Raw genomic sequence first — 71,296 nt, forward strand, 5'->3', positions numbered from 1 at the left:
AAAGGTGCATTCCGTTGCAAGAAATGCAAATGTACCCCCGACTATAAGAACACCAATATCGTGTTTCGCCATTGTGATAAGATGACGCGAGAAGTTTTTGAAGCTTTTCTTATACGTGAGAAAGGCGCAACGTGCATTAGTTGCCCATCGGTCGCCCTTTCCGAAGGGGAGATTGGATATCTGGCGTCACATGTGGCATGAGTTGACTATGGTGGCGATTAATCTTTCCTAACTCTGTATATATTTTGTGTGTTTTTTTCAATAAACCCAGTTGTTAGTCAGCGCATGTTTGTCTTTACACCTCAGTTTCCACGTCCCGTCTTTGTTGCGCTGTTTCAAAATGGATACGTACCAACTTGCCCAAATTTCTGCTTTACTCAATGATACTGCGCCATTTCCTTTCCTTAAAAACCAATTATTATTATTATTATTAATCTCTCTAGAAAAAGAGCAACACCGGATACTCGGCACTCCCTCCTTTTAAACCAACGTATTTAGAAGAAACCCAATCTTTACTAAAATAATTTAATTGGTAACGCAAATTTCCTATACAATCCACCGAAATCAATACACATTTAAAAGGTTTAAAATTGGTTCTTGGGGAGAGGAAATGGCGCAGTATCTTTCTCACATCTCTGCGGGCACTAGAGCCGCGCAGTAATCTCTGCAAGGGATAAAGGAGGGACTGAGAGAAGGAAGAGGGACCGTAGTGGAGGGCTCCATAATAGTTTCGACCACCTGTGGTTGTTTAACATCACTGACATCGCTCAGCACATGGGAGCCTTTGCGTTTCGCCTCCATCGCAAAGCGGTCGGTTTCGAACCCGGGTAGTACGGATCAGTAGGCGGGCGCCTTAACCACTGAGTCACCGCGGCGGGTAAATACATTTAAGAACTTAGCTGTGGGGTTTTACGCAATATATTTTGGTGTGGCTTACACAGTATGTATTTTCGTCGACGTCTAACAGATGATGAAATTACCAGCGGCAATTGTATAAAAAATTTTCGTGATACTTTCTCTGTGCGTGGAAAAAAAAATATATGCGCAGGTGGCACACTTCTGTCCTGCGGACAACGTACCCGCCGAGAACTATGTAATAAAAAATATTTTTGAGCGAAAATTGCGCCTTTTATCTTAGACACTGGGTGCGGAGTTTAGACCCTTAAAACTGGGTGTCAACACCAGGTGCAGAGTGTAGAAATTTATTATCTTCAACACCAAAGTCTCTCAATTGTTTTCTCAACTGCAAAGCATCTGGAAAGCAGTACTGCTGTTCTTTATCGCCACTTTCTTGTGACCCGGCTGTTAACAAGTGGGCAATTACTTCCTATTTGCACTTTCGTTTTTCATGAAGGCAGGCAAGTTTAGGCGCATTACGTGTTAATTTTGCATTGAACGTTAAGGCCTGGTGAGTCGTCATTTTAAATTTGAGCAAATATGCTTCTCAGCACTGGAGTCACTGATGAGATGCTTGTCCGGTGAGCGCCCTCGACATGCTGAAGCATTCATTATGTAGACATTCGATGCAATGGCGATAAAGAATGCCTCGGTATTCTTGGTCTTATAGTTGCTTAAAGTAAGGGCCCTTATGTCATTTCTGGTCGTGGTCTGCATTTCGGAGCAGTAAATAACTAAAGTCATTTGGAATCCATTGTCTATGAATAATTCTCATATGCATAATAAAGTTTCTCCCATCATAAAGGTTTTCTATAATAAAGTTTTTCTCTCTCTCTCACACATGCTGTTCCAAATAATCTGTATCGGGGATAAGATGGCGATTTCATGACAGTGGAAAGCACAGATTCCATGTTCCTCACAGGCTAATTGATAATAGTAAAGAGAAGCGACAAAATCTGTTCTCAAGCCAAGGTTTTACTTATGATGGTGATCTAGGCTTCCACTTATTCTTAGCGCGATAGCGTTACGGGCCGCGTGTCGCAGAAAAATCGATGTTGTCTTCGGCGTCGGCGGCGTTAGTCTTGAGCGAAAAATCCCAGAAGCATTAATAAATAAATCCGACTAGGTTTTATTGGTCGAGATGGGAAATCGAACCAGGGCCTCTGGAGTGCGAGAAGAGCCCGCTAACCACTCCGCCACGCCAGCGTTTTTGTCTTTATTCCCAGTTTTGATACTGTACAACAGATGACAAACATATGTTCTGCGCTGCACTCTCAAACATCAAGAGCGGACATGTGTTTCATTCACGAAAGAAAATCAAAACTGTTTAAAGGGACACAACTCTCCACTCAACTCGATACCTTCATCTCCAGAACATATCTCCTTGAACACTTCACGCAGCTTCATTATGTTTCTTTTGAAGTAATCTCCGAAAGACCGCACATCTTCACCGCAGTGTCCTGCTTCGCCAAATACTGTGCAAGCCAAGAATGAAGACTACATCGTATTTATAAAGATCCTGCTCAATGACCAAGAATCGTATCCCATGCGGCGTCAAAGGTACGTTTTTCTTCACTGTACGGTGGAACACGTCCCAAAAGAGCAGCGCATCCCAGCATTCAATAAAGACGTGTTCTGTTGACTCTGGTCAGTGACACAAGCAGTCAGCGCCCCATTCATAAAAGGAAGCGCTTCTCTTCCATCTATTTTTTAACCGCCAACTTAGGTGTTCCTCTTGACAGGTATTGAGATAACGATGACTTTTGGAAGGAGAAAAATCAAGAGCTGGTCCACGTGTACACAGAACTGGTCGGGAAAGAAACTGTCTATATTCGCGCGCGCAAACATAGGTAATGCAAACCTGATTTCAAAAGTGTGCTATTTTTTGCAGGTCCTTTCGTGCTTTCGACTTAGCATTCAAATGTTTCATCGTCTCTTCGCAGTTTTTGTTTGGCAGTCCTCATGGCAGAGGACTAAACGTGATAATTTACTGCTGCGTTTGAGGAAAGGGGGTCTTTCCTTGCCACACTTGTACCTGAGGCAGGTGCTGTCAAGATTTATGTTTCTTCGAGCTGAACGCGACCCTTTCCTGCGGACTTTTATTCTAGTGAGGCTTACTTCAGCTTTGCCAAACTATGTTGGTTCCGCTATAGACGGGACGCGATGCAGTGCAAGTATATTTTTGAAAGAAGTGATCATTGCTTTCTGGTTTCTAAATGCTCGCTTCAGTTTGGAATACCTTTCCAATGTCACGCGTAAGAAATTGGTAAAAGATTTTGTCTTCCCCGAGCCCATGTATCGATCTCTGTATAGGGGAGGTCAAGGAGGAAATATTTGAAAATTACAGAACATGGTAGTGCCAGCGGGTGTGCAGACGTTCTTCTTCAAGTTGCGCACTTGGCCGCCATGCCAGTTCGATGGTTTGGAATTAACAAAGGCGTGCCTACTGAATACGGCGGTCTTAGAACGATGCTTTAGAGTCATGGACTGTGGTGTATATTAGTAATTATGAGCATGGAGATTACAGAAGTCGCAGTTAAGTGAGTAGCAAAGTACGTTTCCGCTACTTTTCCTCTTAGCTTGGCGCGCACATAGAGTCATAAGGCGGCGCCCAATAAAACCGCTCCCTCCTCCTCCTCTTTGCGATGTACGCCACTGCCCCAACACAACGCGCGCGACGGCAGCGCCTACCTCCCGCCCGCTCATCTCGTTCGGGCGCAGTGGCGCCGTGTGGGGACGCAGCAATCCCGCGGTGGTGGCGGCGTTGAAAATCGTTTATTTATCTAATTATAAAGAGAGGTGCTCAAGGGAGAGGCCCCTAGTGTGTCTCGTCGCTCACAATACAAGTCCGAGTCCCTCATTCCGCCAGCCCGTTGGTCCTGACCGCTACGCAGGTCTGCCGAACCAGGGCCTGTTGGACCGATAGTTCTTGGCAGCCGAGCAGAGGCACCTCCCAGTCCTCTCGGGTAGGGGAAGGGGTGATGGGTGGAGACAAGGATTTTTGCCTGCGTGCCCAAACCATGTGAAAGGAGTCGGCCTCTTCCCCACACAATGAGCAGTGACAGTCAAAAAAGAAAAACAGAAGTGTTGGAAAACCACCGGCCACTGCAGGGTGTTTCTAAGAGCCTAACGAGAGTTCGTTCGCCTGCTTTACATAGTCCCTTCGTAGGAACCGGGTAGCGCCGGTGTTCGGCACGACAGTGCTCACTAATATCTTTGAAAGAAAGAAGAGGGCTGTGATCTGGGTTAAGGTCCTCCCAAGAAACGCCTGGTGCCCATTAAGTGAGTGCGTGAGCTGCCTCATGGGCGGCTTCGTTACCTGGCAAGCCATGGTGGCCGGAACCCATATGATTGAGCGATGAGTTCGATCGCAGTCGCGAGTACTGTGGTGAAGAATTTTGTTAGCAAGTGGTGTGATCCAACTGAACTCGAAGTTACGACACGCTCCGCCAGAGTTGGTGAGAATGAATTTAGAGTCGGGATGGGAGGCTGCGAGGGCGATCGCTACCTCCTCCGCATGAGTTGAGCTGGGTGCTTTGAACGAGAGGCCGTCCACCTGTTTTCCTCGTGTATGACTGCAGCCGTGTACTATTCGACCGTGGAGTGCTAGGGGCATAAAATCTTGACGTAGAAGGCGCGTTTCTTGGAGCCATAGTGGCGGTGCAGTGCATCCGCCCGCGTCTGGCACCGGCCATTATGGTCCTCCGTGTTCATCTCAGCAGGAAGTAGTCGAACGTAGAGGGAGCGTCTCCACAGTTCGGGCACTCGAACCCGTTCTATCGTATGGTGGTCATCTTTGATATGTAACCGGCGCAAGAGGCGGCTACCGGACATGGGTTGGAAGAGACGCGTGTATTGATTTACGAGATGCGCCTCGCGAAATTCCCGATAGGTGTTCGCCACTTCAAACTCGAGTAGTCGCGCGTTGGAAGTGGAAATAGGGAGGTCTAGGGCTCTCTTGAAAATTTTCTTGAGCTCTCCTACACATCCACGGAGACGAAACGGGCACAAGGTACGTGGACGCCACGGAACACGCAGAACGTTCGCGATTCGCGGTAGCGGTCGTCAATTCGAGTCGCGAAACGCGCATAACGGCAAGTGTAGCGTGCGAGCGCGCAGAAGCGGAGGAAGCGGCGGTGGCCCTGGCCCTCACGGATCCGACGTGCACCACAGTTCTCTGCGACTCGCGACAAATGGTCAAAAACTCCGCCAAAGGATGGATCTCACAGACAGCGGCCCGAATCCTGAGCTATCGAAAAGTCCAGTGGGAGGAAGCTTTTCAAACCGGAATCCAGTGGTTCCCGGCGCACATGGGAGCAGTATCGAACACATATCGCGACCGAAACGAGACGGCACACGCCAAGGCGCGCGAGCTCGGGAACCGCGCCGGCGACCGTGTCCATTGGACAGCACCAAAGACTGTTTGACCACATACAATGAAATTACCAAGGCCTTCTGCCTGGCCCGCCGAACCTTCCCTCCGCCCAACGACAAGCTGGACAGGGCGCACACGGTGGCCCTGAGACAACTGCAGCCGCTCACTTACTGCAACCCGGCACAATACCACAGACTCTACCTTGGAACATACCCGACGAATATATGCAAGGTCTGCCACACTGCTTTAGCAACTTTACCCCACATGCTCTGGGAATGTAGCAAAAACCCTGACGGTGCTAACTCTGAAACCCTCCCGCCGCGGTGGGTCGCTTGCCTTGTGCAGCCTCAGTCTCGGTGACCAACTCTGGGCCGTTCAGCAGGCCCGCGAGGCGACGGCGAGGCAACACCTCGACGTCCCCACGTGGGAGACCTAAGGCCCCCTCGGCGAAAGCCCTGCATGACTTTTGAATACAGTTGTCACCAACCAACAACTTCCAAGCAATCTTCGTTGTTTCCGTAAGCGGAGGTAAGAAGTCGAGTACAGTACTCGACTAGTTACGAAGGCAAGGGCGAGCCTCACCGAATCCTTACTTCGCAACCCTCCTCGCTTGTTGGAAACGCGGCGAACCATTCGGCTCACCTGGTTGCCGACTTTGCGGAGTTTTGCAAGGGTTGTGTCTGCCTTGCGATGCTGATAAATGAAGAGACCGAGTATTCGCACCACTTGCGCTTCACGGATAGGCCGCTAGCGAGAGAAAGCTGAACGAAGATTTTGCAGTTCGAAGAATGTCGAATATGCCCAATTTCAGACTTGGACGAGGAGCAGTTTAGGCCGCAGAACATAGCATAGTGGTCTACTATCCTCGCCGCTGCTAGCAGTCATTCCTCAATCTATCCTATGTTTCCCGTATTAGCCCAGATGGTGATACTGTCAGAGTACAGTGCATGCTGAACACCGTCGACACGCGCCAGCTGTGCCGGGAGGTGCATCATGGCAATGTTAAAGAGAAGCGGGGACAACGCAGCGCGATGTGGTGTGCCCAGCGTTCACATCTCAAACTGGCCATGCTCTGTCTCTTGCATGCGTGTATAGGCCAAGCGGTCTGTTAAGTTTAAAAGAACGTCTTCTTGGGCGAGTTGGTCACGATTCATCTGTGGTACTAGGCGCGAACACACACAGAACACAAGGAAGGCGCTTTGTCCCGTTCCCTTCCTTGTGTTCTGTGTGTGTTCGCGCCTATTACCAAAGATAAGGGGTATGTTAAGAAATGTTTGATGTAGTTGAACATACTGGGACCGCAGTTTGTCTCGCTGAGATGTTTTAATATGATGCCGTGTTTAACATTGTCAAAGGCACCGTTCAGATCGAGTGGTAGGACTATCTGGTCATTGTGTGTGTGTTCTATGGGTTCGATAAACTCGCCATGAAGCTGCAAAAGGATGTCTTGTGCAGACGTCTGAGGTCGGAAGCCGGTCATGGTGTCGGCGAAGGTGTTCTTGCATACGAGATATTCCGAGAGGCGGTCACGGACGATCGTCTCCATCAGTTTCCCTACGCATGAAGTGAGGAAGATGGGCCGGAGGTTGTCTGCGTTTACCGGCTTCCCCGCTTTCGGGATAAAGGTTACCAATGATATCTTCCAATCAGGTGACAACGAAGTGTCCCCGGTCAAAATGGCGATGATATATTCAAGTAGGCTTTCGTATGCACGATCGGGAAGGTTTGCCAACAGTTGGACAGTTACTTTATCCCTCCCCTGCGCATTTTGGCCATAACTGTGCAAAGGTGTGAAGCTGGAAAAGCTGATCCAGTTCCGGATTATTGCTGCTTGTATACGAATAATACTTCTCGCGCGGATCTTGATCCCGATAGAGGTATTGTGAGCGTTAGACGTTCGCTAGCTGCTTTGTGTTTCCTCGAAAATTGTGTATTGCGCGAGTGAGGTGTTTCTGGATTTCCGAACGTGTTTGCGTAGGGTCTATCAGACTCCTAAAGAGCCGCCAAGTGTTGCGGCGCCACAGCGGTCTTGCTGCGCTGTTGCATCTATCTACCCAGTTATTGTCAGCGAGGTGGGCAGCTTACTCGGCAGCTTGCTGGGTGAAGTCAGAGTTGTGAGCGCGGAGTTTACGATTGTGTTTCTGCCGCCGCCATCATCGTTTAGTGAGGCTACGTCGAGCTTCTAGAGGTGTATAAGGTGGTTATCTACGTCCGATGCACGCTCCGTAATCTGAATCTGCTTTTCGTGTGAATGGAGTGTTTGCTTGAGTCCTTGTGCCCGAGTGGAGTAGTCTTGCTCCAAGAGAGAAGTTGCTGGGAGCGCCTGGCAGAAAGCATTCCGGCCGGGAAGTTTGTCTTCTGCAAGGGGGCGATGTAAGGGTCGAGTGTAAATTACAGTGTTCATTATGCAGTGGTGGCCGCAGAGGGTGTCCTCAGTGTTGATCGACTATGCGTGTCGGATGTGTTTCGTTACAGTAAGGTCGGGGCAGGTGTCTCGAGTGACGGAATTCTCTACATGTGTCGGATCGGCAGGGGCAGTTAGAAGAGTGATGCCCAGCATAGAAATAAGTTCCTCTAAGTTACGACCACGCGGCTCTTCCTTGCGATAGCCCCACATAGCACAGGGGGCGTTAAAATGGCCTACTATTATGAAGGGGTCGCGACCCTAGATTCTAAACGCTACACTAAAGATGTTTGAAAAACTTATGTTTTTGAGTTTCAGCGGCCAGTAGATATTGAGGATGTGTGCGGGGGTATATGTTCGTCGTAGAGGAAGGACAGGGACTATCACGTACGAATATTCTAGATTTAGGTCGGGATTAACCTCCTGCTCTTTGTAGGCGTTGTGGACTAGGAGACAGTTGAGCGGGTCTCGTTGAAAAGTGCTATAGCCCGAGACCTTGACCGCATCACGGTTTCTTCGAACGCAAGGACTGCGGCGGGGTGTTCAAGGTTGTCAATGTACGCCCTTAAGTTGGTGCGTTTTGCGTGTCGTCCTCTCTTTGAAACCGCGACAGTTCCACTGTACAAGGGAAAGGGCTTGCTGTGCTTGCGGGGGGCGGCGCCCTCTTAGGGGCTGCTTGGGAGGGGACGCAGCCATGCTGATTTGAATGGAGATTGCCTTGGAAACCCGGAACAGGTTCCGTCACCTGCAGCGGGAGCGGTGCCACATTCTCCGAGAGTTCGGTTAGATTAGTGGATCGATTGAATATTGATGGGTGGTTCGCGTCCTTGAGGGGTCTCATCCGGCGGAGAAGCCGAGGGTTTGACTCTAGCCACGTCCTAATGTAGGCTGTCACGGCGGCCGTAACTATGGCTGTGACTGCCTTGAGCAGGTTATCTTGGATTGGGCCAAATATGGACATCTGGATCGTTAATTGGGCAAGGGCATTTTCGGGGGTGGTGAAACGCACGTCAGAGCTAGAGGGTGTCGGGTCCGCCGGCACTTCTTACATCGGTTCCGGAGCTAACTGAGCAATGGGCGGGGAAGACCGAGCCGTTTCTAGCGCGTGAATTTTGGCACACAGTGGGCACGCGCAGATCAGAAATTGACGGCAATGCAATCGGATATCGGCGCTTCGCCTCTCGGCATGGCGGCGGCTGCGCTTCCTTCTCACTGAACGGGTGCTCTTAATAAATTTGTGGACGCCAGACACCTTCGGCTGGTGTCTGGGATGCGCCTTTCAGAGTTTCAATATAAGCTTTACAGGGTTTCAAGTAATGCAAGAATAATACAGGATGGTACGAATTATTGGTGCTAGCCACACATGTGCTTTTAAGGCAGTGCTCCACTTGAATGCTAATATTCAATTATGTATTGCTCATTCGGCTATGTCTGCCATAGCGTTGTCACACCCCTGGTTCACTTCAAATTTCCCGTGCCTTGTAACAGGTAGGTACTGGTGAAATAAAGCAATGAAACCTAATTGCTGCCTTTAAAATATTGTTGAAAGGTCGCTGACTCCGTCGCCTGACCTTTCGCCGCTGCCGCGATTGACGTCACGCATGGCGCAGGTGGCCACTGCCGCGCGCTATGCGTCATCGTTTGACGTTCGTCGCAAGCGCGTGTTTATCGCGGAGGCCGACTATATAACCGCTTGCCTGAGAATAGGCGTGCGTATTCAACATGGAAGGAGAAGAGAGTGATACTAACGACACAGAAGTGCTACCACGGGAGTTGGCTGATAAGGAGCGAAGAAATTAAAGGCATGAAAGCGCAACGAGCGTCCGAGACACCTGAACAACGAGAATAACGTCTCGCTAAACGACGCAGCAAAGCCGAGCCTGAAACGCTAGAAGTACGTCTCGCTATACAGCGTGAAAGGGAAGCTGACAGCGACGTTCGGCCATGTCAGCTGAGAGTAGCCAAGATGTTTAAAGTTCAGGAATTGCTGAGCAGTTGCGAAGGAAGAAAGAAAAGGGCGTAAGCATAATCAGAGGCTAAATCAAAAAGCATAACCATAAGCTAAACCATAAGCATCACCCAAATATTTCGCTTCGAGATATCCACGCTTAACCTTAGCTAAGCCCCAGCCAATTTTTTCTTGCTTTTCTCTTGGTCCTCTTTCAAATGATGAAGAAGAAGCAAGTGAAGCACCGAGACATCCTGAACCAGATCTTTGTCAGGCTAAAATCAAAGGCAAGGTTGAAAAAAACCGCCTGTGATACCCACACATGTACCATTTCTTTTACAAGTGGCATGCTTGATATCCGGTGTTAAAGCAGATAGCCTGCAGCAGTAGGTCAATGATGTCATTCGTCTCAGGCTGAGGTAGCATTGGCTTGATATACGGATGAAAGCTGGTGAAGAAGAAGCGTTATGATTCCGGTGGGACATTTGTGCAGTGCCTGAGTGCTGAAGCATTTGAAGAAAGAATGCATTAGAGCCATGCTTTCTTAAACATCATCAAATAAGCAGCATTCTATTATAGCCTCCAGCGGTTTAGTGCAATGTGTAGAGGATTGGAGGCTAATGAGCAATTCCCTATGCCTCTAGTAGTTCGCATAAAAATGGTATACAAAACCAGTTATACTTTTCTGAGAGCTATATTCCAGAATCAAGTTATACTTTTATCGCTTCACACTGAAACTGGGTGAGAGACATTCAATGTATTGAATGTGTAGCGCCCCTGGCTCCGCGCTCGGCTCGCAGGTCAATGCACGCGGCGCCGGACATGAAAGAGGAGGTTGGGCTAGGCCACCGCACCGCGAGGAGCGCAAATGTGATTCAGTTTATATTTATTCAAAACACTGATGATAAATTCTTAAACACATGTGTGCCACTTAGGGTACTCCTGGCATTTCCTCCTTCCTCATCGACAGCGGTGAGAAGTTTCTTTAAATTAAAATTAATAACCTATCTAAGATTTACTATGGCAGATCAGAGGCTGTAATCTTTGGCAATTTTTTCCGCAGAAGCCAAAGTTCCATCGACCATCAACATGTCCGAAGGAGGAGCTCAATTCGCAGTGTTAAAAGCCCGGAAGGTTCCGTTGTGATAACTGAGTTAAATCTCCCTTCCGCTTGATTTCTGTGTTTAACAGTCATATCACAGCGCAGCGGAAAACAAACGTCGTTGTTTGAAAGAATAAACCTTTGATATTAATTAGTTGCAAGCTTGGTATTTTGTATGCATTTTAAGCTGTACTTTTAAGGAGCAGTAATGTTCGTGGTTATGTTCAGGTGCTTATGGTAATTTCTGTTTTCAGCACATTTTTTTATTCTTTAAAGCAAAATAACGTTCTTGCTCTTTCTGTAAAAATGGCCGCCACAATTTTTCATTGAGGAGTACCTCGTTTTCTCGTGTTCATTGTACCTCTTGCATTATAAAACAAGCACGGATTTATATAGCTCATCAAATGAACGAAGTGGACGCGTCTGTTTTTCCTCAGGTGTCTCCTTTCCTGGCTGGCAATGTTGTCAGTGCGGGAAGAAGAATGCGCAGTACGCCGGTCAAATTGCTCGTGCGCAAAGTGCATTGTTCTGCACCATCTAATATTATGTACATGCGGGCGTGTGCATGCGTGCGTGGATGTGTGCGTGTGTGCATGCGCGTGCGCACGTGTGTGTGCTTTGCCAGTATGTTAATTCAAGGCCTTTCGAGCACTGCAGTGCCAACAACCGACTGCGCTGGATAAGTACAGAGCTAGCTCTATGAGAGTGTTCGTTACTGAATGGGCACATAATTAGCCCCTTTATTGCAATGATCAAATTGGTGATATTTGTCTTGGAATAGTTATAGCGCGTGTGACATTGGTGTCCATTCTATTAGTGCGTCTAGATTGGCTGGTTTTTTATAAAAGTTTAAATCAGACAGTCAAATTTCGCGCTTCGTACGCGCGCGCAAGCTTATTCAAGAAAAACTGAAGTTGTCTGGCAATGCAACTGAATTTAGTTTTAATTGATAAGCCCATTTGCGTACTTGATTTTTAAAGTTCATTATCTTCTTTTAATATTAGCACTCTGTGACCCGCTGGAACCTAGGGCGGCGACGACATGATGACGACCTTTGCTTGGCAAAATTGACTCGATATCTCTCTTCAGGCTTGAGCCATCGAAATACACAGCCTGCGTAAATGAACTGTCAAAAACTATTTTGTTTAATATTAGGCATCTTCCCGAAAAACAACAAAAAGAATCAATAGAGAAAAGGTGAGCATAAAAAAGATGAGTTTGATGGTCGGGGGTTGGTGAGGGGGCGCATTGGCAGGGGTTCGCACAGGGTGCCGAATGAGGTAACGCCGGTCCTCAGTGACAGGATGGCAAGCGAAGATAAGGGGCATAGCTAGACAGTGGTGTCGGGCGATGTTGTTCAATAAGATGGAAAGTTGGGCTAGTTCCAGCATGTGGCAAAAAGATATGATGTAAATGTAGCTCTTTCCGCGCCCATAAGGTTAGGTAGATGATACCCCCATTTGCAAAAAAAGACTGAAAAATTTAATCATCACTCCCGCACCTGCAAGATCAAACAGAGAATTAATTTTGTGCAGTGTCACTCTGATGTGGTCTACAAAATTCCCTTCTCGTGTGGACTAGAATATATAAGCCAGACTGGACGGTGTAATAACGTCCGCCTTAGAGAGCATAAGAACGATTGTTCGTCAAGAATAGCTGAGCACGGCCGGGTATGCAGGAACTGCCGGTCTTTATTTTAGGGAAACATGTTTTGTTTCGTCATCCGCATCAACTCACGAGAGGTGATGGAAGCATTCTAGATCGCATCGTATGGTAATTGTGTAAGCAGGCCACCGATACCGCTAACAAAACAAGAAAGAATATCTCCGGAAATCTGAATTTTGTTTTTGCTTTTGTGCAGAACTGATTACCATTACGTTTTTTTTTGGTCTTTGGTTGCTTTGTCTCTGTATTTAAGGAAACGCGCTATTTCTCAATGAACCAGTTTGAATACCACGCGTTTCCTGTGTCTTCTTTTTCTTTGTGCCTCGTTCAGGTTGCGCCCACGTATTTCAATAATGACGATGCAGCGCTCGCGGAAATTGTCAGCAGATTAAACAGGGGCGGAAAAATGCAAGAATACCAACGCGCAGGTTATATGCATTCTTGGAAAAAGGACGCTTTTGAGTATCGGCCAGTTGCCACCTATGTCTTGGACAATGCCCCGTAGCGGGTACGCGCCATTTATCCCTTTAGGACGACGACTCGAGGAGGAGTTGCACGGCCGCGTCACATTAGTCTTTTTCTTGGGCGCGTGATTGAAAAAATATCATTGGCGCAGTTTTCCGCTACTGTCGCAGCGCATGGAAATCGATAGCTTAGATAGCACATTAGGTCATTTTTGTGGTTCATGCACGACGAAAGCAAAAGAAACAGAAAATGAGTCGACCCTAAAGAGCAGAACACTGATTACCACACACCCCAGTCATCCAGAGATCCCCTGGTGTATAGAATATCCAATGACTACGGAATTTTCGGAGCACCTGAAAAAGCTAGAGAGCATAAATGTTTCAGTTTAAATCTTGTAACCATTGCCAGGATGATTCGTGTAGTTCAGGAGCGACAAAAGAAAATAATCTTTCGAAGCGAGTAAAACAAGGCACAGTTACAAAAACGCTACGGTTATTTCATCTCGTCTATTCTATTCGTTTTTTTTTTTTTGCTGTAGTTCACCGCGAGGAACATGAATGCGAGGTGAGAGGAAAGAAGAAGAGGTCACCTCTTGTGCCGGAGTCCAGCAGCATGGCAATGAATTTTCTTCGCCTTTGGATTCGCAACGAGCGCAAGACTGCAAATAGCGACAGGTATGCACTGCACAAGCATTTCTTTCTGACTTCGATACACGGTGCTCAGATGGAAATCAATGCCGCGCCTAAATAATAACAAAGCCTTGAATGGAAGAGCTGGCATTGACGCAGAGCCAGACATGTTTCGCGCTTTGTGACTAGTGTGATAAAGGCCGAAGCACGGCTACCTACATGACTAAGCTGATGACATAGTAAGCAGTTTTGAACGGGGGGGGGGGGCTAGTAACGGCATGGCATGAGAAGAATTCCTGGACATCAACATTTAGCGCTGTTTGTTGGCTGTCAGTAGCGAACACCGCAAACGTAAAGGGGAATCTTAAACTTGCAATTTTAAGAAAACTAGAGAGGAGAGTTTTGAGCGATTCTGCGCGAACATTGTGATTATCTTTGAAGAGTATGGCCTACAATATGCTGCGTGCGCTTACACCAAATATATCTGACGGCCACAGAAAATCAGTGTGATCTACCGGAGATTCCACGTTTCCACGTAATTATGAATGTTTAGATCTGCGCGGCCCGCGGCGTAAGTCGCGCATGCTAGAAGCGTTTGTGCAGATTTCCTGGGCTTTTTTATAGCCAGCATGAAAGAAAGCCGACTGCACACATCCCGATTCTGTGCATCCGACACAAGGTTGTCTCACCGTAAAAAAGGCATGTCGATAGTTAGGAAAAAAATGTGCCAGACTGACACATGTGCACGAAAGTGTGCTTAGGAAACTAGCTTTTGGGGAGTGGAAGCGAAAACGTATAAGAGCTATGTTCGAATCAACCTTGACGGATGTTGAAGAACGTGGGCAGTGGAGCATTGCATATACCAATTCAACAAAATTATATCTTGCGTCTTTCAAGACGTACAGGGAGCCGTGTGCTTCAGTAGGGAGTGGGTGAATATTTAGGACATCATACAACCTTTGTCCGTAAGGTTCCGAGATTGAGTCCATTAAGAAAAAATGCGTGTAACATTGAAATAATGTGAGCAGCAGCCATTCGAAATAGTATCCCTCGCAGTCTATAAACAGCTTCCAACGCTTCTTGAGGTCTTGGAAAAAGTTGGAAAGCGCTTCTTTTGGCAGGGCTATCAGCTCCTTTGTCGTGGCGTCTTGAATGGCCTCCACTCTCCCCATCCAGCGATCTTTTAGGGCTCTCTTCACACGAGGAAAAAGGAAAAAATCGCATGGGGAGAGGTCAGTCGAGTATGGCGGATGGGGAAGTACAGTAGTGCTGTGCTTGGCGAGAAATTTTGTTACGCTGAGAGCAGTGTGCGGCCTTGAGTTATCGTGGTGAAGGCTCCATTGTCCAGACGCCCATAAGTCAGGGCGACGGCGTCGCAGTGCATCACGCATGTGTCGGAGCACGCGGATATAAAACTCCTGATTCACCGTCTGCCCTTGTGGCACGAACTCGTGGTGTATGGCACCTCTGGCATGGAAAAAAACTATCAGCATCGTCTTTGTTTCAGTCTTCTGTCGCCACACCTTTCTCGATGCCGGATAGCTTGTGGACCGCCATTCGGCGCTCTGCCTCTTTGTTTGAGCGTCGTATTGAAAACACCATGTTTCGTCTTCAGCAATGATGGTGTCGACGAATGCAGTATCCTTCTCTGCCTCGGTGAGCAAGGGAGTGAGTAAGTGGGGCACAAGTCTGGCATTCAGCTTTTGTTTCCTTGTGTTCTCACTAAAAGTTTGGTGGCATGCTGCCTTACTAATGTCGAGAGCACCTGATAGCATGCGGACTGTAATGGTGCAGCCTTGCTGTACGATTTCCCTGATCCGAGCCACGTTGTTTTCATTCCGTGAAGTTGATGGGCGCCCCTGCCTTTTGTATTCTTCCCCCGACGTTCTCCCCGAAACGAACCTCGTGTGCCACTCGAAAACTCGCGCCCGCGATAATGTCTCGTAGGCGTAAGCGTCACGAAGGAGCTCATACGTCTGTGTGGCTGTCTTGCCAAGCTTCACACATAATTTTATGTTTACACGCTGTTCGAGGTGGACGTCCATCTCTCAACATTTACTCAGAGTAGAATGCGCAGGCGACTAGTGACAACGTATTTTTCTACATTTAATGCCATCTAGCGGGTGCACAATAATTAACTAAATATCTCAGGTTAGCCCGAAAAAATGGTGCTACACATACGCGCCAACATTTGTTTTGGGGAACTATTTCTAGAGAAGAAAATAATTTAGTCTCGAAACTTTACGGACAAAGGTTGTAGAAGCATTCATTCACAGTGTCATTTGCGCGATCCGCTCGTGCTCGCACAGATATTTGCAAGACTGCCTGGATACTCGCATACGGGAGCAAGACAGGCAAACTCGTTCAGTTTTTGTATTTTTGTATGCAGTGAATAAGCCTCTCCCGTCTTTTTATTGCTATTGCTCCTGTTTGTACTTCTGCTCAGCCCCCTCTCTGTGTAGCTATATTTCTGCCAGCGGCATTATCGAGAGCTCAAGTTATTAGCTTTTGCCGTGGCCGCCAACATCTTCACCTAATTTTCACATTTTTGTAATTTTAGGCCAATATTGCTAACAGGGCGCGCGAGATCGGATAATGGGAGCGGACTTCGTCTTGAAGTGGACATAATTCGTCGATGATAATGGCGGCGTGAAGTGAACGGAAATGGTATGGTGCTATTGACTTTATATAAAGGCCCAATGTGCAGCTTCAGAAGCAACTCAGCTTTGGCGCCGGGCCTCAATGTAGGCCATCTGCAATTCTGCTGGCGCTTCAAACCTCACTTAAAAAATTACAGGGTTACACTTAAATCTGCTTAAGAGCGGTAATGCGAAAGACTTTCCCTTACGTCTCTTTCTCCGTCCATTTTTCATATTTATTGCCCAATTTTTAAAATGTATTGTTTCAATTTTTATTGTTTCCAAAATTTTTCATTTTCGGTTCTGCTTTATTGATTTATTTATATTTATAATGTTTTGTTTTTCTTTTTTGTCTTATTTTTTTAAATTTTATTAGATAAATGTTGCTTATCAGCTGTTGCTTAAGCAATTTTTGTATTTCATTTTAATTCCCATATAACTTATGATTAAGAGTTCGTGGGCACACTTTTGTGTACAGCCTCTGTCTACAAATTCTGTGCACAAGTTCCGTCCATGCCACTCATCAGCCAAGAAAGGCTTACGTCCTAATAACAGCTTCAAAGTATACCGCGGAATCCGAAGAGGGCTGCTGTAGGCCCCGAACACAGCGGGATGAGTGATCGAGCGGTTTAGAGAGTGATTATTTTGTTACGAAGTCTCCATGCCATAGCGAGCGTATGAGAAACGCTTCCGCGTTTCGCACTGGAGTTGTGCTTATGCGCTGTTTCCTCCAACCCGCAGCATCGTGTACGTGCTGAGGATGAACAGCCCGCTTAGTGGCTGCGAAAACAACAGCGACCCAGAGGCTCACTTTGCCGGCTTTAAGCACCGGTTCGAGAGAAAAAACTTCGTCGTATCCTCCATCGTGGTCGCACTGCTGATAGGAGCCGCCGTGTGCTTCGTCTTTGGAACGAGCCACGTATGTACTTCAGCGTTATGTTACCGCTCGTTCACCAAACGTCCATATGAGAAACAAGGGAATAAAATCTGAAGCATTGAGAGCAAAAGTGCCTGGTCAGCTCGGTCATGCTGAGGGAGGGGGCTGCGGTCATCCACGCGAAACTGGAGTATAAAACAATTTTCTCAGTACTACGCCACCCCATTCTCCTTTGGCCTTCTTCAGGGTCTCGAGCACAATACCACGGTAGGCTTAGCCACAACCACCCTGCTGATTCGGTGTGAAATGATAGCGAAGTGTAAAGTAAAAATATGACTGCATCACAGGTTCGATTTTCGCGAACCAACGAGCAGGCCCAGAGAGGGGGAGGAGCGTCCATATTTCCTGCGCTTCTAGCACGTGTGGAATACTGTGGCCCTCGCACTCACATGACGCTGGGCAGTGCTTTAAACTCCATCAAGCTCCTCGCTCACCGCAGAAGTTGGCGGCCTTGTACTCTATTTAGTTTTTCGAAATTCATATTAATTAAAACGCTACTTAGCTTCAGATGTACGCAATGCTCAAGATCTGACCTGAAATATTTTATCACATACTCAAAAGCTGGTAAAAAGTACAGGTGAGTCTCATTCAAACTCTTGTATGCGGAACTTATGAAGGCGGTGATTATGATTGTGACGGAACGTCACTGGGATTCTAAATTTTCCTAGCATACTACTGAGCTTCGCGGGGCTTATGCCTAATTGCATCTCTTCTTTGGAAGAAAAGCTTGACGGAGTGCAAGACAAAAAATGTTATACTGCACCGTTAGCGTCCTTAACAAGGGTGTCACGATACAACGCCGACGGTAGACGTGGTGGATGTATGTTTCGGTCACATGGAAGAGAATACATAAGAAAATTTCCACTAAACGGGACAACCTATGCTTAAGCACCAAACCAGAGGGAATGGCGGGAGGCAACCGTTAAGTTCCCTGCAGTCACCGGTAGGGAATAGGAGAAGAAAATAAAAAAGACGTTAACACAACAACGCCAATTGCGAGACACTGTGTTTTGTGTAAATCAAATTTACTCCAGAATTTTGCATTAAAGTTAAGTGCAACAATTCGCTGAGAGGCTTTTGAAGGAAAAGATATGGTAGAACCGTTTATATTTACAAAACAAACGAGAAAATTCTTTGTGCGCTGCGGCAATCTATCGTCTCCAGGACACTTCAAAGACTCTCTGTAAGACATGGGTCCTAGCACAGTAGACCGCAGTTCCCGTTGGGTTAACTCTGTTAGCGGTACCTTAGTCCAGCCATAGGGCATACAGTGGCGGTTCATATGTGAGCCAGCTGATTGCAGACCGTGTTTCGGGAAGTTCAAATAACTTCACGCGCCGGCTCGGCTATCACCAAAATAGTGTCCGACCGCGGAGTGAAATGACGATGCTCGCCCAAACGCACAAGGCTGTAGAAACCTGCTGTGATGAACATCGAAAAGTTGTGTACATCGAGGCCTGCGATGAACAAAGAAATGTTAAACTCTGATTACCATATCATATCATCATACTATACCATACCATACCATATACATGATACCATATCATACTATACCATAGCGCGTCGTACCATATACCACAATATACCATACCGTACCGTACCATCCCGTGCCATATGTCATGCTGTTCCATAACATACTCGTTCTTTGCTCGAGACGCAGTCACCATACGCCAGAGGAGATAGTTCCAGTTGACGCTGGACGCTCCATTCAATCACGCATTGCTTTGCAATATCGAAATGATGATTTCGCAAAGCGCATATTAGCTACATTATTCTCTTCAGTAGCACGAAGAGATTTAGGGCTGGCCTCGAATTAAGTCTTTACTTCTCCTTCGCGTATGCACGAGCACAAACGCGGCCTCTCATGCTCGACTGAGCAGTTTGCCGAGAGCGTGATACTTGCATCATCTGACTATTAAGATGCAATCACAATATTTGTCTCGTATATGAAAAGAGAGTAATAAATCAACAGCGGCTTTCACATGTAGCACTGCAGTTTATAACGATGTTTATTTTTTGAAAATACTATATAGGATATAAATTGGCATTAAAACTAGGAACACGAACACTAAAATTCTTTGCGTTCTATGCCTGAATTACTTCGCTTTGCGTGGCGCAGGAGTCAAAAGTGACAAGAAAAGACACATCTGTCGGAAGCGAAAGCCCCACACCTCTCTCGGAAGCCATCAGCGACCACGATGACCTTTGGAACCGACACCAAGGATCCGGCGGTATCATGGTTCACTCGTCTTCGACGCAGAACGTCTCAGCGACTAGGGTCGACTAGTGAAGACTCATCAGACAAGGCCTCCGCAATTTTGTTATCATTGGAAAACTTCAAGCGAAAGCCCAAGGGCCCGGCGCTTGCATGGTGTTAAATACGAGAGCGAGGACACTGACATGGATCGTTGGCCTTGATAAAGATGCGACAAATTTATGACAATAAAACTAGCCTTTACAGAATGAACCCAGGCCTCAATATGCATGCGATATAATGAGATTAAAGTCGAACGGTGGCATCAAGCTGGGCAACAGATTTTCCATAACAGGTTGTGGAAGGGTGTTCCAGTTACTCAGTTAGCAAGACGAATTATGCCTAACTCTATATTGAAATAATGAGATGGCAGATAATTTTGTAAGAAGAAAGTATAATGCCAAGTGTTTTCTACTTGTCTCCCTCAGGCATTAACCGCCGCGTGTCTCCATGCGCTTTCAAGCGCCAGCGTGCCTACAGGCTGAATTGCAACTTGGTAGCGTACGCTATTTGTAATGCGGGTCCAACTCAGCACCGTAGCGCTGATTTGTCCGACACCACGAAAATGCCGCTTGTAAATGTTCGGTATTGAGAGCAAATGTGTTGTTCTCTACTGAACGGTTGTCAACGCAAAAAGGTGCGCAATGCACCTTGCTGTGCCTCTGGAGACCACCATATATTCAACATTGAGTTGCGTGCAAAAATAATACAGTTCAATAATTAACGGTACAGACAAAAAGGGCCACAGAAATAAAACTTTTCACAAAACAACACTTCAAGTCGCACAGTATCGGGGCCTCTAACATTTCGAAGGAGGCGGAATGTTAGAGGCCATTATACTGTGCAATGTCAGTGCGTGTTAAAGAGCCCAAGGTGGTTGAAATTATCCGGAAGTTAAATCAATTATTGGTCGCTCAGAAAAATCAAACTGAGAGCACCTCTAATCACCGAGAAGTGGCGCATCGCTTAAACGCTTGAGCACTGCGCCAGGACAGGCATGGTGACATTCATGTATCCATGAATATAAAGTAGAGAATGACCTTCTGCATATATGGGAATTAACTCATTGCGCTTTCGCTTTGTAGTTTTAAGGCAGAGCTTGAGCGTCCCCTACAATTATTCGCAACGTATAATGACTCAGCACTTTACAACTAATGTAAGGTGTATAGAGTTTGTACAAAGTATGAGTAGCCTATATAGTCACGACTCATGACATATAATTATTGTGCGAAGTAGCATGACTGAGCACATATGCTATCACAAGCCGAAATTATAAGCGCAAGAATTTTCATGCCACTAGTTTGCATGGCAATGAACTAGTTTGCATGGCAATGAAAAAGAATGACAGGCAGTCGGAGGGCCGATCCGTAGGAAACGTGTTGCATTGGACTAATTCTACCTTGCATGACGCGACACATCACACTCATTTTTTACATTCCCTTTCATTGCAGACTTATTTTCTGTAGTTCTTTATGCTTCAACCGAAGGGTGGCGTCTGGTAAGGGCACGCTTGTCTATCTCCGCTGCGCATTGCTGCTGCGCATTACTTCGCCCGCGTCAAAAACTCCTCCGTCCGTGATAGCCACCCTCTGGGTTGTTCTCATGATAGCCACTTGCTGATCTCTTCCTCCTTTCTCTTACAAGTGGAGAAAAAACTTTTCACGCTTCAGTTCGTCGCCTGCCACCCGTAGCAGGGTGTTCTCGGAGGCTTCAGGGAACGCCGTACACTGGCAGCTTTTCCTGACATAGAGATTCTTATGTTAACGCTATAAAATTAAAAGGCAGATTTCATTTATGACTCTGGCTGCACAGTGGAGTAATAAGGAGGCCACGGTTCATGGTCTGTAGTTACCAACTGCTGCTCCTTTAAAGTGCGTACTACAAGTACCAAGGTCCGGAGAAAAGACGAGTAACGCTGCGAGACAACAGGTGTGCAGAAAAAGTGGATGGGGGTCGTGACTCTCTTCATATTTGTTATTGTAATTGCTTCTCACGTAATCTTGACATACTGTTTGGACCGGCTTGATGTTCTCTATCTGATGCAATAATTATCGGCTTTGCTGAGACCTGCTGAGGTCTGCTGATGGCCTTGCTGACGTCATTATTTATATGGATAAATAAACCAGATATATTCCATCCGGCTTCGTGCTATGTCTGGTTCCTCAGAGCCTGTTCAGTTGCAGTCAACTAATAAGTTGCAGTTGAAGCGTTGCGTAAGGTGCGGCGGTCGCGCGCGCATTTCTTGCGGTGCAGAAAATCGCCATACAAACGGATTCACTGTTCTTGCGCACATATGCATCGGCGAAAATTCGGAGCTGACAAGAGTAGTTTTCCCATGTGCATGAGCCTAAGTGGAAGAAATTAATGTGGATTAGCTCAGCTAATCCAGGATATACCAAGCGAAAGCAGTCGGCCTTCATTTATTCATTGGCGTTGGCATAGACAACGTTCTGGAGGCCGACTATTTTGAAGAAAGGAAGGGCGTGTAACTGGCTCTCTGGGTCTGTGGACGCCTCAATCGCGTTTTCAGGTACGTGGCGGTGTTGAGAGAACGATATGCGCTGCATGGATTAGCACCGACAACTTTGTGGCCGACACGCAGCACTGCAGCAATAGGCCGCAGCGTTTATTGTGTGACCAACCTCTCGTGATCAACCATTAACTGTCACCTGCCAGGGTGGTAGGCTGGGCGCGCTGCCTATTCAGTGTGCGGAACTATCAAAGCAGGTTTTTGTATTTGGACACCACAGGCTCGTGCATTAAAGCAAGATATAGGTGTCCACTGACCCAGGCAGCCAGTTGTGCGCGTTTCTTTTCGCGAAAATGAATGGCCTCTACAACGTTGTTAATGCCAATGAACCCAACGAATGCCGGCGAGTCACTTGTTTTGTTTGACTTTTGAGGAAATGAAATGGCGCAGTAATTGTCCTACATGACACCCGAACCACGCCGTAAAAGAAAGGATAAATGAGAGAGGGAAAAAAAAAGCAAATTGAAAATTGGTGGCAATGGTAGGGTTTTTCATTAAAATATTAGTGAAAAAGAAGGAAATGATTTTTGCTAGCCCCGGCATCTGCCATCTATACTGAAGCACCTGAGCTGGGGCAGCCGAAATAAAGGGTAGCAGGCAGAATGGAGAAATGAAATGAAAGAGGTAAGGGGACAGGAAGAGAGGATAGGGGGGAAGTAATATATGCAAACTAATTACACAATCAGTCCAGGTTGTGCGCGTGATTAGTTCATCTTAGAGGAATTAAAACACACGAGCACAGCACTGTGCTGGCTACAACTGGACTGGGGCGTCCAGTTATTATTCGTTCAAGGTAGAACTCGCGGAGCTTGGTTTGGTTGATAGGGGTTCAACGTCCCAAAGCGACTCAGGCTATGAGGGACGCCGTAGTGAAGGGCTCCGGAAATTTCGACCACCAGGGGTTCTTTACCCTGCACTGACATCGCACAGCACACGAGCATCTAGAATTTCGCCTCCAACGAAATTCGACCGCCGTGGCCGGGATCGAACCCGCGTCTTTCGGGCCAGCAGCAGAGCGCCATAACTACTCAGCCCCCGTGGCGTCCGGAGAAGTCGCGGAGCGTTCAGTCACTGCGTGCAACTACCTGACGGAGAACAGACAGTACGTCAAGCCCGTGTGTTCGAGGTACGCGCAGAGGCTTACCAAAGTTCACTCACGAGTGCGCGCACTTCCCTGCGGCCACAATAGCGTCTTGATGGAGTCTGGTAGCATGCACTGCGCCCTATAGGCCGCGAGCATATCGCGACAAGCATTGGCGAACGCGGCACAGTGAAGGAGCAGATGTTCCAGTGTTTCCACTGCACCGCAACCGTCACACACACTACTCGTCGCGATTCCGTGACGCACCCGGCACTTCCCGGGCCACACGCAGCCAATGCGCGCGCGGAGGATAATTACACGTTGCGACCGCGTAAGTGCGCGACAGCCGGTGATACTGTCGATGCGCTCACCTCTTGCGATGCGTGGGTCGGGTACTGCTTTCGGAGATGGTCGTGGATGGCTACACGCACGTCCCCCAGCGCAAGGGGCAGATCACTGGCAGGTAGTTGGTGTGAAGCGGTCGCGAGGTCGTCAGCTTCTTCGTTGCCGGCGATGCCGCAGTGACCGGGCACCCACTGTGCACGCACGGCACATCCTCTCTGCGCTCGATGCGCGAGTGAATTTCCCGCACTAGTGGGGTACCGCAGCCGTTAGGCTGCAGGCGGCTGAGGGCGGCGCGGGTGAATCGCACAGCAGAGCATTCCTCGGTGGCGCAGGGCCGAGGGTGAGCAGCAGGTCCAGCCCGAGCCGGATCCCCATCAACTCCGCCGTGTTGGAGGAGCCCAGGAAAGTTGCGTGTTGCTGGCTGTGCAGACGCAGGGCGGCGACGGTAGCCGCCGCTGCAAGGGAGAAGCTGTCGATGGCCACTGAGCCGTCGGTGTACACGTGGAGATGGTCCTCTCCTCGTGTATGACGGCTCTGGCCAGCTGCTGCACAGAACAGAGGGATGTGTTCCGCTTTCCCGCAGTGCTGACGATCTCTCGCTGTACCTCCGAGGCAGCAGGCCAGGGTGCGCAGGAGCCGTAGAGGGGTGGGCCTTGTGTCAACTGCTCATACTCGAGCAGCGCCGCGCCCATTCGTGAGCACGGGTGTGAGCGCATACGCTGCAGCAGCGAGCCGCCGTCCAGTGTGCGGTGAAGCCGGTCGATGTGATTCAGTGCCCTGCGCGCTGCTTGGAGCTCAAGTGGCCACGCTCCAACCTCGACCAGCGTTGCGGCGCACTGCGAGTTTTTGGGCAGGCCTAGGCACACGCGCAGGGACTTGCGGTGCTGAAGCTCGAGTTTCTTCCAGCACGGCTTGCGCACCGTGAAAACTTGGTTTTGAGGAAAGGTGCGGCGATGAGGCCAAACACCTGCGGCTTGGTCAACTAGTGGCGCTTGCGCAGTAGTGACTAGCGAAGCTTGCCCGAAATGCGTCGCTGACTAGCCTTAACAGCCAATTTTTCTAGCCAAGTTTAGCTTTCGCTGCAAAAGTGATAAAATTGGCTGATGAGGCTTACGCAAATTTGGAAACCGAAAGCCTTATTGCGAACATGTCTGGGGGATGCTGCTGAGAGCGCATAAGAATCGTGGCATACGACCATGTCTCCATGGAAGCGAAACCGCCGTCGAACGCAATCAACGTCTGCACAGCAGTCGTTTCACAAAAGCTTGTCCATCCGCGGGCCGATGAATTCTTTTGATATAGTGTAGCACCCAATTGTCTTCTAGAAAGCTTTGCGAAAGCTACATTGCCTAGGAAAGTAAATTGTAAATTGGTAGCTTAGGGTCCAGAAGCGACGCACAGGCTATGTGGGATGCCATAGTGCAGAACTCTGGATTTATTTAGACCACCTAGGATTCGTTGAAGTTTACTGACATCGCACGAAAAACCATCGTTTTTCTATTTTTCTTGCTTTGAAATTCGGCCGCCTAGACGGGGTTTGAGCCCTTGACTTTGCACTCAGTAGCCGAACAAAAAAGTCACAGCCACCACGGTGAGGCTCTTACGAAACTAAACGGGGTGGACTGAGCCGAGCCGGGCAAGCCAAGCAATGATTGGAAATGTACAGTAAGATCTCGTTTCACTTTAGCAGACAAAGGAAGGAAAAACGTTTAGAAAAAAAAACCTATGCTCCTTGGTTTCATTGACTGCTAGCTTCCGTCACTTGGGCATGGAATGCAAATAGCGGGGGAAGAGCCTACACTAAGTTCTATAAATTATGGGCGCGTATAATGATCTTCTTTTTCTTCTTCCCCTTCTGCCCCTTAAGATTACAAATGGAACTTCGACTTCAAAGCATGCTTAGGCAATATTCATCACGCGTGTTCACCTTCTCAGGAAGAAACAGAAGACCAAGGCAGAGCGCACCACAGACAGAATGGCGGCACAACCTACGCGCCATTATCCTCTGGAGGGCAACAACAAGAACAACGACAAACCGCTACGGAGCATATTGCGTGGGTTACCGAAGGCACCTTCGGCAAATGGTATTGCCCCGCTACCAGACGTGGGCATTGACGCTGGCAATCGCCGGCGCGATGACTCGCCTCCCGGCAAAGACTGGCTGGATCTCAGTCAACCCGGCCACCAGGCAGCGGCGGCTTCTTTCTTCATGTGCGTCCTCATCAGCCTCGCCGTGCTAGTGTTGGGCGCCTCCTTCTACTTCAGCGGCGCAGCCGGTGGAGGGGGAGATGCGCCCCCGACGGAACCAGTGACTGTCCCAGCCCCCAACGCCACCGAGGCAACTGAGAGAGCGCTACCGCAGCGTGGCGTAAGTGAAGTCACATGGAACAACGAAGACAGCAGCGCCGTCAGCGATACCAACGAGTTGACATGGGACGACGACCTACCTATGTCCGTTATCGAAAAGTAGCATGCCTCAATGTTGTGTGTGACGAAATATGCCAGCAACTCGAGGATGTTACGCTGTCACCAGTGTTATGAGACTTAGCTAACTTGTTTCTACTTTGAGCCCTGGAACAGCTTCAATCTAATCATTCAGAAGCAATATATCATTAAAACACTGCGATCATTTTCTATTTCTCTGACATCTTTAACGTATTGGGTTTCTGGCATCACTGAAGGATGTGTAGCTCGATATGCTGCTTAGAAGTAAACTTCACCAGGAACATTTTCTTGTTCCTAGCATCTGACTATTCGCCAATATGGCGTAGTTGAAATGTGCGTTTTTTTCCTTAGCGAGGAATATCTAGTTGGAAACCCGGCTGCGGCGGTTGTGGGCCGACTGCAAAAGCGCCCGTGTACTGTGGATTTGTCGCAAAGGTGAGAAACTACAGCTGGTCAAAATGAACTCTGATTCCATCTAAACGGCGCGTCCCACAATGCGCCATTCTTGAAAGCCTGATAAGAATAAAACTGGCACCTTGCATTTTCCGGAAATCGAAGAAGTCGCACGTTCCATCCCCTTGCGCCTGATTCCCCTTGCACGCTTCATCTCATTGCGCCAGATGTGACAAATTCGCACTTTGCTTCTATTAGACTGCAGTTGCGCCATAATCGAGAGACAAGCTAATAAGAGAGTGCTAGGAAGCTTACTGCATGGAATCGGGAAAAGAAGGGTCATGTGTAAGCGGCACATATGTTACGCTTTCGTGACAAGAAAAGGAACTCTTGAAAAACTAAAAAGAAATGTAGCATACCAGTCGGGTCAGTAATGCATGAAACGGATTGTGCTTGTCCATATTGCAAAGATGAAGCCGTGACTGTGCTTCGGAATTTTGCTTTCACTTGAAATGCCGGTATATGTATGTACCCCGGAATAAAATTTCTGTTCCCAGTTTGTGCATGCGCGCTATGCGTTGCTTCCCTGTTGTGTTTAACTGTTCTCTTTTAAGGCGAGTAAAGCAGACTGTCACATTGAGCGCGTACCCTCCAAGCAGCACAGCAACTGTGAAAAAGAGCAAACAGGCTCCCAAGAGCAGCGACGAAGACGAAGCTAGAAAGGTGGCGACAATGTCCGAGTTAGGGCACAACAACGAAAGCAAATTGCCTCCTCAATTGCCTCATCAGCTGTACTCAAATGACAGCGGCTACTGTAGCGCTGAGCAGTGGGCGGTCATGCTGGACTTCCTGTGCGTCCACACAGGCTTGGGGCGAGACACCAACGAGTTGCGGCCCGAGACGCGGCAGCGGCTCTGGTCTGAGATGACCAGCCTGCTGAACGCACTGGGTCCTGCCTCCAGGTCCCGTGAGGAGTGGCGCCGATACTGGCAGAATCGCGTGACCGCCGCAAGGAAACGGGCCTCGGAAATGGCCGCGACCGAATTAAGGTGAGGTACTTAGGATAGACACTCCGTCGCTCAATTTCATTACCCATGGCATGCTCTATTAAATGGTCTGCGTTTTCTTGGACTTGTGGGCAATATTTAATTGGCGATATAACTTGTTGTTTGTGCTTGTGGGTACTTCGTCACGAAAAGTATAGCACCTAAAACCGAACGACATAAAGAAGTAAAGCAAATGTCTATCACTCCGCTTCTTCCCTGCCTTTAAAGCTCTACTGTCTTCAAGGTTCTATTGGCGATGAGATAAGTGTAAAACGAGGACGTATTCGTGAAGGCAGGATGCTCTTCAGAAATTTTCAGTATACTCGAAAGTCTTGTTTCGCCCGGTGCATAGAGCATCCAAAACAGGCGTAAAGTTGAAAACTTTTGATGTAAAAAGAATCCGTGTTCTATCCTTTCAAAGGCCTTCCTATGACGCTCAGAAAAGACCGTGGAGGCCGAAGACTTTAGACAAGAGTGTGCTTGTAAAACTAAGCTAAGGGTCATTGTAATTTGGTTTGGTTTGGTTTAGTGGGTTTAACGTCCCAAAGCGACTCAGGCTATGAGGGACGCCGTAGTGAATGGCTCTGGAAATTTCTACCACCTGGGGTTCCGTAACGGGCACTGATCATTGAAATTTCAGGAAGCATAGGGTTTTTAATAGTGATGCGGACTAAAGTTACTTGGTTTAAGTGAAAAGAAGTTGTAACTGCAGTGGACAGGTACTACATCAATGTGGCCAGAACCTGTTTTGGTGACAGTGTGCATACTGTACCTTGGTCCCCGGGATCGGGGCTGCTAGAATCGAAAGGCTGGACATTTGTTGAAAGATGAGCGTGACGCTGTCCTAGAAATCTTGCTACCCTGTGCATAAGCAGTGGCTGACAATCTGTGGCGTACCTGAAACTTGCAAAAACTTGCTGGAAAATGTGCTTAGCGGTTGCACAGCGACCGCGGTCCTCCAAAGGCAAAATTGTAAAATACCAATCAGGAGAGGTGCGATGCAGGGAGACGCGATATCTGTAGTACTCTTCTCTCCGTGTTGTTGGATTGGAAACAGAGGGGATAAAATTTCGGATAAATATGGAAGACACCTTAGTCATCTCCGATTCACTTCGGAGTGGATTTCAATAGAAGGCAAGCGTAGTAGGTGGCGGCAGAAGGTTAGGTGGGCGGATGAGATAAAGAAGATTGCAGGCATAAGTTGGGCGCAGCTGGCAAAGGAAAGAGTTCATTGCAGAGACATGGGATAGGCCTTTGCCCTGAACTGGGTGCAGTAAGGTTGATGATATTGATGTTGATGACTTCGGCCGCACTCATCTTCGAGAGTAGGGCAATTTCTGGTTAGCGGGAATAGTAGTAGGTGACCAGGAGGTAATCTCTTCCTCTACAGTGAACCCAACTCATGGCTACTTCCTCCCACGGCCACTCAGGAAATTCGGATGGCATGAGTGGCTGATGCCTGTATGTCGGATCCTTAATTAATACACTGTGTACGCTGGCGGACGAGTTGTTCAACTCGGGTTGATATTCCGGCCACCAGACAGACTCGGGAGCTATTGTTCGGCACTTGAGAATTTCCTGATGGCCTGGGGAATCCTGTCGAGGATCTCTTTGCAGATTACTGCGGAATGATGATCCTAGATCATTTCATTAGCAGTCCGCTATGAACTGCAATGTCTTATCTGTGCTGCGAGTAGCCTCTACATTCCAGTGGCTGTCGAGACAGCGTGTCAGCGGCGACGCGATCATTGTCAGGGACATGCGCTATGTCGTGTGAAAAACGCACAATGCGGGTCTTCATTCTCTGTAATCGAGGGGTAATGTCACCAGATTATTGGTCTTAAAAATGGGCATCAAAAGTTTGTGGTCGGTTTTGATTTTTAGGTAAATGCCGGTGACCTACTCCCGGAACCTCTCACATGCCGAGGCTACTGCAGGACCTTATTTTTTATATGTGCGCGCCTCCTTTCTCTCTCTCTGACAAAGACGGAGAGGCACACTCGATCGGTTGGTATCCTCCATCTTCCTGCTTTTGTCGCAGATCATCTGCCAGTCCAGAGGATGATGCATCTGCAAAGTCCACTGCATGCTTGTCTCTTGGTGAAAGAATGCCAGAACTGCACTGTCGGTTAGTCTGTTCTGGATCATTTCAAAACAGACTTCATCAGGTAATTTGCCGTTCCCAAAAAAGCTTCTCAGTTCGTGAGTGTTCGAAGAACGCTTCATGTTCACTGCTCCTTGCACTTTAGCTGGGCTAGGGTTGATTCCTTGGCGGTCTGCTATGTGTCTCAAGAACTTTACTTATTGTATGCTGAACTCGCATTTGTCTTTCTTCAACAAAATACCTTTGCTCTGCAATAACTACAAACATTTTTTTAGTCGGGCATTGTCATGTGCATAAGTCCTGTAATAAATCAGGATATCGTCCATGTTACACACTACGTCTTCTATTCCGTCTAGGAACTGTGACATCGTCTTTTGGAAGAATTCAGATGGAGAACTAATGACAAATGAAAACCTCTTAAGCCTGAATCTCCCGAATGGCGCGATAAAGGTCATGAGTTTCCGTAACTCGACTGCTAGATCGAACTGCCTGAATCCTGAGTTGGCGTCAAGTTTCAAAATTTGACGGGCTCCAGCAAGTTGCTTGAGTACATGTTCACTTATCAGAAGAGGGTGAACTTCTCTCCGTACAAACTTGCTTACTTCTGAGAGGACAACGCATATGAGTTCGCCTCCTTTAGGCCTTTGCGCGATAACCATACCAGAGCACCGTTCTGTTGGTCCATCAAATGACTCGATGACATCACGCTTGATCATTTCCCGCAGCTTTGGTTTAGTCTTTGACACAAGCGGCATGTACACTACAGAAAGTCCTCAGTGAGAAACATTCAGCAGCTTTCTTTAGCTTGATCTTGTATGCAAAGTTTACGTTACCAAAACAAGTGAAAAGCATTGGGAGCTCACATGTTGGTTTGCCTGTTACGCTCCTGCTGATGCTGACTTTTGCAAGAAGACTGCCGATACCTACTTTCCCTCGCTTCCCTTCACAAAAGGAGGACTTCAAGACTACCGACGACGTAGATGTAGGCTTCTGCCGTCTTGTCGCATATGATATATCTGCTTCCATCACGCCAAGAATACTGAGCTGCTGCTGATCCGGTTCTCTCAGTAGTCTTTTTGGTTGTCTGCCACCACGTGTGCCGCTGTGGCTACTTTAAACTTGACTGATCAGGCGTGAACATCCATTGTAGTTATCCACTCCTCTCGGGTGTCGGATGAAATGGCTACAAAAAGTGCACCTTTTCTGGTGACGATTTCGTGCACTGCATTTTCTCCTTTGCAAAATCGGGAGTATTGTTGCTTTCTCTTGCGGCACTTGTTGCAGGCGACCTTCTCCACCGGACACCACCCTTTTGTATGCTCTTCGTAGCCTCAGGAAAGGAGCACCTTTACATGAGCAAGATATGTCTTTCTCTTGTCTGATGAACCAGCTAGTTTGTGAGTTTTAGCGAATCTGTCCACGGTTTCTCAATATTTCTGTATAAAACTGCAGCTTGTGTCTTTGCCACTCCTCACTGGAGTGCCATGGTTGTATCCTTTTCGTGCGCCAACTATGCATACAGCTCCATTTTTTCCGACAGCTTGTGGTTTCTGATGCCTGGGACGATTTGGTCGCTTCATGTCGCCGTGCAGCCGCCGCAGTCGCGTAGCTCTGCAAGTTTATGCAAGTCCGTTGGGAACTTTTGTACTATTTTTCCCTCCTTCTTTTCCCTTCTGAGCAGCGTAGCCTGTTCGTAGATAATTCCACGGAAAACGAAGTGCTTCTCAAACAGCAGCTGCACATCGTCGTATGACCTCTTCTGATCCTCTTAACTTGAAGGCGAGCAGAACATTGTCTGCTTTACCCCCATGAAGTGGACCAGTGCGTGCACGCCGCTAGCGAGTCATCGGGGACCTCGCTGACGACTCGAAAACGTTCGAAACACGGCTTCCATTGTGGCCGCTCACTGTCTTCTAATGCAAAATTTCTCAGGAGGCTTGCAATGGAAGCTCGAATATGGCGACCGCAGTCCAAAACCTGGGCCATCTGCTGGCGCTACTTTCAGGGGTGTTTCCACCTCCGCCACAATGTATTCTTACCATGCATGCAGCGTGTGCAGAGAACGACCAACACATTTGGTGCGTCAGTAAGAAAGCTCTTTAATATACCGCAGCGGTGGCTAAGGAGTTGAGCATCCACAGCGCATGCGGGAGGTGCGGGGTTCGATCCCCATTGCCACAGGGTACCCACCGGTGTTACAATGAGTACAAGCTTTCTCCTGGTCTGGTGCTCGGCTTATTGAGGGAGAAATGCTTTTAAAATGGGCCTTGGACCCCACCCTGAGTATAAGAAAAATATATTGTGCCTTGCCGCTCTTTGGGCACACATGCCCATATGCCCGGCCGCCATAAAAATCCACCACCATCCCCACCATCACCACCTTTAATAATATGATAGTGTTAAAGGCCCCATTACGCCGATAATCCGACGTCGGCGTTGTCGGGGTTGCCGGCATTGTGAGCGATAAATAGGCTGGCGTAGGGGGGCTCAACGGCCACTCTGGAGAAGCAACCTAGGTCGCGTGACCTGATGGGGTCATCAAAACCAACCCACCGGATTGTGAGGGAACAAACCACCCTGGGAGGTAGCAGTTAAATTAATGACTCATCGCGAGAGGCTGGACGGGAAAAGCGACTTGGGTCGCACGAGCCACCGATGGCAGCAGATGCCATCGCAGGGCAGTGGCGCATCGTTTAACCACTGCACGACTGTGTCAGGAGTGGTATGAGGACTCCCAGGGACATTTATGTGAAGTTGGTAATGGCAAATTCTGCATATATGGGCATTAACTGATTAACAGTATCGCGTTTCATCCTAAAGGCGGAGCATAAGTGTCCCCTCCAATTTTGTCTCGGTTCTTTCCTCATGTTCCCTATGCCCCCAGCGCGGGGCGTCTCCGTTCAGTAATGTCTTGCGGGTGTTGTTTAGTTACCGAGCGCCGGAGGGTTGCCCCCTCTGCCGCCGTCGTCGGCGCCGTGGGCCGCGTGACCCGTAGCCTACAACGCAGTGGCCGCCGATGCGGACCATTAGAGTGAAACAGTTAAATGAATGAGATTGTGCTAAAGTGGATTTGGCGAACCCTGATATCACAGATCACAGCTTACCTGTATCCTTCAAAACGGAAGTATATAACAGCTCTATCTTAACAGTATTCACCAATTGCAAAAACATGGAGGCTAGCGACAAGGGTTGAATTCAAATTTAGGGCAACACGGCAAGCTACGGAAACGAAAACAGTAGTTGTACGGTTAAAAGGCATGAAGTGAGCATAGTGGGTCGGGACCAAATAGGCGTTAATAATTAATATCGTAGTCGAAATCGTAAAGAATGGCAATGGGCAGGGCATCAAATCCGAAGGCAAAATTTACCGTTGCTCGTTAAGGGTAACGTAGTGGATTCAACGAAAGCGCAGCCGGTGGCGGCAGAAGTCTGCTGTCAGATGGACACAAAATAACAGAAAAACTGCGAAGGTTAAGGAGAACGCTTCTGGAGCAAGACAGAATATGGCAGATGTTTTTGTTTTGCCGTAGACAGCAGTCAGGATGATGATGGTTAGTGTAGGAAAATACGCGACATCTGGATGTTGCGTGTAGTGCGTTGCCAGCTGAGCTAAGGTGCAGCTTTCTGCCTTTCTATTTTCGGATAGGTTCTTAAATATATTCACGTAATTTTGCACTACTCAAACATAAACATTCCATTATGCTTCCTTTGGATCCAGAGGCTATTGACTTCATTTATACACTGGCGAACACAGTGGGGCGTGGTTTACGCTAATCACGCCGTGGTAAAAGCAGCGCAGCGACGACAGACACAGAGAAGACAGAAGAAGACGGACAAGCGCTGACTAACAACTAAAGTTTATTGGAAAAAACACAGGTGTTAATACACTCCTAAAACAACCAGGGAACACGCCCCTCTTAACATCCTTCTAATCGTGCGAATCTAGATACTTAATCTCACATTCGTGAAGAAGCACTGACGGTGTGCTGACGCATGCATCATCATTCGCGTGGATGCGATACGCCTCACACAGTTCCCTTGTCAATTTATCCCTGTGCCTGCAAACAACTTTTGTCTCATGGAAAAGAGGGTTGCACATTTTTTTGTCGGGGGAACCTGGGATATTATTCAGGGGGCAATCTCTAAATCCCAGGTTCCCCCGACAAAAAAATGTGCAACCCTCTTTTCCATGAGACAAAAGTTGATTGCAGGCACAGGGATAAATTGACAAGGGAACTGTGTGAGGCGTATCGCATCCACGCGAATGATGATGCTTGCGTCAGCACACCGTCAGTGCTTCTTCACGAATGTGAGATTAAGTATCTAGATTCGCACGATTAGAAGGATGTTAAGAGGGGCGTGTTCCCTGGTTGTTTTAGGAGTGTATAATACCTGTGTTTTTTTCAATAAACTTTAGTTGTTAGTCAGCGCTTGTCCGTCTTCTTCTGTCTTCTCTGTGTCTGTCGTCGCTGCGCTGTTTTTACCACGGCTTAAAGATGCACCAACTAGCTCAGTTGTCGGTTCTTCTGCACGCTAATCACGACAGTGTGTCCAAGAGCGAGGATGCATAGCTGTGTGGTCAGCGTGGGTCGCGTGAATGCCTGTGCCAATACGGATGACTGCACGATTCGCCTTGAACATTGCGCTGCAGTACGGTTGTCTTCTGAGCAGAGTGTACAGTTTTTCTGAGTTCTAATTAGTTCCTGGTGCACAGAATAGGCGCAGCCATGAAAATCGTATGCTTGCAATTTCTGAGTAGAGCTACACCGGGAGCATGTGTTAACAATGTAGGAAATGAAAGATTCAAATTTCCTACAGTTTACGTTCACTGTGAGACAATGAGGTGAATACAGCAGCAAGAAAGATATGGACATCCAGCTTTAAGATCATTGGAGCTACAGAATGAACACCAACTGCTACTGTTTACATCTTAACTCTTTCAGAAAGCGCTTCGAATAACTGCTAGGGTTACCGACAAAGGCTACTGTGCACATAAAAACAAAGATGGCAAGGGTACAGCACAAGCGCGGCATTGGTTGGGTACCATTCTCGTCCTTCTGTGTGCGCTTTACCCTTTGTTGATAATGACTGACCGAGACGTCCAAAAGCCTGCTCTCTTAAACTCGTGAGGGTGAGGATCTTTGTAGAGAGTGCGTTTTAGATTAACTCTATATTAGATCCTTCAAGGTTGTTGCACTGGATACCCGCTACGCGAATTCCAAGGCCATAAAGGCATACTTCACGAAGCGTCAGATTTCTCGCGGGGCGTCACCGTAATAAATACGTCGACTCGCGGCATTCAGTACCTGCACCATAGTTACAGAGCTACACGGACTTCTCGTGGAATACTTTGTGGGCATCCTATAAAGGTACAATGAGAACAGCGGTCATAGGCACGGTTCAGTTGCCAAACACATTATATTTGTTGCGCCCAAACGAATGCGTTATGGGCTCAAATTACTCTTAGGTATCAGTATCACACCGACTCTCTCCTTCTTCCTTTCACTATGCCCCTATCACATGGACCGTGAAATCCGAAAATCCCAAGAGAAAAAGCCTACTGCGGCTACTCTACCCTAAGCGCGGATAGTAAGCAGAGAACGCCGCAGGCTTACAGCTAACATCATCGAACTGGATAGCGATTTAGTGAGGCACTTGCAGCTGATGAAACCGAAAATTTTCTCAAAGGTCGATGCCCAAAATAAAAACCGATAGAGGGAAAAACCAGGGGCCGTATTCTATAACGATCTCTTCCATTTTCTATTTCATTTGGCTTTGACGTCATACTTACGAATCGAATTGGAAGGAGGTGGGAAAGCAAGTGACCCATCACACAAAGCCGCCTGGTCACGGCACCGCCGCTAGTCAGACTCATGCCGCCGCATCCGGTTAGGCTGAGCCACATGAACCTCGCTGTGCCAATTCGTCGCACAAACAATGACCAGTTTCTTTCGCGAGACGTGGTTGGCAGCGATAACTCTTGTCAGACGTGTCAGACGAATATCGTGGTCCATATTTGGGGGAAGGGGGGGTTGGCGCCTGTTATCCAGTGTGACATGGGCTCGAGACTGGTTTTTGAAAGGTAAGTGGCACCATGGGCCTTTCACGACCAGCGAGATGTCTTCTTTGATGTACAACATCACTGCGCACAGGAACAAATGGGAAAGTGTGAAATGGAATGAAAAGGTAATAGTTCGTACTGGTTGTTCTGTACCCATACTTCAGGCCAAGAGGTTTTGCTGTGGAATCGAGCTCGCCGATAGTGTAATCTGGGATATAAGCGAATCATATGTCTTGGCTGAAGTTAAAGCGCCCTGGTATATTTGTGCTCTAACCTAGTTCGAGTCATGTACAGTACTAATTAATAGTGTTTTATTCATGAGTTTCTACTTCAGTGAGGAGGGCCGCCGCGGTTGCTCAGTGGCTATGGCGCTCGGCTGCTGGCCCGAAAGACGCGGGTTCGATCCCGGCCACGGCGGTCGAATTTCGATGGAGGCAAAATTCTAGAGGCCCGTGTGCTGTGCGATGTCAGCGCACGTTAAAGATCCCCAGGTGGTCGAAATTTCCGGAGTCCTTCACTACGGCGTCCCTCATAGCCTGAGTCGCTTTGGGACGTTAAACTCTCATAAACCAAACCAAACCAAATCTACTTCAGTGAGGCTTCAGACTCCTTACGCGGAAGAATGCGGTGCTTCACACATTATCCAGTCGTCTGCAGCGATTGCTGAGCAATCTTGGTCGCCTCTTTTGGCTAATACGCAGTGGCTGGCTTGTTGGTTTATCATACTGATGATTACAGCGCAGTAGCAACAAGGACAAGAAAGACAGGCCTAAACAAAGGCACAGTTTTTTTACATGCAACAATCTTATTAAACAGAAAGTCTCTTGCGTGACCAAGGCGACGCAACAAAACGTCAATACCTTCCGAGACGCACTTTTTGGCCTAAGTTGTAGGGGCCAGCCTTGATATTTGTTTCCCCATCGCGAGCTGCTCAGTGGCGTTCTTTCTTGGCTCCGCGGCAAATTTTGGACAATGGTTGAGGAGGTGCTGCACTTTTGCTAGCAACTGCACATCATCAGCAGTGTGCACTGCATTCTTCTAAGGCGTCGCCTTTGATGGAAGGCCTTGCCGCAGCTTTCGTATTATCTCTAATCACAGGAGCTCGGTGGCTCTGTCGATGGAGCGGGATAATTCTTGCCAGCGCCACTTACAGCTGTGAGAGCAGTTGAGAAGTAGGCGAAGGTGATCCTTGTACTGGCGTGATTGCTGTTGCCACTCGGGTCGCAGGAGCTTGCTGATACGGGTGACCACGACCTACAGACGGTACTAATCCGTCACAGAACATAAGGACATGGGAAGGTAGCAGCTTGCGACGACTGCCATACGCTTTGGATCTCCGCAGCCCAACCGCTATGTAGGGCACGAGATGCCGCGGATGACAAGGAAAAGGAGGGCCAGCAGAACTAGAAATGAACTTACTTAATACATAGTGCCTGCCTTGTTGGTTCATCATACTCAGGACTACAGCGCAGTAGCAACACGGACAAGAAAGACTGACGCTAACACAGGCGCGGTTCTTTTTGGTTCTCGTTTTCCTGTTATGGTTTTCTGGATCAATCAGAGCTCTTTCGATGGCCTCTTGATCGCTTTTAGAGTAAAGTGTTCTTTAGTTTACCAGTGATGTCCTCCTCATAAGGAAGGTACTGAAAGGTGGCACATGTATAAGGTTTATGCTGCATGCAGCGTAAGCCGAAATAAAACGGTTTTCTCGTCAAGACAAATGCATGTTAAAATCTGCGAACCGCAATTGCCGCATCGACTTTTTTCTAGAGTAAATGGCAGGCGAGGGTAGCGGTAATATACTAAGAAGAAAATGCACGTTGTGAAAGCCGCACCTGCTGCATGCATTTTCGCCAATTATTCACCATTTCGACTGTGCGTAAGGCCAGGTGCACCATGCATTAAAAAAAAGGGATTCGTTACGCCGTGGCATGAAAAGCAGAAATGAGCGGATAAAAATGTACTTAGCTTCCCGAGTGCAATCCACTTGTTATTGAAATCTCTAGATATTTTGCCTTCACTTGACCACCAAGAGAGCAGCAACTCAGAGTTCTGCAATAGAGTTCAGATCTGGGCGGACAGTCTAGCTCGAGGGCTCACTTACCGAGCAGGCTTATCGATCGTCTCGGAGTCACGGCTACTCATATGCGAGGGGGGCTACACAGAGACCCTACAACTATATAGGGGAATCAGAAAGAGATATCCATCACCACACAAAGCACTAAATAGGGAAGAGGCTGTAGGATGGCGTAGGCTACAGACGAACACCTTCCCTAACCTACACACATACAACAAGATATCACCAACGCAATTCAGACCAGACTGCCCCTGGTGCGGCAGTACGCCCACACTCTATCACATCACCTGGGAATGCAAGAGAAACATAGCATTCCACAATCAACAAACACCGAGTGCGGAGCAATGGGAGAGCTGTCTCTTCAGCAGCGAGCTTGAGGTCCAGAGGGCCTTGGTAAAGCACGCAACTGAAGCGGCACAACTCAGTGGAGCCCTGGACTGAGGGCCCACTCTTGCTTGAAGACTCAAGTCGCCAGCACCCAAGCAAGACGACCAGGAAGTCTTCATCCCCGCGAACCTCTTGGAAAGAAATAAAAGTTTTCTCTCTCTCTCTCAGATCTGGGCCAGTTGGTACACAGTTAGGTGAAAAAACAGTCAAAAGCAGACGAGGAAAAAGAGGAATGCCCACACCTACAACTGAACTGATGAAGATAATGAATTTTTATGGCGCAAGGGCTGCTTTGGCCAAAGAGTGCCATGGCACAAGGTAGCTTTCATTGCACAAGGTAGGGCGAAAGACTCACTTTCCAAGCATTTCACCCCTTTAAGCCGAGCACCAAGTAGGGGAAAACTTGTACCCACCATTTTGTCACCGGTGGGTACCCGGCGGCACTGGGGATCGAAACCCGCACCGCCCGCATGCGAGGCGGGTGCTCAAGCCACTAGGCCACCGCAGCGGTACGACTGAACTAGCAACTGTGCTTTATTGAACGAGGCGCTTTCCAAGTATGGCTCACAGGACATGCGCAGCAAATCGAATTTCTTCACCGGACAATGACATCAAATAGACAAAGAGCAGAACTATCACTCGTGCGATATGTTTGAGTTAGCTGAGACTAATGACGGTGCCTTTCTACATAAATTTCTAAAAGAAACCCCGAAGATTACTTTAACCCTGCATTTGGCATGGTGAGTCATCACGTAGCGAATGGAGGTATAACTTCGTATACGAAGCTTAAACCAGTCAGCACGAAAAATGAAAACATCGAAGTGAAAGCAAGAATTCATTTTGAGGCACACATAGGTGAAATGTAACTAAGAGCGAAGAGGAAAACCAGGTGGCGTTGCCTTATTTTTATACTCGCACTAAACATACGCAATGCGGGTTTCATGTGCATACCATGGTGAAAACCATGACTCCAACCGCAGTGCCGCAAGCAGCAGCGATGGCCGCCCTTCGATGTCCGTTGGGCTCCTGGAAGAGGACGCCCGAGTGCTCAGCGTCGTTGGGGACGAGGTGTCGCTCGAAGTGTTCCAGGGTCACGTGGTCCAGAAGCGGCGCGAACACGTCCACTCTGGCTGCAGCTCACCGGCACTGTCGCCTGCCTCCCCCACGAATGCTGTAAGGATTTCTTAATGCATGACTGCTACGCGATATGCTTTTATTTCGATAAACGGTGGACTTGCTTGACACTTTCATCAGTGATGCCAACTTGAGGAACATAATCTCTATACCTCTCTCTCTCTCTTGCTCCTTAGAAACCTGCACCTTGATGCCGCACTAAAGTAAACCTCAATGCGTTATTAAGACTTGCATTCTAGAGAGAAATACCTGAAGGCTCTGAAGCCCTATTCCTGCATTTTCCCAGTCTGTTATGAGCTCCATTTCAGACCGAGGCATCTAATGCACTACAGTTTTGCATTTCGGCACTGGTATATTTTGCTACCTGGTTTCATAGTCATTTCCATTCATTCACGTGAACCTAATCTCAGAGTTAGCGAAGAAACTGGGCGGAAGCACAAAATGCGTGATATACGTTTTATCACAGAATGATGCAAGCACGTTCCCCTGTGACACCATGCAGTTTCTAGTAAAATCCGCGGTGGCTGATCGGTTATGGTGCTCGGCTGCTGACGCGAAAGAGGAGGGTTCGATCCCGGCCGCAGTGGTCGCAATCTGATGGATGCGAAATGCTAGAGGCCCGCGTGCGGTGCGATATCAATTCATGTTAAGGAATCGCAGGTAGTCAAAATTATCCGGAGTCCTCCACTACGAACCTTCATAGCCTCAATCGCTTAAGCGCTATAACGTTGTGCTGTAACGGGTATGTTATAGCACAAGAGCGGTACTGGGATCTTAAACAGGGGATATCCATCTATTTATATGTAAAAGCATTACAGGGCTTATAAGCTACGAAACCTGAAGTTGTCGGGCGTTGACCAGCAGTGGTGGTATCAAAAATCCCAGATAACGTCAGCGCGGTATCAAATAGAAATAAAATTTCTTCTAAAAGTAAGGCGAATCGAACCCAGGATATTCAACTTGCGAGGCGATCACACAAGCCAAAGATCACAAATCCGCGTTGGTTCTTGGCAACAAATGTTAGCCTAGTATATGCGTTGCCTTACGACTGTATGCTAATGAGCGGTAATTAGAAAGAATGAGAAAAATTATAAACAAAGTAATGGAATGAAAAAATTGACTACTTTCGCAACGAAGCCACGGAAGCCGTCTAAACTGCCCTTCATAATTTTCTTTGCAAGTTTTTCCCTCTTGATCCTCGTTCCCAGCAAAAGCCGCCTATCTTCCCGTCAGATTTGCATCAAAATGTGTAACATTTTCACTAACTTGGATAAACTTGTAATGTTCATAATGAAAAGAACTTGTATATTACCGGCTGTATGTTGGTGGTGGCGTGATCTGGCCTCAGAAATCCGAGAAGGAAAAGTACCGACGTCATGGATAGAGTATTACAACAAACGGCGTGCGGTGACGATAGCTCTACCTTTTCTTTGGTCTTTTCTAACTTGGAACCGCTGATTTGAGAGAAAGTTGCCTCCTTTTCTCACAAAGCGGTATTCAGTCAATATAGGCCAACCTAAATATCTCCTCAATACAACGTGAAGACCCAATCGCACCTCATATCAGCGACCATTATGACCCGCAGCGCTCAAGAGGCGACAAAATCAAAGTAAATACTATTAATGGGCGCCTGCGACGTAAGTCAAGCATGCGATTTTCATTCTTCAAAACGCAATGTAAGGGACATTATGATGCCTGAAGGTCCCATGAGATCAACGAAACCGTAATATTTAAAAGTTAATTATCTTCAGAAATGCCCGTTTCAAGCTGATGGTGTTCCAACGCCGCGGCGATAATCGGCAGTGGAAATGAGCTGGCATAGAGGCTGGGAGTTGCGTTTGCAATTGGTTTGGTGCCCAGTTTGGGCCTACCTGGTTCCTTCGCACTCACGAAAGAGATAGAAAATATTAAGTCTTTGAGTGTTGTTATATTTTGGTACACCCAGAAAATCCGAAAAGGAGAAGTGAAAGCTAAGTAAAACTAATAAGAATAACGTTGGGTATACGACACTTCCAGATTCGATTGAACGCTTAGTGGAGGGGACAGCTGTGCAAATAACACCAAGAAGAGAGGGAAAAAAATGAAAAGCCGTCGATATCGGGAGCCTCCATGCAGGCCCACTTGTTCGACATACCTTGCCCAGAAGTGTGAAGAAAAACGCCGGACAGTAGAAAGGAGGCGAAGCTGGGAGGGGGGACCGGTGTTGGCTTTTCAGTCATATACCAAAAATAGCGAGTTGACGGGCTAGATGTTTCTGCATGGGGAAAATATTGCTCAAGGCATAACGATACAGGACGGAAACAGTGAAAGACACAGAAAAGCCCGTGAGTGTCTCTCGCTGTTTCCGTCTTTTCGTCGTTGTGCCTTGCGCTGTATTTTCAGCTATTAACAAAGAAACATTGGGGAGCTTCCCTTGTTGAGTTCGTCACCCCTTCCCTGTGTACGGAGTATACAAGTATTGACAACACCGTCAAAATGCGTGGCTATGGAATGCCCCGGCAAGGCAACGATTGCATGCAAGCTTCCGCTGCATTTGTGCAAGGCGCGGTTCCGATTGGTAGCACCGAATCTCAGCATTGTTGAGTGAACTGGGCGAGTGAAATGCGCTTTTATCTGATATTGTTATTTTGATTTTTGTAATCGTAATGACGTTCGTTTGCCAGCTCTGATTTCAGTATATGCGCTTTGCATTGGTTATGCGAGCTCACAAAGAATCCAATTAATTAGATTAATGGGAACAGAGGAATACATCGCCATGCCTCTATTTAGTGGTTTGAGTTGCGCGACAAATTTGCAGCATGAGTTTAGATACCTGCTTTCATCGTTAAAATAACTTAAGTATGGTGCAGGTCAAGTACGCTTCCTTATTGTAGCAACCTGCCTTTAAGCTGGGACAGCCGCTGCCATCACAACGATGTAAATTTCTGACCCCATAACATGTGCATTTCTTTCCAGCGAACTTTGTGCACAGCCAGTAGTAAGTAAATAACGGAGCGTGTGTAACTAGGGCAGTTTCATTGTTCAGTTTTTTGTTAGGAAAACAAAATGCTTCCATCGCAGCAGCAGCGCACACAAACGGGCTTTATCAAGTCCAACGGTAAAGTTATTAAAAGAAGCTTGCCAGTGCCTATTCTTTGCTCGAAAACTGCAGTCAGCAATGACAACCTTCCCTTTGTAGTCGTGCATCCAAGCCTAGAGCGCTCTCAGCGGATCTGCTACTAGGCACTTACAATTTAGCGTACGCTGCAAGTGTGGATGCACAATACTCCCATGTGTGACTTTTTTATTGTGCTTATTGTAGTGCCTCTTAAAGAACATACGTTGGCGATGTCGCGGTCTCTAGAGAGATAAGCCGATGCGCTCCAGAGCTGGGCTGAAGAAGTGTTTATGCAACTAGTGATGACAACTGTGACTGCATAACGAGCCATCCTTCTCTTAAAGCAAGATTACTATCAAATAAAGCAAGAAGTGACAGCTTACGAAAAGTGAAACAGTGCTTCGCCACTTGGCATTGCTATGACGACAGCGTACATCACATATGCTTAGGCTTAACTGCTTGAAAATGTTCCGATTATGTATAAAACAACAACGAAAACTCTCAATTATGCCTGGACATATAGGTCAGAGGCTGATAAAAAAAGACGATCGTCACTTCTGAGGAGCTGTTGGGCCAAGGAATGCAACGGCGAAGTCGTATTTGGTCCGAAATAAGCTCGCAAGGTTCCGGCAGATTGTAAATACAACCAGCAACGTATCGTAACTGCATGAATTCTTTCATTTCCATCACATGTATTCGCTCAAGACCCGGTGAGATACGCAGTGTTCTGCGCATGTACATTCGTTTGCGCAGCCTTACTGCAAAGCCTAAGTAAAGTTGTCTAGTGCTATAAAACGCGGCATGCTCTCGTTGATATAGAGCTGTATTCGGCGCACACATAAGAGCACACTGTATCTTTCGTTTTACCAGTGAACATTCGTTATGTTCTTCGAAACTTTAACGCAAAATCCAGCGCTGCACTTGTCTTGATGCCGCCCCACATGAGTTCATAGGTAGCAAAAAAAAAACAAAAACGATCGAACCAGATAAGACGGAGCCTAGCGAAAAGGGCTGAAATGAAGTTGAGAAGAAAGCAGCGCGCTCTGGCAAGAAAATTGTGGCTTTAACGTTAAGGGACAAGAAGAGAGCAGACTTGGCCAGGGAACAAAGAGGAGTTTATGACATCCTAGCTGAGATCAAGAAGACGGGCATGCGCAGGGAACGAAGTACGAAGAGAAGGCAGCTGATGGTCATTAAGGCTAGCTGAGTGGATTCCAGAAAGGAAACTAACAAGGGGCAGCAGAATGAATTTGAGCAGATTAGATTACGAAGTATTTTGGGATGAGGTGGTCGCATCTAGCGCAGAAGAGGTTTAAGGGAAGTCATTGCGATAAGCCTTTGTCCTTCAGTGGGCGTAGGTAGGCTAATAATGAGCTTGACAGCGCGATACGCGATCAGCCTCAGAACGTTTACAAAACAACGCTCCATGCGATGGTGGTTCGTGGCAAGCGCTAAATTCATTCGCAGTATGCTTTGCCGAACACAAGCACCCCGTGAATATTTTACATATAAGATTAGGTCCAAGTGTGGCAGATCAGGATGTGGTTCAGTGCGTTGCCTTGGGACAAATAGGACTCAGATGCATGCGCATTTTCAGCCTACTGACAAGTCACCATTGCAGCACCGAGCTTCGGACGCGGCTCTACAGCAATGCGGCAGCCCTTCGGCAGAAAAAGCGCCATCTGCGACTTCGGAATCCGGTTTGTGCAGACGTTTTTTTCACTGGGTTCATGAAGTGCTTTGTTTTGCACCGATGAAGGCCGCGTTTTAAGTCTTGCGTATGCGTGTTCGCGATAGAAATGTTAATGACCGCGTTTCTAAATAGAAAAATCTCACCGAAATAAAACGCTGCACGACCCCTCAATGCCGGAATGGTTTCCTGCCAGCATAGCAGTTTTGTAATTAAACGCTCTACACAAAAGCCGGCTGCATGTGGAAAAGTGGGTAGGCGGTGTGCACATGTCGCCCGGTAGAACCCTGCCTTCGTCCCTGAACAGCCTGAACCCTGGACGTGGGGCCGGCGCGAAGTAAAAATAAGGGAAATGTTTCGTTTTGTGGCACGAAGGTGATGCATGCATGTCGTGAAAATTATGGAAAAGGGCGGGACTAGTATCTACAGTGCAAAGTAGAAACTGAAAATATTTGCATTTGCAATGAAACTGGGTTTGTACAAACAACATATAGCACTCGTTCTGCTTGGACCTTGTACGTACGTTCTAGATCAAGATCATGTTTAAACGCCGCGATTAAAGAGCATGAAAGGAAGCCGACACGCACCACTCGCTCGCGATAGACACCACTGGCGTTGAAACTGGCGGGGCTGATCGTTAAGCGCGAAATGCAAAAAAACCCAAAAAGATTGAGACATTGCTTTCCCGATGTTTAATTAAGGAAATAAAAAATTTGCATAAAGTTTGTGTACTTTTGAGCGTCATTTCTATTCGTTGGGGCTCATTTTCCTCTTCGCTGACTTGTGTGCCTGGGGTGGCTCGTGGTCATATTTTCTCGGGTTGTTTAATGATACAAGCTAAATCACTTGACCAACATTACTTTTGTTTACAAGTACGTTTGTAACCGATTGAAATGCGTCTAAACCAGCCTCCAAGGCCTCCTTCCGCCGTCATGTGCACACCGTTGCAGAAGCACTCGAACCATAGAAAAAAACGGGTAGCAAATCTTCCACACAGGTATTGTTTGTTCTTTTTATTTCGTCTGAAAAGTGCTCGATCTTCGATATTTTTTATTTTGCTACTACACTTTGTTTTAAAATTACCGGCTTTTTATTCCAAAGTAATGAAGAAAATACTAATTTAAAGCTAACCTGACAAATCATTACTCACGATGCTTGAAACAGCTTGTCTATGGTGGCACCCTGCATAACCTAATATATCTGAAATACTCGTTTTATTTAAGAGTTTTCTTCCGGAATGAAGAGAAGAGGAATGATAAACTCATAAACGAACTCGTTCATGAAAGCAAAACTTAACAGAATAAGGGCACTCTGATGCAGACCGCCAGGAGAAGCCTTACTCGTCAACACAGAAGAGTATAAGTTTGACCTCGTTAGGGCAGTCGTCGGACAGATCTTGCGAGCAGCTCGCTGACAACCAAGGAGGCATCGCGGATCTTAAAGGGGAGGAGGAGGTGTCTGATGACCAGTTCCGCTCCCAGGTGCTCCGACATCTTCAGCAGGTAAGCACCGCACGAAGATGCGTTTAGCATCTATGAGGCTCCTTTCACGCTATAAACGCACGACGTACTACAGTTCAAGCTCGGTGTTCCTCGATTTTGTCCAGAAATTTTATGGCTCTTTATTGCACTGCCAGAAGTAACTTGAATGCCATCAACGCCAATGACTGTTATCCCGCAATGCCACTGCATTGCATGACATGTTGTAGCGACTGCTTTAGAGGCACACGCAGTGTTTTGTGCTCTTTCCTTAAAGTGCATCCTGAGAGCTGCAGAAGAAAGTTTCTTCCGTCCTGATTAAATGAAGATTGGAGTTTTATGTCAGTACCCGGTTCCGGTCTTTTCCGGCGGGGTTTAGTAACACGACAGAATGCAGGCGCCGTGTTCTCGCGTTCGCGCAGTACATCTGGTTACTTCTTAATGCATTACTTGTCCCATTACGACAAAAGCCAGCGGCGTGTGCGCGTGTAGTCGCAGATGGGAGAGAAAATCCCAGTGGCGGCAAAAGAACCAGGGCGACGTCATGAGGTGGCCGCATGACGCACACAGTAAGCCCAGCACCGCCACTTCAGACACCCTTATACATGTAGTTTGTCTATTTAAACTCGCCACCGGCCGACCTCACTTTGCGCCAGTTTTCACGACATTCGTACCGAAATTGGGACGTAACCGTTTGTCCTAAAGCGTTCCGAGTGGTGTCGTAAGATTTTTCGTTGCATACAGCTGCCATGTGCTAGTCAATTTGGAGGCTAGCTTGCTGCAGGGATTCAAACCGACGACATATGTAACTTCAACTGCATGCCTTCCCAGAGTTTCTTATCAAAATAGGGGTGCAACTATTCGTCGTACAGTGTTCCGCCGGGCGGTGTCATATACGCGCGCGCACGTGTGTGTGTTTGTGTGTGTTTGTGTGTGCGGACTGGTGCGCAACCAATACGCAAGCACATATTGATGGTGATAGATTTTTATGGCGCAAGAGTATCTGTGGACAAAGATGGCCATGACACAAGGTGGTATTTTTCTTCTAATCTAGGTGGCGTCAAGGACCCATTTCCCAAGCATTTCACCCTAAAGAAGCAGAGCACCAGGCCGTGGGAAAGAGTTTACCCATATTATATCACCGGCCGGGGTGGGCACCCGGCGACATTGGGGATCGAACCACACACCTCCCGTACGCGAGGCGGAAGCTCAAAGCACTAGGCTACCGCTCCGGTGTGGTTCGGATTTCGAGCAGCGTCGCCATCGTGTTGTGAAGTGCCGTGGCATTATGGGGCAACGATCACCGGCGGCGATGGCATTCAACTTCAAAATTTTTCTCGCCTAAAATAAATATTGCCAATTCAAAAATCGCTATTCGTAACTGTTATCATATTAGATATTTAAGCAGACATTTTGTATTGTTACTTGCAACAACATAGTGTGAAATTTATTACTGAATATGCGTACAATCATTTTTTGAAGGTTCAGAATTTTTTGCTAATTTATTCCGTTCTCTCTGAGTTTGAACACTTTTACGAGCATTACGTGTGTGCCAGGCAGCCGATGAAGGTTGATAAGTTGCTGATGAACGTCGTATTGATTTTCTGAAAAAAGGCCTAGAAATGGCTTATGTTGGATAAAGTAAAGAACAAAAACTGTGTGAAAGGCTTCTTGGTGGCAGTTTATTCTTGACTAATACTCAAGAAAAACGCTTCCGCTTAACTGAGGAATAATTTTGAGCGTTGTGAATGGAGTAAAAATTTTTGTAATATTTTTAACGACACCTCCTTTGCACTCACTGAATTCATTGTGTATTGATTGGAAATAGATATTGTGGTCCTGAAATGAAATTATGACCTGTTTTCGCAAGGTGGTTTTATATGAGGGGAAGGATGTTGATGACGTAATGTTATTGTCTAGAAACTTCGAAGGGCTGTCACATAACCAGAATTCTTTGCCCCTAATATTGGGGTGAGAATATGTTCCACCTAGCTATACAGAGTCATAAATATTCTGGAAGAAATCGCTGAGGGCCGAGTGCGAAATCTGGTGCGTTTGCTTGGAATGACCTATATATGAATTTTTTTACGCAAGAAATTGTACGCTGACGTACGGAAATAGGAAAGGCCTAAAGGGCGGAAGTATATTTTTCGATCGATGGACTCTTTGATGCTGGGATAAGAAAGCGAGCTGCGGAACTGTGGACGTTATTTTCTTCTGTTATTAGCACGCCTACACTTGGTGCACACTAAATGGTAACGAGATTCCGAACGAATTTTTTAATTTCCTCGTTTTTCAGCTTCGTGCAGTAATGGAGAATACACGCGAGTGATACACATTTTTAAAACGGTACCCAGATGCTTTTACCATACGAGTTATTCAACGTCATTTTGAGTTCGCTTATCGCAGCGGAAGCAGACAAGGCCGTCTTTATTTGCTGTGAAATGAAAGCTCAAGCGCTTTTCGTAGCAGCAATAAAGAGTAAAACGAAACTAAGATGTCCCTATTGAAAAGGCTTCAGAAGTACAGTTGGGCGAGTTGCTTCAGTATTTTCGAAGAAAGCGCGCCAAAATTGTTTTGCAGAGATTGGCGCACACAACATCGCACTAACGAGAAACTGTTTATTGCGTGCGCGTAATTCGTTGCGGTCGGCAAGCCATAAACATGCGTAAAGCTGTATTGTCTTAGAGTGGCTTCTCCACTTTATTTATTTTCCTTTTATGCTTTGACAGGTGGAGGCCACAGCTCAGCAACTGCAGGCTGTGTCCGACCGTCAGGCCCAAGTTGTGAATGGGCTGACAACTACGCTGCAGCGTGTTTTACGTCTTTTGGCGGACAGGCTTCGTCCACTGTCGTAAAGACTGATGCAATGACGACAAGGGAAAGGTAAGGACTGGGCTGCAGTTCACGGGACATCGTCGACCAACCAAAGCGGAGGCAAACAGACGTCTTGTTTGCTATGTGCATGTTTTTAAAACTCATTTCTGCCAGGTGAATCTGCGGAAAATTTTGTGTTAGATGTGCTTGATTTGCTTTTTGGTTAAGGAATGTCTTTAAAAGCGCCGAATATGTAGCTTAGTTTTCTTGCTTCTTAGCCGGGGCGTAATTCTCTTAGCGAGAATAGACTTAGTGCCGGATGTGACCAGGCAGGCGTGTGTAAACGCATGTGAGAAGATTAGTACAGTCGTCCATACACCTGTCTAGAGCGCTCAAATGGTGCACCCGGAAGTACACTTCCCTCATTACGAGTGACATAGTACTGAAAAGGATACCTTATTGTACATGCTGATTGCCATGAATCGTGTCTAGGTGCCCATGCCTTTAAAAGGGATGTGGGGAATAGCAGGCAGCGGCAATCGCCATAAATTCACACGCGCTCTAGACAAGTTTGTAGATGACTGTGCAGACTTCCACACAGTTGTCTAGAACGTTCAAACGGGGCGCTCGATTGTACGTCTGCAGTATTCCTCATTACCTCCGGGGCTGGAAATCCGATTGTTCATGAATGACATGGCGGTTTTTCTTGAGCCCCGGGCCGTTCTTAAGCTCACTGTGGAAACTTCAAGCGCTAGCAAACAAGGATACAAAGGGGGGGGGGGGGGGGGGCAGACACAGCTTCCTTACAGTACTGGAAATAAATTCAACAGGGCAGAAAATTGAGCAAAATGCTGAACGTTCATTGTGCAAAATTCAAGCCGTAGCAAACAGAGGCACAAAGGGAGGACACAGCGCTCACTCACTTCATTCGAATTTAATTGCAACAAGGCGCTTGCGTCGTTGCATGCTTGCGCTTGAATTTTGCACAGTCAACGTTAACCAACTTCCTCAGTTTTCAATTTTCTCGTAAATGACACAGGATACTATCCGGCGCGCAGCTCGAGCGCCGTAGACAAATATTCTCACGTATTAAAGCGAGAGCATTTCTTCCCTAGCTGGAGCGAGAAAACTCGGCTCCGAGATACATAGCGTAAAATTCACGGGACGCCCCGTGACGTGGCGCCACTGCCATAGCAACGCATCACGTGACTTCGCCATCGCGGCGCCAGGGCTCCATAGTCGCGGAGCGGCTGCTGCCTGACGACGGGACGTAGCCGAGACTCAGGTGGGCAAAAAAAAATTTAACTGCGGTTTAACTTCTGCTGAACCTGGTTAGAGAGTGAATGCTGAGGTGTATCGGGAAAGTAGAGAGAAAGAGGGACAACTTTATGGCCACAGGTGTCGGGAATTAGGGCAGATGGGTTCTGTGTGGCCCCGAGGTGGGGGCCACGTCCCGGTTCCAATAAAATAAGTGCAAGTTGAGTGGTATTGTCTGGCTGAGTGAGGCTTTGGTCCCGGCTTTCCGCAGAGCGAGCTGTCAGGAGGGCCTGTGTTGACAGGGTTATTTTGGCATCCCCAGAGAACGTGAGCTGAGTAGCGGGTTGTCCGTGGTTGCAATTTGGGCATGTGGGGTCACGTTCCCCGTTGGTGATTAATGACGACCTAGAGTGGACGCCGCTTGGCATCTGTAACGTTGATTACGTTACGCACACTGGATAGACAGGCCGCCCACCCTGTCACCCTTCAGGTGGCAGTTAAATTGAGGGTTGACCGCGAAAGGTTGGTCACCCAATGAAAGCTGCGGCCTATTGCTGCAGTGCCGCATGTCAGCCACAACGCTGTCAGCGCTAATGCATTCAGGCCACATCTCTCTCTCACCACCGCTACATCTATCAAAGCACGAATGAGGCCTCCTTATATCCAGGGAGCCAGTTATGCTCCCTTCTTTTCCTCAAAATAATCACAGTCTGGAACATTGTCAACGCCAACGCCAATGAACACAATGAACGTCGACAGCTTTCGCTTTGTATATCCTGGGTTTGCTGAGCAAACCGACAGCCAAATTTCTTACTAGAGATCTATCCATTTTTGCTGCCACGACAGTTTGAGGGCGCTTCAAGAATCAGTTGTAAAAACTAACGTAGGTTGTACCCAGCAGTCATACTAAGTCTGCAAGACTCGAGACCTCGCTTATGGTCACCGCCTGCCGGCTTTTAAGCACCCCGACCTGGCCAGTATGAAATTCCTGGTCGGATTTTAATGAGGAGCTGGTAGCATGACTATAACGCTGACCCAAACTGTCGTTTGGGCAAAAGGGGAAGGAATGGAGGCGATAAATTTACACTTGGGCATTTAAAGGTGGAAATCAGCACGTGTGCATCATTTGTCCTCCTCTCACTCGAGCAGCACATTGCCGCCTTAAGAAAACAACTGACCGCATTTTTGTGTCTGGTCAGACTCCAATGATCAGGACTGTTATGAAATTTGACAAGACATATACCTGCTCCGCATGCCTGCAAGATAAGGCACTGCTGTACATAAAGGTGTGAGATATTCACGCTAGTACTGCCTCCTCACTGGTGGCCATTTCGTCGTGGACGAGCCCAGATGTTGTGTTGAAAATCTGTATATTACTGAGAATATCTGTCCCGATATTGCTAATTTTGAACACATTTTGTGGCAACACATTTAAGGGCGTAGGACGAAAGATAATCTGTTGTTTAACGGCTAGGCTTAGTGCGCTCATAAAGACAGTTGCATTGGCAAGGAATATGCATGGAACAGTCCTTTTCAACGCATAGAAATATCATGTTGCTATTGCTGCACTTAATTTCAGGACCTCAGAGTGCAGTGTTCGTTCAGAGGACAACTATTAACTGTAAGAGACTTGCTTGTCATAATACAGTTATAGAATTGGAAGTACTGATAACGCGATAAGTGTCATACTGCCGCTACCCCTCTACCTACGCACTATTGGTCGCAATCATGAGCCGCGGAAGGAAGCATAAAATTTTACTTCTTGAAATATGAAATCGCAGTGATGTTTTAGTTGGCCGGCAGTGGTGCATGTTGTAGATTGCGCTTACCATTGTCATCACTTTGCGCCTGCAGTTTTTTTCTTTGATACGGACAGTCACAGCGGGAAAAGGACAGCCCGAACACAAGTCCCGGACATACACACGCCGATGAGTATGAACTCATGAGTTTATTCAAAAGGTCGTCAATTGATACAAACATTACGGCATGACAAACAGCAAACAACGATGGGGAGAACATACATGAAGGTGAGCAAGCGAGATGAAACCGTTAATTTACAGGCTTTTTTTATAGAGATCAGATTTATGTACATATTTATTTATTTACTTATATATTTATTAATTAATTTATTTTTTATTTATTGATACTTAAAAGGCGCCATTACGGGGTAGGACATGAGGGGTGGGAGTGGAGTATGGCAATAAAGGTTACAGGGGAGTTTTCGATGGCGCTCTTGAATTTCTTGGATTTCATTTTTTGCTGAAGAAAGTGAGCGATCACTGACGCATGGATCATGGTACTTTGCAATGAGGTGAATTTTTTTATATTCCTCGCTACCTGGGATTTGCCCGTGGCCCCAATATGAAAGTTATTGTAAACCGGTTGGCAGTTTTTTTTTTTGCTGCATACGAGACAATACTCAGCCATGTTTCCAAATACGGCTTTATTGTCCACATTCTTTTTGTACTCTTGTAGACGCACATGAACGTATCCGCACGTCTGCCCGACGTAAAAGCCATCACATGGGGGGGAGGTCAAAGAGCAAATCAATTGACTGTCGCATGGGACAGATCGCTTTTGATGAATCATGTGAAGTGCATGCCGAGGGGCTTCCAAAGGCTGGAGTGAGTTTTCGAGCTTCAGGGCCTTTATAATAAAGATTGCAATACATATTTAGTGTGAGGGAAAACACTTATATTCATTTTTTTAAATGGCCCATAAATAGTTTAAATTTTTAGACTTCAGATGACTTAATGACCTACTTCATGATTTGGTTTTGTCATGCAGTGATTGTGAAAATTGACGACCTAGTTATCTCGTCATTTGAAAGTCGGGGCTATGTGTGTCCTGCTCTTGTGTTCTTGCTATGATAACCCTTATCGTGAACATCCACCTAGCCCGAACTTCTACTTTTCCTGTTGTAAGCTACCTTGAAATCTTCGTTCTTCAGAACATCCCATTTATCTATGTGGAGCCTTTCTTGGCTTATGAGTGTGCGCAAGATCTGTGCACAGGAAACGGGTACACGTGCCCGCTCCACCCGATAATCAAACAAAACGGTAAAGGAAGAAGTAAAAATAAATTACAAATAAAAAGAAAAAGAAATATTTAAGTAGAAGTAAAGAGTTTAGAAATTAAAAAATAAGGAATGAAGGGTGAAAATGAAAGAAAAATACAAAGATTCAAGAAAATAAATCAACAAAAAATTTGTGAGGTTGAAAGAAAACATGAAATTGAAAAAAGAAATTTAAAAAATGAAGAAAACAAAAAGTGAAAAATGGAGGGCGAAAGAGGGGATAGGAAAAGGCTTTCGGATTTCTGCCCATAAGCAGACTTCAATAATGCAATAATGCCTTCGGGCGGTGCAGGTCCCTGTAATAAATAAATAAATAAATAAATAAATAAATAAATAAATAAATAAATAAATTTTATTGTGTCGCAGAGATTTCATGCTCAACATATGCTATTTCACATGCTTTCATGCTATTTTACACGCCTTCAGAATGCACTGTTCTTATTCACTGCGTGGCGGTCGTGTCCCTCCATCGTTCTCACGCCGCCACTGCGAACCTTAGGTTTGTAGCCACGATCTGTCGTAAGGAAACATGCCGATCTTTACTCAGTGCAGCGATGGTCCCGTTGTCATATTCCTCCTGAAAGTCCTCCCCCCCCACCCCCCCACCCCCGCGGCCAGGACATAGAAGTTCTGTGCGTGGCGCTGCTAAACCAATGTCAAAATTTAAAACGACGCAAGCAGCAGACGCGTCTCTATAACTGCGGCAGCACATTTCTACCAGGTCGTCATTAAGAGACAACGCGAACGCAGGAGAAGAGAGCGATCTCTTCAGCTAACTCGCAGTACAGTGCAAGAAGATCAGAACATCATCGAGGATGCAGCGTGTGTGTGTGTTCTGTCCGGGAAACAAGTACTTCTTCAAAATAAAGCGTCGTTCGCACGGAAATACGAAACCGGCGCAAGCATATCGACGTAGGTCGCTTTGATCCCCCGCACTGCCACAGGCGGTCCATAATAAACATCTAAATGCTCGAAGAGAAATAACCCTGTGATATATAAAGACATGAGACGAACGCAGCTAATAAGCAGGAAGACAGCTGAACAAGCTTAGTTTGGAGGCCTCCGGCTTTTTATAAGTGTGCGTGGTATTCTGCGAGATGGTAATGACAAGCTTCAGTATTTTTTTCTGCAGCATCCATATGCTTTCGGTGTAGGCGATAACGTGTACACCTCGTTTGGTCGAAGAGCCGTCGCCGTCAACAAGGATTGACATGAAGGCCTCAGAAACATCACTGAAATATTCCCAGTAGGTTCGAATGAAAAAAGTCATTCGCCGGCAATGGGTTTCGAACCCAGGCCTTCTGAGTGCCAGACGGGCAAGCGACTCATGGTATTTGAAGTGCCTTTGGTGCAAGCCTGATAGAGGGGCACCAAGTGAACGCGTTGCGGTGTGCATGACACTGAAGTGTGTTGGCGGTGTGTACTGATGTTATGTTTTCTTTTGTCGCAGTCGAGTCAACTTATTCCTGTTGCCTCTTTCGCATAGCATTACGTGATTTGCACTGCCTTCTTAGCGCCCTTATTAAGCTTGCTTTTGTCTCTCTGTTGCCCATTATTAACTGAACTTGAATTTTTTTTCGTCCTTTTTCTTGACCGTTGCCTAGCATTATCTGCGTGACACTGTGTTTTTTTGTATGTTTAATTGCTTTTTTAAAATAATCACTCACATGTCTCTTATTTTCTGCTCTTATTTTAATCTGCACTGTTTGCTTTGTGACCCACTCCTGTATGAGCCTGTATAGGCTCACAGTATCTATAAATAAATAATAATAATAATAAATATATATGTATATGCTAATTCTGAGTCAGAAATCACACGGAAGGAAAAGGCGGTGCTATGGAGCATCATTGTACTGATACAAATGGCGTATATGTGTATGAGTAGTTAGAGGCGTAGCATGTTGGGCAATCTAACCTATACTATGATTGGTGATTGGTAATCCGTAACGTGATCGGTAATTGTGATCGTAATCGATGAGCCCTATCGGTAATTTAATTGTGTATTGGTAGTCGGCTGCAAACCAGAAATAAAAGGAATAAAAAGAGAAAAAAAAGGAGGAAAAGGCGCTATAGCGTCTGCTCTTCAGGCGGGGATTAAGCGTCTTCCTGATATTTAGGCCTAGGCAGAGCGGTAGAATGTTGCCAATGAAAACTTATGCTGCCTCTAAGGATAGCCCCCTCCCCCCTCCATCCGAGTCGTCCTCGGCAGAAAAATCACGCTTCGTGCTATATATGATTTTTTTTTCTCGCTTCACAAGCTTGAGTTCTCTGCGTTGTTAAGCTTGCCGCCACTATTGTCGCAGATAACTTTTTTATTGAAACTTATATGTATACAGTGAGTTTAAGTGGCGTCTTTGTATACTTGTCAACGCGAAAAAGACAGACCTTCTGCAGCCCCGGAGGATCGGCAGGAACCACTTAAGGTGGTCCATAGAACCCATGCGACTTCATTTAGCCGTTGGGGTAAATGTACCTAGCAGTATAGGTAAGAATGGCAAGCTGGGCGAGTTGGTTTGACATGTTAACGGTGGTGAGCAGCGCGAAGGATAGGGACAAGGAAGACACAACAGGACAGGCGCTGACTCACAGCTGAATTTATTAGGTGAAAAAGGATGGAAGAAACAAAACACATTTTCTTCCAAGCGTACCCAGGCGAAATACAATCATACATACAAGGTGAGTCGATGCCTGTCCTGTTGTGCCTCCCTTGTCCCTGTCCTTCGCGTTGTTCACCAACGTTAGCTGTATAGCTACTTCGGCGCGCTTTCATACAGTGCTTGTTTCTCCTCTCTGCAGCTTTGGCCAACAACTTTGCCGCAATGCCGAAGAAGCGGTGATGATAGCCACACGTCGAGCCAAGTTCCCTCTTTTTGCTACGACTACTTAGATCACAGCAGTTGCGCAAAGTTCAAAAAATAAATCTGCATTTTTATTTTGAGCGCAAATTATTCATGACTAAGTATGGCCTAAAGTGCTGGAGCAGTCAGGGAATCCGAAGCGACGGGAAAGCATCACGGAAGCGATATATAATCTGATTATGTGCATTTTTTAGCAAGAAAGAAGAAAAAGGTGTAGGGCTTAGTCTTTTAATATCATTTGTTTATCTCTTCCGTGTGACTTTGATGCCTACATGCTCTGCAAGCAGTGTGTGTATTAGACTAATGCTTCTGGAATTCTTCTCCCTGGGCAATACGTAGTACGTGCACAGCAGGTGCAGAAGACCACACAAAAAAGCCTGCAGGAAAAAACCGTAGAATGGCTCCTTTTGCATCGAGAGCTACACGGGGCTACCAGTCGAGCATTTCGCGGTGAATGGGAGAGGAAAATTGTGCGCATGCGCCGTTACCAAGGCAACTTGAGAGGAGCAAGGTGCGGCATGCGCTTCGCCGTCGCCACGGCCGCACGCCCGCTCTACCATCGGAGCCGAGCATGACGTCACGTCGATGAGTAGTTGTGCGTATGCGCCGATATCGTGGTAACCAGAGAGGCTCCACAGTTGCGCCGTGTTCTTCGTCGCTGCCTCGCCGCACGCCGCTCTATCACCCGAACCGCGCTTCGCATACGCAGCATTCATATAAAACGCAGATATGTAGTAGGCGTCCGTATCACAACTTTTGACATGCATGCAGAGAAGGTTCCAGCCGGTCCTAAACGGCGGTATAGGCAGGAGAAGATTAACTCTTCTGATCCTGAGGTTGTCGCCTGGCAGTTATCTTGAACCAAATAAGAATGCTGGAGTCGGTGTGTACATAGGGCAAAACGATTGTCTAGGAAACGCTTTGGGCGTGTTTCGGATGAACACGCGGTATCTAGTGATAACATTTGGTTAAAAATTGTCTGGATGTAAGCACGTGCGATTAAACTAATAGGATTTAATCGTCATTTTTACGTTCCTGGTAGGAATGGCTTTGGGCGCTGCGGAATACGCAGTTCGGCCGTTCTAAGCATGTGCTTTGCCCTTTGTATAGAAAAAATTGAGACCGCTGCATGCTACTTGACAGATGGCAGTCTTCGTCTCTGTCAAGCAAACTGAATAAAAGATATGTATACCAAATGTCTGTCATTGCTAAACATACAGTGACCGCAACAATCACAGCCAGGGAAACGTACTTCTCGCTACGTATCCTGGCCCAACTGAGACAAAACCTCCTCAAAATCTCCCAGAAATATCCCATCAAGACATTTAGAATGTCCCCAGGAGGTGCTCATTTTTCCAGAAGACATCCAAAAAACGTCCCCACAACTAACCGTCTCCAAAATGTTGTGCGTCCCAGGGACGGCCCCAAAAGGTTTATGCAAGATTTTTTAGCTCTGGCTCAAAAAAATTTCTTGTTTTTCATGCAGACTTCAGGCATCGAAGCGCACATATGTGCCAAATTTCAGGCACATGCTTACGCGACAGGTGGTGTAATACATCTGTCCACTCGTGTGAATGCTTGCTGGCTAGGCCATTCAGACTTACCTGTTTACATGAAATGTGCTTTAACAAGGAGAAAATTTGGGCTAGTTGGTGCATGATCTTGGGACGGGACCAGCGCAGCACGAGACAGAGAGGGGGGACACGACGTTTAATAACAACCAGATTTTTAATGCACGTTCGTCGAATATATACATCTCGCTCGTGTAAGAAAGAAAAGAAAAAACCATGAAAAACGCACAAGATGTACACGTGGTGAAATATAAAGACATCGCACGCAGATAATAAATTTCTCTGTCACGAAGCACTATTGAAGGTATGCAGACACATACTTCGCTCTTTGGTCGGATGTTGAAGGCTTCTTCAATCTCCCTGATTCGTTTATCAAAATATAACGGGACGACCATTGTGTTCATAAGCTGCGGAGGGCGTTCATGCTCTCTGCAATGTTTTGCTAATTAACTGCTGGTGGTGCCCTTTAGGGATCTTTTGTGCTCTCGAAGACGTTTATTCAAACAGCGCCCTGTTTGACCAGTGTAATTGCATCCGCATGACCAAGGTGTTTCATACACCATGATTTTCACACATTTGACATGTTTTTTCTTGCATTTGTTTTTTCCTTTGCTCGCTGTTGACTTTGGCGCACAGGCTTCTTAACTTGTTGGGTGCTGACATAAGCACTTTTATACCAGCTCTTGCTCCTACCCTTTCGAGACTGTGTTAAATGCCATTAGTGCAAGGAATGACCGCGTACGGCTTCATTTTTTTCTGATTTGGTTGTGACATATTTTCTGCCTCTAAGTGCTTGCAGAATCCCTTCTGCAACACTGGATAGCAGTCTCGTCGGGCAACCTGCTGCTTTCAGCTGACGGTTCTGGGTGTCAAAACTTCCTTGAACCTCATGATGACAGGATCTCGTTAATTCGGCTCTCATTGCTGTTTTTTTCTACACCCGCTTGATGATATTGGAGTGCGCAGATGTGTAGGGGAGCAGTCCATTCTAGCTTCGTGGTCCGTACCGCCAGCATATGTGAGCGCCTAGAAAGGCTAGCGTCAAGTCAAAAAATCGCATAACGTTGTTTTCTGCGAGTTCATTTGTTATTTCTAGTCCTAGTTCTTCTAGTCCTTCTAGTCCTCAGCAAAAGTAGGAATGAGAGCCGCATTGACAAGATCCTGTCATCATGAAGTTCAAGGCAGTTTTGACGCCCAGAACATTCGGCTGAAAGCAGCAGGTTACCCGACGAGACTGCTATCCAGTGTCGCAGAAGGGATTCTGCAAGCACTTAGAGGCAGAATATATGTCACAACCACATCAGAATAAAGGAAGCCGTACGCGGTCATTCCTTACATTAATGACATTTTCCTCCGTCTCAAAAAGGTAGGCGCAAGAGCTGTTGTAAAAGTGCTCATGTCAGCACCCAACCAATTAAGAAGCCTGTGCGCCAAAGTCAACAGCGAGCAAATAAAAATTAATGAAAGAAAAAGCACCGCAAAAAACATGTGAAATGCGTGAAAAGAGGGTTTGTTAAAAACCTCTGTCATGCGGACGCACCTACATTGGTCAAACAGGGCGCTGTTTGTATGAACGGCTTCGGGAGCAGAAAAGATCCCTAAAGCCCGCCATCAGCAGTGAATTAGCAAAACATTGCAGAGAGCATGAATGTGACCTGCAGCTTAGCAACACAATAGTCATCACGTTATATTTTGATCAACGGACCAGGGAGATTGAACAAGCGCTCAACATCCGACAAAAGAGCGACGTATATGCGTCGATCAGCATACTTTCGATAGCGTTTCGTGACAGCAAAATTGATTATCTGCGTGAGTTGTCCTAATATTTTACCACGTGTACATCTTATGCGTTTGTCCCGCTTCTGTTCTTTCCTTATTGCTCGAGAAAGATGTATATATTCGATCGAACGTGGATTAAAAATCTGGTTGTTAGTCAGCGTTGATTCCCGCCTCTCTATTTTTTTGTTTGGTGCTGGGCTGCTCCCGCCACAAGAACATGAAATGTGCCAAACTTTTACACACAAAGGAAATATGAATTCAAAAATTCGACCGATCCCGCCCGTATAACATAAAATTGCAGAGAAATACAGATGTAATTTCATTTTAATAGATGTGCTCTTTGCATTTCAATGAATACAAACTGGAGACGCATATGTATGGACTATTTAACACAATGTACTGAGCACTACGGCACGAGCATATAATAATGGCCAAATTTTTCTCTAGTCTGAGAAATCTGAAAAATAAAGCAATAAAAACATAACACAGGCTGAAAGTTGATGCACCTTAAGCAAACATTCTAAAGGGTACAAAAGCATTTGTGCACAAGCAAAAGCAAACGCATGTAAAGAGCAACCTGGGTGCAAAAAGCAAAGACGATATGGGCGTACGGTAAAGACACGCGGTTTCAGGTCACGGATGGACAGGTCACGGATGTTCTGCAGGGTGAAACCTCCCTCTGGCTTTGCCTCTTGCACGTGCCTCGGAATAAGCTTGAGCGTGTTAACAAAACAGGAAAAAAAATTAATTCTACGAGGCGAAAAAAAACTAGCATAAACCAACATACCTTGACGACTTTGCCAACGGAAACCCGAGGATGAAATAAAATGCTGCGACTATATACTTGAATTCAACGCAGACTTTTGTCCTGCGCCTTCTCACGGCACAGCGAATGGTCGAACATACGCATTACATCCTCGTTACACCCCCGTTTTATTTTATTGTGACTAAGTGTGGATAGAAGACTGCTTGGAGCCGGATGGGAAGGGGGGACGTCTTGTGGTAGGGGCCCTGGCGCGCCGCACCCATGGTACAGCAGACCGCGCGTGCGGCACAATACGGCGCGGGAGGCGAGATCAAGGGGATCAAGGCACAAGTAATCCGGTGGAAGTGGGTTGAAAGTCAAAGACGCGAACACAACGCAAACTATATCGCTGCGACAGGACGGCAATGGAGGTAGTGCAGGTTAATCCATGGGGACTCGCAGCAAGAGTCTGGTGGGCTTCCGAAGATCTCTCCCGCCTAAGACCGCAGTGGACGGCCACGCTGCCATCAACAACACGCCACAGTCGTCGGATTCGCTGAGGGGTGCAGAGTGCGCGCTAGGAGTCTCATTGCCCTGAAATACGCTGCAGCGAACGACGTCTGTAAGAGCGCCATTATGGTGTAGGGCCGTGAAGCTGCACGAAGGACTTGCGATGCGCTCTGCGTCAGTTCCAAAATGAACTATGTGGGCACGCCGAGGTGCGCGGGAAAGCTGCCATGAATCCGTAGCTACGAAGTTCACGACAGCCCAGTGATGAGAGCAAGGGCTGCCGTGCTCTGGGGCTTGCGCGCGAGCGGCTAGGGGCTGCGCGAATACGTGCGCGCAAGATGGCTTCCGTCCAGCGAGGAAGCCGTGCGAGCGATGGGTGGCCAACACTGCGTCTCTGCTAGACAGCGGCGCAACGAGGTCTGCTGGTAGTTGGAGATGCCTGCAGGGACCGCCGCACCGTGCTGAAGTTGGAAACACTAAAGAAGACTGGCGCGTTGGTGACCGCCGCTCCTGGCGGTGTGATGAAAAGGCAGACCGCCGTCGCCTGCCTGCCTGCAGCATGGAGCCGACGGCGCACGAGACAGATGCGGGGTGAAATGCGCTTCCTTCGGCTGTTCGAATAAAACTGTTTGATCTCTCAAAACGGCGAGTGCAAGAGCAAAACCTTCTCTCCCCGTAGCTCTTGGCGCGAGGGAGAGAGAAAAGAGAGCGAGGAGTCAATTTGTATTTTTTGTTGAAAAGCATTTTCCCCAAAAACGTGCTCCCAGTTACCTTTCTGGGACCAAAATGCTATGATTTCTTTTTGTTTCTGCTTAACTCTGTCGAAAAAACGTTTCTAGACCATTTGTGGGCGCACTCTCTTTTTTGCATGTGTTTCTGTGTCCTGCCTCTACGGCCTGGAAATGTTCGATAAATGTTGTACTGGGACTGGGACATTCCATCGTTTCTGGGCGCACCTGGGGAGGCAGGTTGTTTGCTGGCGGCATAGCCGAGCTAAGGCACTGCGAACTTTTTATGTCAGGAGTGCTCAGAGGAAAGCCGTTCCAGTTAAGTCAGTATATTCATTTATTCATTTGAGAGAATCAGCTATAAGGTGCTGCATAGTGCATTACTCCAATTAATGTGTTTAACCTAAGGTTCTGCTGTGGGAACCAAAGTCATACTAAACGGCGGTTGTGCACTCGGCTTTTGAGCCCTATCTTTAACGACGGTATCAACACGGTGAATAAATCAAAGAGCCCGTTTTGCTTGAGTGAGAGTTGTATACTCGCTGAGATATTTAATTGTGGTGTGGACATTTGAGAACGTTATCATTAGTTTTAATAAACTCGCGTGATTGCTTCTACTGCAAAGGCCTGCTATTTCTTCGTATTAAAATATAGAACCTGTTCAGGAATAACAGGTATATAAGGCAAGCTGTCATGATTTCCGATCTTCTCATTGCAGTAGTGCTATAGTGTAAACATTAACTTCATATTTTGCACATGCAGAACAAACCTTTTGACTCATCAGAACGGATCACTGCGGTTTTCGCTTAATTGCACAAGATACGGGATTTCCACTAGGAGAAGTTTACTACACCTGTTCGTGACTTTAGAAACCCGTGACGCGCACGAACGCTGAATTGACTTGCTCAATGCCAAAACTATCAATGCAACGGCTTGGAAATTGAAAGGGGTTTTTGAGGAAAGGAAATGGCGCAGTATCTGTCTCACATCTCGGTGGACTCCAGAACCGTGCCGTAAGGGGAGGGATGAAGGAGGAATGGAGAGAAGAAAGGGAGAAAGGTGCCGAAGTGGAAGGCTCCAGAATAATTTCGACCAGCTGGGGATCTTTAAGGAGCACAGACATCACACAGCACACGGGCGCTTTATGCGTTCCGCCTCCGTCGAAAGGTGGCATAAACTTTATTCGCCATTAAAAATGCAGGTGGTGGCAGAGCCCCCCTCATGGCCAATGAAAGTGGCCCACGGAGCAGATCTCTCCCTTAAAAGTGGTGTGCCAGTCCCTAGAAGGCCAGCCTGTTAGTGGCACTGGTGATGGTGCGTCTCTGATCTTGTATGGAAGTGCTTGACATGAGCTGTTCCCAGTGAGTGAGTGTCCCTTCGGGGGGGGGGGGGGGGCTGGGGGGGGGGGCGGAGAAGATGTGGGTAAGTGGAAAAGGTGAGCATTACATGTAGAAAATTGGCTGGTTTGCCGCATAATCGGAAAAAGGCGGAGAAAAGGTCGGGGAAACGTCCTGAATTACTCTCGGCCTACTTTACGTCTTCTTTTAACATGTCTGCAAGACACTGCTGTTGTTCCTAAATGATGACAGCAGGAACGGAATATGGTCTACTGTGATTGAATGTGTGCGTAGATGCTGTTCTTCTGGAGTGGACTATGTTACACTGTGAGTGAATATGTATATGGATGGTGACACCGCAATGGACTGCGTTCTACTGTGACTGAATATGTGCATAAATGGTGACTTCTGGAGTGGACTGTGTTGTGGACTGTGTGGAGTGAGTGTGTGCATAGATGGTGACTGCGGGAGTGGACTATGTGCTATTATAAGTGGCTGTGCGCATAGCGGGGTAGATCCGAAAGACTTTAGGACATTATTATCATATTAGTGACGCTATGGCGGAGCTATTTCCGGCAGAATAAGCAAGGGTAATCCCACCTGTAGCATTCAACACCTCAACTCAACTCACTACTATCGGGTATAGTAGTGTGCGAGTTTGGAGCCTGCACCGGAAAGTTGGTTGCGTGGTGGATAGCAATGGGTGAAGTGCGCACATCTTTTTGTTGGAGCAATATTGTTGAATATCTCTGAAGTGTATTAGGCACTCCCCTTCGGTGAAGGCGATGGGCTGCTCTCCCGCCCAGAGTCGTGCGCCCCCTCGTTTCCGGGTAGGCCCACATGGGCTGGCAACCAGACGAGCGTTACGGTTCTGGTGTGGGTCCATCGCCTGAGTATGGTGCTGGTTGGACGAGAGATGCGCCCAGTGCTAAAATTTAGGATGGCTATTTGCGAATCCGATATAATTTTGGTCGCGGTCGAGGAGGGAATGGCTAGAGCAATAGCCGCCTCCTCAGCCGTGGTTATGGATAAGTTGGGAATGGTTCCTGCCGTGATAGGGCGGCCGTCACTGAGAACAGCCACTATTGCTGCATGTGCGCCTGATGCATAGAGTGAGGCGTTAGTTTATGTCACATTGAGATCCTCTCCGTATGTTCCGTGAAGCGCTAAGGCCCGGGCTTCCCGGCGCTTTTTATCGCGCGCCTGGTGCATGCGTATAGGGAGAGGGGGTATCTGGAGTGCAGCTCGTGTGGGACTGGGGATTGGGTGAGTGCCGAGTATTGCACCGACGGGTGATAGGTGAAGCGACTGCAGCAGCGCTCTTCCCGCAGGGGTGAGTGGGAGTCTGGCTAGTTGCACCGTTTTGGTTGCTTCACGGAGTTCCTCGAAAGTATTGTGTATTCCTCGTCGAAGAAGCCACTCTGTGGAGGCGCTTGGGGGAAGGCGTAAAGCGGTACGCATGCTGACCCTAATGGGACCGCCTAATCGCTCCCTATCTTTCGATAAGAGAGGGAGGTATGGTAGTGCATACGTGATTCTGCTGGTGATGTAAGCCTGTGTTAGTCGAAGCGTGTTTGGTTCCAGTAGGCCCGTTTTCCTGTGTGCCACACGTTTGATGAGCCTAATTACCTGTTGTGTGTGCTTTTTCAGTGTTTGGTTTGTATCAATTTTAGAACTGTGGGTTCTGAGAAATATGCCTTGTATGCGAATCTTTGGGACTGTGGAAATTGACTCTGTACTTAAAGAGAGCTGAATATTGGGTGCTATGCCATACGTTCGGTGAGGCTTCTAAATGAAAAGTTCGATGTCGCAGGACATGAGAGTCATCTGTCGTTGGCATCGGTGCAAATGATACTTACCGCTGCTTGTAAGCGGTGTTCTATCGCTGCATCGCTACTTCGGCATGTCCAGAGCGTTGTGTCATCGGCATAGAAGCTGACGTGTAGTTTGAGGATCGAATTAAGTAATTTGGGTAACCCCATCATGGCTATGTTAAAAAAAGTCGAGAATAGGACCGCTTCCTGTGGGGTGCCTCGTGTACCGAGGTATATGTCGCTAAGGGAGCGCGGGCCGAAAAATTGTTGGGCAGTACGGTTAGTGAGGGAATCGCAGATGTATTTGTACATGTGTTTCCTAACCTGGAAGGTTTGAAGGTTCTTTAATATAGCCTATGAGTAACCTGATCGAAGGCCTTATTGAGGTCTACCCCCTACGTGGGTTCGGTGTCCTTCGTTTTGGATTCTAGTATCTAATGTTGGAGTTGTAGGAATACGTCCTGCGCTGCCAATCCTGGCCTGAAACCGAAGATGCTGGAAGGCAGGAGCGCATTATTCTCCATATAGCTGCTCAGTGGTGTCTCAATAACATCCTCGAAGAGTTTGGCTACGGATGAAGTGAGTGAGATGGGCCAGAGATTAGTCTGTTGGAGCGGCTTGCCTGGCTTGGGAAGAAAGATAATTTTCGCTCTTTTCCACTGAGGAGGTAGGGAGCCGTTTTGCCAGCAGTCATTAAAATATGCTGTTAAGGGTTCGATGGAGGGGGAGTCATGATTTCTTAGTGCTCTGTTGGTGATCCCTTTCGATCCTGGAGCGGAGGATGTGTTCAATTTCTGGAGCTCTGCCCATACTTCAGCCTCTTTAATGGGCTCGTCTAAGAGTGACTTGGGGAGCCTTCGTAGTCGCGGTAGATTTGAAGTGGAGATGATGGAAGGCAAATGTCTACGCTTTTGTAGGAGGTGCTATGGTTGGACCGTGCTAAAGGGAATGAGATTAGTGATGTTGTGATTTTGGGTTCTTTTGAATATTGTTGGATCTAGAAGGTGCCTAAATAAGCGCCATGTCTGGGAGCGACTCATGTTTCCATGGAGACGAGTGCATTTCGTTTTCCTAATTTTGCTTCTCTAGGGTGGCTGTGTGCTTTTCTAGTTGCGCATTTAGGCTTCAAAGTCTTCTTTTCAGAGTTGACTTCGGTTCTATCGCTGCGTGTTCCAGCGGCGCTCGAGCCCTATTTTTGCCTCCCACAAATCCACGAGGCGTACGTCTATCGCCTCGCTGGGGCAGTCCATGGGGTAGAGTGAGTAACAGGTCTTATATCCTGTTGCAGTTTGGTGGTCCAATCCTCTTTGTCTGAGATGGAAGTCTCTGCTCTAGTGCTTCGGAATGTTCTAAGTGATTGCCACTTTGTGATAGATAGGTGTATAGGGAAGGGTTTACCGATTTGGCTGTGGAGCGTAATCTCGATAATATAGTGATCGCTGCTTACGTTTTCGTTAGTGTTGCACCATTTGACATCAGGAATTGAGTAAGTGAATGTGACATCCGATGTAGTGCCCCTGCTCACACGCGTACCCACACGAGTGGGGTGATCTGAATCAGGGAGAAGGATGAAGCCTTCCTGCTGTGCGGATAGCAAAACACGGCGGCCCTTGGGAGTATCGATGTGTATCCCCATGTTGTGTGTGGGGCGTTAAAGTCTCCTACAATTAACTGGGGTCCTTCGTGCGCGAGTTATTTTAAGTTTAAAAATGGTGGTCGATGTTTGGAAGGCCCCATTTAGGGGGCTCTAAATGTTGAGAATAAAGAGAGCCTGGAATTTTGGGTGAGTGGAAGCGAGTTCAATGCAGAGATGCTCAATGTCGTGGACGGGGAGGGTGTGCACCACTAGTGGGTATGACCGCTTGACGAGAAACGCTACGTAGTGTGGCGCGTATGATTGGGCAGACAGGGCGCATATCCAAGAAGTGTAATGTTATTAATGGTTTCGTGTAGCTCTAAGGCGTCCGGGCCCGAAGCACATTGCAAAAAATGTTGTAAGATCCCTATTTCTACCGAAACCCCGGCAGTTACACCGCCAGACCGTGTGCATAAAGGTTTAGAGGACGGCATAATGTGGGACAGATGGGAGTGCCGGTTGCGTTAATGTGGGAGGAGCGTGAGATATGTTCGAGGTAGAGGGCCCTGGTTTTCTGGTGTTTGTTTTCCACGTACAATATGGGTGACTATCAAAAGTAGCCAAATGCTCTTCTATTTCCTGAAATTTGCGGGCTGTGCGTTCTGCATGCGCTTATAGCGCTTTATGGTCGGTTGTAGAGATTTGGATGAACATTCGGTCGATTATCTCTGAAAGCGCTGTTTCTAGTTCTGTTACTATAGTCTGTTCAATACGTTCGACCAGGCGAGCTTCTAGCCGAGTACAGAGAATATTTTCAAGGCGATTTGCCACTTCTTAGAGGTCTGCCTCCGAGAGAGTTATGTCGGGTATAGCGCCATTGGCTGGGGAGAGTGGCGACGCTATATCGGGCTCAGAGCCCACATGCATGGGTTGGGTGACAGGTTTGTCGTTGCTATGAGGGTTTGTGTCTTCTTGGCTTAATGAGACAGAATTCTGTGTCACTAAACCTCGCGCGTGAGAGTAGATCGTAGAATGAGGAGAGAATGAGAAAGAAGAGGATGTTCCCCAAGAGGTACCACTTAGCATGACTTCCAGTGTGGCGATGTGTTGGAGGAGTATGGCGTTTTCTTCTGTAGCTGAAGATAGGCTGTATTCCATGGCGTTGAGTTTGCCTGTATAACTCGGTACGTAGCCAGTGTAGAGCCGCGTGGTCGCTGTAGAACTTTCTGAGCCCAAGTGTCCGGCCTGTTTTTTGCTGGGGATCCTTTGGGGCCCTGCTGCTGCTCGGTGAGAGGGGGTGGGCACGACGACGATTGTCCCGTTTGATTTGAGGCTTGTTTCGGAGAGTGCTGAGGCTGCGTTGAGCCCGGGTGATGGGCCTTACAGGGTCCTGTGCTCATGAGATATGAGCCGTTGCAGTGGATACATTTAGGTGCGCACGGTGGGTCACTACTTGGATGTTGCACCCCAAGTAGACGGCATAGATGGGCACCTCTGTACAGGGTGCATCTGTAGATGGTGCCCATATAATTTATAGCAAAGCGGATGTCGTCTGCGTCGAATTTAATCAGGATGGAATTGGACTTGCCCATTCTGCGTGCGGCCAGGATGTGGTGTGCTGGGTTCCCTGTAGATGGTAGATTTCCTCGGGCGTCTCCTGACAGTTGGAGTTTGTGATCACTCACTGAGTGGCTCGCGGGGGGGGGGGGGGGGGTGCCGCTAAGCGGTGCACTTATGTCAGGAGTTGGACACTTTCTATGTCTGCTGTGGCTACGGTGAAGGTGTTGTTTGTTGGGTTGGTACGAAACACAGCGTCTGGTGGCAGAGGCTTGTGTAGTTGGGCTTAAAGTGCTGCACGTAATTTCATTCTGGGCATAGTAGAGAGCTTGATCTCGCCTCGCGGGCGGAAGACAACCCTGATTGCCTCTAAGGGCATAGGCGGTATTCGTTTGTTGCGCGGGTAGACGAGGAATGAAGCGCGTGTGATCGGCAGCGCTGCGGCACCGCATCCGTGTTTGACGTCATGGCCGCGGCGGAGAGGGACGCTTTCCTCCTGTTCTGGTTAGCGCTCCCCTTGATTCCGGGCGTCTCAAGCGATCAGCGGGGACGGCTGCTGCATAATAATATTAATTGGCTTTTGGGGAAAGGAAATGACGCAGTATCTGTCTCATATCGTTGGACACCTGAACCGCGCCGTAAGGGAAGGGTAAAGGAGGGAGTGAAAGAAGAAAAGAAGAGAGGGGTGCCGTAGGGGAGGGCTCCGGAAAAATTTCGACCACCTGGGGATCTTTAACGTGCACTGACATCGCACAGCCCACGGGCGCCTTCGCGTTTTTCCTCCATAAAAACGCAGCTGCCGTGGTCGGGTTCGAACCCGGGAACTCTGGATCAGTAGTCGAGCGCCCTAACCACTGAGCCACCGCGGCGGGGCACGGCTGCTGCAGTGACTTGACTTGTTGCCCAAGTCTTGTATGAGCGGTGTAAAACGGTGATCCACTCACTGGATTAAATTTCTGTTCTGGGATGGTGCGTCACTCCACCCTGACTTCCACGGTGAGGCCGGGCTGGCTGGCTTGGCGCGTTGGCGAGGCCTACGCCAGGCTTAGATAGGTGGCGATCCGGGGCTGCACAGATTATGGCCGGAATCCAAAAAGGATGAGCTCGGGCTCACACACCTCAGTTTGAGTAGGTCTCTGGTGACCTTAGGCGGCTGCTTGCTCTGTGGGTTGGCCGATGTGATGAGATTTCCGGGGAAACACACATATTTAGCCGGAGCAATTGTTCAGAACGCCCGACCCGCGCGGCCCCTTGGCGAAAGGAGGCCGCTGCGGTTGGGTTCGAACCTGGGAACTCCGGCTCAGTAGCCGAGCGCCCTAACCACTGAGCCACTGCGGTGGGTCTTGTTGTTGTGACTGAAGGAAGAATGAAAAGAAAAGTGCACGGGCCTGCCCACTGGCCATAGCTGAGCCACAATCGCTGCCCCGTGCTGACAGTAGGAGAGTTAAAAGAAATGTGAGAGGAAAGATTGAAAGGCAAGACGCATGTCACAACAACCGGGTCATCCGAAACGACGAGAACGGTTTAGCAACAGATACGCCCGGTGACTAGGAGCCCTCGCCACATTGGTGAGAGCTCCTAGGTCCCAGCCCTATAGAGCCAGGAAGCCGCCCATCACCCTCCTCGGGGGTCTTGAAAATTATTAATAATAATAATAATTGGTTTTTGGGGGAAAGGAAATGGCGCAGTATCTGTCTCATATATCGTTGGACACCTGAACCACGCCGTAAGGGAAGGAATAAAGGAGGGAGTAAAAGAAGAAACGAAGGAAAGGGTGCCGTAGTGGAGGTCTCCGGAATAATTTCGACCACGTGGGGATCTTTAACGTGCACTGACATCGCACAGCACACGGGTGCCTGAGCGTTTTTCCTCCATAAAAACGCAGCCGCCGCGGTCGGGTTCGAACCCGGGAACTCCGGATCAGTAGTCGAGCGCCCTAACCACTGAGCCACCGCGGCGGGTATTCTTGAAATTTTAAAATTGGTTTTGAGGCGATGAAAGGCGCATTAACGTAAACATTCAAAATTGTTTTTGAGGTCATGAAAAGCGCAGTAGCGTCCCTTCTCAGTTCACACCTCAGCCGTGCTGTGAGAGAAGGGAGGGTGGTGGAACTGAAAGAAGAGAGAGAGAGGTGCCAAAGTGGAGGGCTCCAGAATATTGTCTACCGCTTGCTGATCTTTATTAATTGGTTTTTGGTGGAAAGGAAATGGCGCAGTATCTGTCTCATATATCGTTGGACACCTGAACCGCGCCGTAAGGGAAGGGATAAAGGAGGGAGTGAAAGAAGAGAGGAACAAATAGGTCCGTAGTGGAGGGCTCCGGAATAATTTCGACCACCTGGGGATCTTTAACGTGCACTGACATCGCACAGCACACGGGCGCCTTAGCGTTTTTCCTCCATAAAAACGCAGCCGCCGTGGTCGGTTTCGAACCCGGGAACTCCGGATCAGTAATCGAGCGCCCTAACCACTGAGCCACCGCGGCGGGGCCGGAGATCTTTAAGGAAAATTGTTTTTATGAGAAAAGGTCATGGCGCAATATCTGTCTCACATACCGGCGTTCACGTGAACCGCGCCGTAAGGGAAGGTATAAAGGAGGGAGTGAAGGAAAAAAGAAATGAAGAGGGGCCGTAGCGGATGTCTCGGCAATATTTTCGACCCCCTGGGGATCTTTAACGTGCGCTGACGTCGCAGAGCGAACAGGCGCCTTTAGCATTTCGCTTTCATCGAAATGCGACCGGCCCGGCCTGGCTCGAAATCGGGTTCTCCGGCTCAGTAGCCGAGCGCTCTAACCACTGAGCCAACGCGGCGGGTATCGAGCCTACATGCCAGGTAGAGAAGGTACGCGCTTTTCTGCCTGGAAATCGTTGAATGTTAACAGGACCCAGCAGGCTCCGCATGCCTTGCTTTAGGACGGACGCGAAGTCTGTTTTGCTTCAGAGGTCGTCAGGACTTTATTTACGGCTTCCGACCAGACTCCGGCGCCGGTAACCCACTTGAATACTCTTCAATCAGAAGCAGGCACGTTTCGAAGAAACGAGGACCTTGAAGGAATGCAGATGCAGTGCAACATGAATGAGTTTCTTGCAGCCAAGGACTTAACGAAACTGTGCAAAGCTTTTGGGCCGGATGAACTTACAAATGAGGTCACCAAAATATCGACGGCCGGTAACTGGAGTGCTTACTTGAGGCCCTCAGCACAAAGTTTTCCTCCGGAGATGTCCGAATCCCGGTGAAGCTGCATAGGTGGTGCCAATCCTTAAGCGCTGAAAGCCTCCTACCAATTTAAGCAACCTTGTGCACCAAAGCAGTAGTTCGGGCTAGTTTATGGGTAGCGTAGTGAAAAACAGCGTGAACTAGAAGAAACACACTGAAAGGTAAGGCGACACGAGCGCTGACAAGTGCTGGTGAGTCAAAGCTTGTGGTATCTCCTTTCTTTTCTGTATTCCGTGTAGTTTGCGCTGTTTGTCACCATGAATAAGGAACTTTCGCACGATGGCGCTTACGTACGCACTGTGTAAGCAAACTATAATGTTTTGTTAGCTACGATGCTCTTATTGTGACTGGAACGGTGTCCCTGTTACCGCCCAGCTCAGAATGCCTTTCGCCCTCATTTGGGCACTGAGAACGCGTTGGGCCTTCTGTCAACTACGGTGATACTAGGAGGTAGATATCGGAGAATCCGCACGCTTCTAACCATGGGCAGTCACAAAGCCTATGACGACGTCGGCCAGACAGCCATCTTGGCCATTCTACATTGGCTTCCTCTCCCTGCCCGACCACTCAACAAGGGCGACAGACCGGCATTGTGGAGTTCAATAGCCGACACTAGGCTGCATATATCGTATCGGAAAAGTAAATCTATCACCGCGCAGGGTTGCGGAGCGCTTGCAGAGCCGCTGTTATCTCGTGCCGCTCGCTTTCTGCTAGAATTCAGCAAGTGACTCTGAAAATCGCCCTTGCTCTCGCGCGTTTTTTTCATGCTTGAAAATTTCTAATGTAGTGCTCGGCGCCTCTGCTGCTGACGGTCGCGACGAAGAGAATCGCGCATCGCCAATCTTCGAGTGTATCGTGCTTCGACAGAGCAATTGGGCTGCCGCATTTTATCAAACCGCTGGAGTGTGAAGGAACGAGCTAAGTCCCATTTGCTTTTTGTTGGCCAGGTACATTGCCCTCATCTTAAATATTGCCTGTTGGCTGCGTTCACCGCTGCTTCATTTCAGCTAGCACGGCCCAAGGCGGCGCATCCTCTGCAGCCGTGATGCTCGCTTCTGCACGCCGACGCGATAAGTAACAGAGGTGGCCAGCTTTGCTGCGGGTGCCGATTCGCTTTCGAAATTGCCTTTTCGGGCATTGGCTACACAACAGGCTTCATATTCCATTCAGGGAGTCATCTGAAAATGTTTGAATTGTGTGCTTCGATACCCAGTCTCATGAAATTTTTCTACGAGAGTATTTTCATGAAGAGATTGTTAGGAAGAGGAATAAA

General features: G+C 47.6%; 2 protein-coding genes across 3 annotated transcripts; both read left to right on the forward strand.

The window, feature by feature from the left end:
• Positions 1 to 13,433: 13,433 nt before the first annotated feature.
• On the forward strand, positions 13,434 to 20,080 carry LOC144119064 (uncharacterized). The gene is made up of 3 exons (XM_077651790.1): positions 13,434 to 13,530; positions 16,866 to 17,043; positions 19,181 to 20,080. The coding sequence occupies exons 1-3, from the start codon at positions 13,469 to 13,471 to the stop codon at positions 19,346 to 19,348; spliced, it is 408 nt and encodes a 135-aa protein (XP_077507916.1). The 5' UTR covers positions 13,434 to 13,468; the 3' UTR covers positions 19,349 to 20,080.
• Positions 20,081 to 25,925: 5,845 nt separating this feature from the next.
• Positions 25,926 to 55,227, forward strand: LOC144119065 (uncharacterized). 2 transcript variants are annotated; one of them, XM_077651791.1, is made up of 6 exons: positions 25,926 to 27,158; positions 38,765 to 38,957; positions 43,613 to 43,715; positions 45,026 to 45,207; positions 47,916 to 48,069; positions 55,130 to 55,227. In XM_077651791.1, exons 1-5 carry the CDS (start codon positions 26,632 to 26,634, stop codon positions 48,039 to 48,041), a joined length of 1,131 nt encoding a protein of 376 aa, XP_077507917.1. In that variant the 5' UTR covers positions 25,926 to 26,631; the 3' UTR covers positions 48,042 to 48,069; positions 55,130 to 55,227. The 2 variants fall into 2 exon arrangements, with proteins under 2 accessions (XP_077507917.1, XP_077507918.1); XM_077651792.1 differs by having other exon boundaries at positions 43,637 to 43,715.
• The last annotated feature ends 16,069 nt before the right edge of the window (positions 55,228 to 71,296 follow it).

This window comes from Amblyomma americanum, chromosome 2 (assembly GCF_052857255.1).
Source record: "Amblyomma americanum isolate KBUSLIRL-KWMA chromosome 2, ASM5285725v1, whole genome shotgun sequence".
Classification (NCBI taxonomy): Eukaryota; Metazoa; Arthropoda; class Arachnida; order Ixodida; family Ixodidae; genus Amblyomma; species Amblyomma americanum.

Excerpts from the sequence above, each read along its gene's own strand:
- LOC144119064 (XM_077651790.1), top strand. The coding sequence starts at position 13,469 with ATGGCAATGAATTTTCTTCGCCTTTGGATTCGCAACGAGCGCAAGACT. Across the intron at positions 13,531-16,865 it reads AAGACTGCAAATAGCGACAG|CATCGTGTACGTGCTGAGGA; the intron begins GTATGCACTGCA and ends TCCAACCCGCAG. Across the intron at positions 17,044-19,180 it reads TCGTCTTTGGAACGAGCCAC|GAGTCAAAAGTGACAAGAAA; the intron begins GTATGTACTTCA and ends TGCGTGGCGCAG.
- LOC144119065 (XM_077651791.1), top strand. The coding sequence starts at position 26,632 with ATGTATGTACCCCGGAATAAAATTTCTGTTCCCAGTTTGTGCATGCGC. Across the intron at positions 27,159-38,764 it reads ATGGCCGCGACCGAATTAAG|TGCCGCAAGCAGCAGCGATG; the intron begins GTGAGGTACTTA and ends CTCCAACCGCAG. Across the intron at positions 43,716-45,025 it reads ATCTGCGACTTCGGAATCCG|ACCGCCAGGAGAAGCCTTAC; the intron begins GTTTGTGCAGAC and ends ACTCTGATGCAG.